The sequence below is a fragment of the Chelonoidis abingdonii genome, chromosome 9, assembly GCF_003597395.2.
Source record: "Chelonoidis abingdonii isolate Lonesome George chromosome 9, CheloAbing_2.0, whole genome shotgun sequence".
Lineage (NCBI taxonomy): Eukaryota > Metazoa > Chordata > Testudines > Testudinidae > Chelonoidis > Chelonoidis abingdonii.
The window spans coordinates 50,669,361-50,741,449 of record NC_133777.1 but is presented as its reverse complement, the minus strand read 5'-3'; the positions used below and the strand labels follow the sequence as shown (position 1 = coordinate 50,741,449).

At 39.4% G+C, this 72,089-nt stretch overlaps 3 protein-coding genes across 3 annotated transcripts in view; 2 read left to right on the top strand and 1 right to left on the bottom strand.

Annotated features, from left to right (window-relative positions):
* Positions 1–7,300, top strand: part of PSMA4 (proteasome 20S subunit alpha 4) — a 10,390-nt gene extending 3,090 nt beyond the window's left edge. The window contains exons 4-9 of the mRNA XM_032763067.2: positions 418–580; positions 2,087–2,164; positions 4,081–4,169; positions 5,295–5,425; positions 5,657–5,780; positions 6,889–7,300. Of these exons, the coding sequence (XP_032618958.1) occupies positions 418–580; positions 2,087–2,164; positions 4,081–4,169; positions 5,295–5,425; positions 5,657–5,780; positions 6,889–7,043 (740 nt within the window). The 3' untranslated portion in view covers positions 7,044–7,300. The remainder of the gene's footprint in view (positions 1–417; positions 581–2,086; positions 2,165–4,080; positions 4,170–5,294; positions 5,426–5,656; positions 5,781–6,888) is intronic.
* Positions 7,301–16,468: 9,168 nt separating this feature from the next.
* On the top strand, positions 16,469–47,109 carry CHRNA5 (cholinergic receptor nicotinic alpha 5 subunit). The gene is made up of 6 exons (XM_032763088.2): positions 16,469–16,697; positions 35,884–36,035; positions 37,060–37,104; positions 39,118–39,227; positions 40,277–41,108; positions 45,820–47,109. The coding sequence occupies exons 1-6, from the start codon at positions 16,544–16,546 to the stop codon at positions 45,979–45,981; spliced, it is 1,455 nt and encodes a 484-aa protein (XP_032618979.1). The 5' UTR covers positions 16,469–16,543; the 3' UTR covers positions 45,982–47,109.
* A 5,848-nt stretch (positions 47,110–52,957) lies between these two features.
* CHRNA3 (cholinergic receptor nicotinic alpha 3 subunit) lies at positions 52,958–64,379 on the bottom strand. The gene is made up of 6 exons (XM_032763099.2): positions 64,296–64,379; positions 62,182–62,321; positions 62,045–62,089; positions 59,261–59,370; positions 56,868–57,879; positions 52,958–54,104 (listed from the first exon to the last, which is right to left on the bottom strand). The coding sequence occupies exons 1-6, from the start codon at positions 64,345–64,347 to the stop codon at positions 53,976–53,978; spliced, it is 1,488 nt and encodes a 495-aa protein (XP_032618990.1). The 5' UTR covers positions 64,348–64,379; the 3' UTR covers positions 52,958–53,975.
* Positions 64,380–72,089: the final 7,710 nt, after the last annotated feature.

Sequence of the window (72,089 nt, the reverse complement as noted above, 5' to 3'; positions counted from 1 at the left end):
GCTGAGGATTGGGACTTCAACCTCGCAGTTCCTGGCTTCAGCCCCTGCGGGAGCTGCTGGGGCTCAGGCTCTGGGGTTTATCTGCAGAGTCCCGCGGACCCCCTGAAAGAGTTGGTTCATGGATCCCCAATGGAGAACCACAGTTGTAGATAACTTGCATTTAAAATTCTCTGCAAGGGCAAATCTTTTTTCTATCTGAACCTGTCACTGTGTGTGTTCATTGGATTTCTTACTTGATTCTGACCAATTAACTTGCCATCAGTGACAAACCTAGGACCTGATCCTGTGATGTGATGACTTCAGTGAGAGTTAGTTAAGTTATGCTTAGTATGTTGTGCAAGGTGCTCAACACCTTGTAGGATTGACCTTCTTCAGAGTTAAATGACTGAATTTACCAACTTAAATGTCTTTTTCTAGGTCGCTTGTATCAAGTTGAATATGCTATGGAAGCAATTGGACATGCAGGCACTTGCCTGGGAATTTTAGCAAACGATGGTGTATTGTTAGCAGCAGAACGGCGCAACATCCACAAGCTTCTTGATGAAGTCTTTTTTTCAGAGAAAATATACAAGCTTAATGAGTAAGTTGAGATGTTGGTGAAATATGTTCGCTGCTGTTATAATTGCTAATAGGGTATTTAATTACCTCTGTCATTCAAACAACCTGAGTAGTTTTGAGTTCTTGAATGAAATTATTTTATCTGTGTTAACTTTAACAGCTCTCAAAAATTATGGTTATAGCAAAATCTTTCTTTTCTAGACAGAATAACCCATATGTTAAAGCTAATATGGGAATGTTTCTTGTAATCAGAGCTGGTATTTCCCAATACGGGGTGCTATCACTGCATTAGCATTTATGTGATAACGCTCTGCTTTCTGATTTCCTCATTTCTCCTCATTTTCAGATTTACTTGTGAACAAATTTACCTGTTGCTTCTATTGCTTATAGGTTTTCATATTTCAGTGATGTGCACTCTGTTACATACATTACCTTCCACTTCCTGTTTTTCTTCTTTTGCTTTCTGTTCTGTTTTAAAACTGAACAATTCTGTACATTATTTCTGAAATAACATTGGTCCCTGTCTTGTTCAAATGTTATCTTTAGTTTGTATAGGCTGTAAGTCACATTTCAAATCATGCATTTGTTTTGTCTTTCGTATTTTCTGTGGATATGAGTAAAGCATGCATTAATATTCTGTGACATAACTGTAGTAGAGGTGATCCATATCTCCATTTCTCAATCTTTTTTTCTAATTATTCAGATTTGTGTTACCAATGTTATCAACAAGAATCATACTGTGGATTGTTTTCCACTCTGCCCAATAAAGGTCTGGATACTCATGTTCACTGGAGTTCTGCTTGGTGCACGTGAGGCATAAGTGACTTTGCCCTCTTTCCCCCTTCCCTTTCTGCCCTGATCCTGGGGCAGCCAGGGTCTTATTTAGCAGGGGAAAAGAACTGGGTTATTCAGGAATCATGTTACCTACAATCAAAGGAGTGATTACTTGTGTCTACTCCTACTTTTTCTCTCTAAATTCACTATCTGGATTATTTTTCTACTTATGCATTTGATCCTGTCTGCTTGAGCAGTGGATATTTTATAGTCATCTCAAATTCAGCAGGAGAAACACTAAATTTAAGCTACTTGGCGCAGTTAAGGATATTGCAATACTCTTTGCTAAAAATATATACAGTTAAGAAAATTGTCATCTGTTCTCATCTGAATCAGTTGTTTCTCTCAGATAGTTTTTCCAATAACAATTAACTGGTTTGTCAGTTGTGCACACAATGAATATCCTCTAGAATCTCTATTAATAATAATTTAAAGTTTTGTTTTAGTTGGTCATTGCACAGTATGTTTGACCCGAGTAAAAGGTTATGTCAGAATGTTACTGTGCTGTTATGGGAGTGGTTACAACATGTATCTGACATAACGCAGTGGCAGGAGTTTATGGCCTTTTTTATTTTACAGTGTGTGGGTTTCATCGTAGGTATGAAACTGTTCTTCCTCTACAGCGTTGCGTAATGATATAACTATCGCTCAGGAATTAATAACAACCCAGTGAAGTTGTGTATTTATATTTCAGGGATATGGCTTGCAGTGTTGCAGGGATAACTTCAGATGCTAATGTTCTAACAAATGAACTGAGACTTATTGCACAAAGGTATGGTTATAGATATTTTTGTAGCTTTACTTAAGAGCTGTAACGTGTGACAGTGAGGACTTAAGACTAACCCTGACTTCAAATTTAATCCTCTAACAAGGAAAATGCTTCTCTTTTTGTTCTCTGTATATGTATTAAAGTTTAATCAAACAAAAGGAATAAATGTTCTACATTTTTGCCCCTGACTAAATAAAGTTTTGCTTTTACTTTCATGTGTGGTTGGCTCACGTGAACTAAAAGGAGTAGCTCTAAAAGAGCTTTAATATTTACCAGAACCTAACCAATGGTTTAATGAATACCTGGTACCAGTCAACAAATTAACTTAAGAATTATAAAATAAGCAGATCCATATTTACCATTCTGGTCCAATTGTATACATGTTATAAAATGTAATGCCTTGCATGTGAGCCTCTCTTTTTTTTTTTATTTTTTTGTGGGGGCCTATATATATGGAGCATATACCCAACTTTAACACTATTCGGCTAATTAAATATACTAGCAGAAGATGATGAATTTGTTCAGTTTTAGATGATTTGACAAATCAGGCCAAGAAAATGGAAAATAACAATCTGTCAAACTGTGTTTTACATTATCTTATGTATTCCAGACAGCTCCAGTTTATAGCTGAATCCCTAGTCATTTAGAACAATAAAGGAAACAGTATAGTTTCCCCGTTTGTTTACATTGCATAAAATAGATAACAAAAATGGTTGGATTACATCCACTAAGGATTTACCCTGTTCCAGTGAAATGCTAATCAATTTATTGTTAATGTTTTAGAGGTAGTTAGTGTACTTTCTTCAGAAATGTCCTTTTTTTAAAATGAAACACTTTTAACTACTGGATAGCTAGGTAAAGACCTAATAAACGTGTGCAGCTTCAAGGTTGTCTGATTCCTTAATTATGGAATAATATATAATTACAGAAAGTGTTCTAAAATATAAATTTGGTTTCTTTTAAAGAAACATTTTATTTGCCATATCACCTCATGGAGTACAAAGCCATTCATATATTTTAAAGTACGTTTGCTTACTACACCCAGACCTGTGAAAGGATACACTTTCATTATACCCAAGGATCTGGTTCATTACTTTAATACATTTTTCTTAATTTATTATTATAGCTGTAGTCTTATAGTAAATTTACAGACGTTGTGATGGTAATGTCACAAGTAATAGAAATTGTGTTGAAATTTAAAGTTACAGGCATGTGTACTCTTCACTAAATTGCTAACCTCAGTCCTTTTTGGATAACTGATAACTTGTTGTTCCATTCTTATAGCCATCCTTGTAAGATTCATGCTGCTTTCATTTTTTAATTTTTACAATACACCTGTCTTGCCAACATGTTTTCTCTCCTAATTTATCCTGCTCCAAAAAGATTGTTCCAGATTCATTGGTCTCTGTTCATGGGCCATCATCAGGTAATATACTGAGCCCACTCACTCTTGTGACAAATGTACAACCTAATCATTATGGAAAAATTCAAAGTGATTTGTTTTTTATTAAGTCTTGTGAAACAACTTTGGCACACATTTTCTATTCGAAAGTTTGGTAATAAAGACATCAATGCCAGGGATCTTGTTCAGTGACTTGTTTTGTATTATCTTCTGCTTGTTCTCATCCTTCCACTAGCTAATTTTACTTTTCATTCCCCTGTTGCAAAAAAGTACAGTTTCCGTGGAGGTTGCTATCATACCCCCATTGCAAATTGGCTGGTAAGAATTACTAAATAATAAGGAGGCCTAGTACTTTATGCTGTGATACCAACTGTGTGTGTGTTGGGATTTCCATTCTCATTCTGATAGAACTGTGAATCAAAATAATATCTTAAGCATTGCTGTGCTGAGCTCTGTACCTGAATTATGGAGCTGAAAAAACAAAAATCTATTATTTTTTATTTCTTTTGAATATTAGGTATCTATTGCAGTATCAAGAACCAATTCCTTGTGAGCAGTTGGTAACAGCACTATGTGATATCAAGCAAGCTTATACACAGTTTGGAGGTAATAAGGGGGAGGGATAGCTCAGTGGTTTGAGCATTGGCCTGCTAAACCCAGGATTGTGAGTTCAATCCTTGAGGGGCCGTTTAGATATCTGGGGCAAAAATCTGTCTGGGGATTGGTCCTGCTTTGAGCAGGGGGTTGGACTAGATGATCTCCTGAGGTCCCTTCCAACCCTGACATTCTATGTTAAAAAAATGAAACATACTGGAAGTTTTAAATGTCTAAAGAATGGTTTTATGAAGTTATTTACAATACTTGGTTACTGGCCTATAAAATTACTAAGCACAAATGACCCCTGAAAAATTGCCAGAGGAATTAACTTTTGTTTCCAAATGATGGCATTGAAATGATGATGAATTTATAGATACTAAATATGCTGGTATAGACAGCCATTAATCACTGTTGAAAAGTTAGTGGCTGAGATGTAGGGCTTTTTGATCACAGTGATGCCCTGAATCCCAACAGGAAGCAATTAGTTTTGTGTGTGTGTGTGTATTTATTTTATTAAATCTAGGACCCATATATTGTACCACTGTAACTATGGACTAGCAGCTGTGGCTAGGGGCATCCGTCTTCAAATACTTTTTAAAATTATTAATGTGGATCAGACAACATGGTTTTGTGACTGTTAGATAACAATGTTATAGCCTGGGGAGTGTTTCCAAATACATAGAACTGTGGTGTTTCCACAAACACAAGCAATAAAAGTGTTAAAATGCAGAAGACCCTACCTGGCTGATAACCTCCTTATATTTGTAGTGTGACTTGACCATTAATGTACTTTGGTTTCTGGAGCTCTTATGCTAAAAATTTAATGATGGTCATAGAAGATTTGTTTTAAGATACTAAGGTGGTAAATTCCAGTTTGTTTACATGGAAATAAATTGCTGGTAGGGTAAGAGATTGAAATAAGACTACAGCAGTATTCTTTCTCACATCTTAGAAGGAAACAATAAAAGGATTTATAGTAGAGCTTATCTAAAATACCAGAAGTACAAAGCAGTCTATTAAATCCTAGATCAGAGGAAAGGATTTAACATTTTCCTTGACTTTTTTTTTTAAAGCAGCATTCGGGACCAATCTAGTTACTAAATTTAGATCACTAATACCCTTGTGTTTTAACAGGAAAACGTCCTTTTGGTGTTTCATTGCTATACATTGGCTGGGATAAGCATTATGGATTTCAGCTGTATCAGAGTGATCCTAGTGGAAACTATGGAGGATGGAAAGCCACATGCATTGGGAATAATAGTGCTGTAAGAGATTTTTTCTTAATAAAACAAAATAAATGAATTTGTCCATGATAAACCATGTACTAACCACAATTCCATATTCATTACTACCACAAGCAGAAATAGTTGTAAAACATTTCCTACAGGAATGTTAATGCCAGCAGTATTAATGATCTCTGACAACTGACACCAGAACTTTAAATTGCCTATATGCATTGTTTTGCATTAAATAAATCTCCATTCTTTGTCTGACAGGCAGCTGTGTCAATGTTAAAACAAGACTATAAAGAAGGAGCAATGACCTTGAAATCTGCACTTGCTTTGGCCATTAAAGTGCTAAACAAAACCATGGATGTTAGTAAACTCTCTGCAGAGAAAGGTAAGCAGTATTGCTCTCCCATATTTAAAGGTGAACCTGCTTTAACTCCTTGCTGCTGAACAACCCAAACACTTGCTGTAAAAAGATTACAATAAACTGGATATGTTTCAAACAATTGCTTTTTAGTCAAATATAAGTCAGTGATAATGGAGTTTTAGAAAACAAACTAATGTATTATATTGCCACACAGGATAGTTGTAGCCGTGTCAATCCCAGGATATTAGAGAAACAAGGTGGGAGAGGTAGTATCTTTTATTGGACCAACTTCTGTTGGTGAGAGAGACAAGCTTTTGAGCCACAAGGGGCACCATCTTGCCTCTCTCACCAACAGAAATTGGTCCAGTAAAAGATATTACCTCTCCCACCTTCTCTCTTATATTGCCACTCAGTTTCAGTGGACAATGGCCAGTTTTGCAGATGCAGGAATTACTAATTCTCAACCTTGAGCCTGCGAACAAGCACATGCTTAACTTTGTTTATATGTGCAGAGCCATCCCGGGGTTACGGTGAATCGGGGTGACCGCTCTGGGCCCTGTGCTTTGGGAGGGCCATTTGCTTCGTGGCAGGGGGGGCGAGGAAGAGCCCGCCGACCAACCTCCTCCTCATCCTCCCAGTGCATTTGGCCCACTGGCAGGCCCCACTGATCAACACTTCCCCCTCCCTCCCAGCGCCTACCGCTGATCACCTGTTTCCCAGTGTCTGAAGGTGCTGAGGGAGAGGAGCGAGGGGCAGTGTGCCTGTGGGAGGGGGCAGAACTGCGTGGGGAAGGGGTGTGGAGGAATGGGTAGGTGGGGAACACACACCCTCCCCACCCCCCAGCAGATAGAAACTTGGTGCCTATGTCCCGGGCCCTGCGTGTCCCTAGGGACGGCCCTGTATATGAGAGTAGTCCATTTATTTTTTTACTGCTCACATGAGTAAGAACACATGTACAAAAGTGGTGACAGAATCAAGGCCTTAAGTTGAGATTTTCAAAGGAGACTGTTTTGAGTTTGGTGCCTAACTCCCTCAGGTTCCTTTGACAATCCTAACCATAAAAATCCTTGTCTATTAAATATTACTGATTTAAGGTAAAAATAACAATACAAATATTTTCTGTCTGTTTCAGTTGAAATTGCAACATTGACAAGGGAGAATGGAAAGACAACAATTAGAGTACTAAAGCAAAAAGAGGTGGAACAGTTGATAAAAAAACATGAGGAGGAAGAAGCAAAATCTGAGCGTGAAAAGAAGGAAAAAGAACAAAAAGAAAAAGATAAATAGAACTTGAAATCAAGCATTTTATAGATTATATAGGACCTGCTTCAATGAAAGATTTGGATTTCCACTTCATGAAAGCCTACAAATCTTATACAGTGGAAAAGCCAGAAATATTACTTATTGAGCCAGGCCCTCAGTCGTCATAAAATTTAATACTTGACGTACGACCTCTTACATTGAATTACTATTACTTTAATTCTAGAATTAAAGTATTTCTTACATCTTTTTGTTTTGTATTACAGAATAAAATGTAAAAAGAATGGCAATGGGTATTTTATTTCATCAGTAACATCTAAATACACTTATTTTTGACAGAAGTTAAATATTTTAAATCAGTCTAGAGCCTATACTTGGCTACTTGGTAAGTAACAGTTATGACACTACTGTGAAAAATAAAGCCTTTCAGAAGTTTAGAACACCCTTACAGAACATTTCTTATTTAAAATTCTAATAGTGAATGAAAGTATACTTGTCTCACAAGATTATCTATAATTTTTTGACTTATTAAATTTTTTATAATATCCATTAAGGCTGCTTTGTTAATACTCCTGTAAGCAGTAAGAGTACTTCTAATTTGTAGTAAATACTGTTAGTTTATTTGAAAGTGTATACTTTTCTGGAAGGTTATATTAAACTAATTGCCAATGTTTAAATGACTAAGATATCAAAATAAGCTATTTTCTCACAAGTAAGTAACATGACCCTCCCTAAGGAAGGTATTTGTATCTTAAAGATAGTTTACTTTTTCTTACATCTTTAAATCAACCACTTCCACTGAACTAAGGCTGTTTGACTGATTTTTGTATTCCAAGGGCATTAAACAGTTTCTTCTTTGTTTCATGCCCTAGCTTGATTGGCTTTTCTGACATTGCAGGGAAGGATTAAACCACTCCCAACAGCTGTATCCATTTGCTTTAAAATTTATGAAAATACTTAAAAAAATCTGAATAAATCTAAATCAATGTGCGGTGCCCCTTTTTAATACTCCTCACTAAGTACTGACAAACTAGACATTTAAATTATTGGGAGAGGTAAAAAAACAAACAAAAAAAACCTAGCCCAAACTTAAAGTTCTACCCATTAAGTATGGAATAAAAATCCATGTGAAACAAATATACGTTGAAGTCCTACAACTTAGAAGAACTAACTTTTCATTCAATGCTAAAGGAATTTCATCTAAGGTAGACAGCCAGATAGGTATTGTATAAGTGGTGATATGCCTTTTTACTGCCCTTTGTATTCAATAGTCTCAGTTCTCTGACACATCCCAGAATATCATTGGTAATTCCTAAAAGGACTAACTGATTGTTCCTTAACTGAGGGGGCTTTAACTGATGGATTTCAAGCTGTAATATTGGTCGTTGGGCCTTTTAGTTTAATATTCAGTATTTCTTATTGTTCCTCTAAAGGAAACCAGGTTCACAGGATTGAATGTGATCTGAAAAAAGTTGAGTTCAGTTTCATGAGTCATTTTATTTTGTATAATCTATCCCAGATAGTTTTGACTGGTAAAGTACCTCCTCCAAATGTGGCCAAAAATTGCTTGCAGTCGGAAAAAAAGTAAATTTATAAAGCCTGTTGCCTCAAAGGAACATAGAATTCTATCAGATTGTTTCCAAATATCCTGCATTAAAAGTTTAAATGATTTGGGGATCATAACTATGATTTATTTTAAGATGAGGCATTTGTTCCCATATAATATATAGCTTTCTTCCTGTTTGTTTTGTAAGACTTATCTAGTTGATACCTACAGGTCATACTGAATTCTCTCAATTTTTAGTAGCATATTATATATGAAAGTGGATTTAAAAATATTTTAATCCCAAGATTTTACATTAATTGGATTTATGTAATGATTTACTACTAACTATAACTCAGTGTAGTTAGAGTAGAAATAATTTTTGACATTGTTTCAGCTTTAACCATAAGAGCAAGTTGGCTGAAAAAATGAAATCCTGACTAAAACTGTTCGTTATATAGACTAATGCAAATTATTAAATTCCCTTCATTATATATGAGCATCATAAAAATGAAGCTTAAACTCTTGTACATAATGGAGTTGCTCCTGGTGCATTAGTCTAGACTAGTGTAGAAATGCCAGAAGTTTTGAGCCTTTTCACTTTTTAAGGTTACAGAAGTGCACATATTACAGTGATGGGGGTTATATAAGTACCTAGTATTCCAATAGTGATAGTTCCAAAAGTAATGGACTATTTTTGAAGACATTAACACCATCTGGAAAAGATTAGATATGCACAGTAAGTGTTCTCTCTGGCTGCTGGGAATCTAATGCAGCAGTTGGCTTGTGTGTGTGCTGTATAAATGATGTACACACAATTATTGGCTTAGCATAAATATAGTTTGGAGGGGCTGTCACAGCACACCCCACTTAAGTGTCAGATGTCTAGTCTAGCTGACACCTTTCTCAGGATGGGATCTGACAAAATGTCTGTCTCCATTCAAGGGTTTTAGGCTCCAGACTCTTGAAATTCGTTGTGATCACTTCAGCAGGTGGGGACTTCAACAGCTGCAATTCTTGTCTCTCCGGGCAATAACGGTTATTCAGTGACCAGGCTAGGTTCATGAAGCAAAGTACTATTTATTTAGAAGCAGAGTATTTAAGACAAAACATCTTACAAACAATAAACAGCTTTTCTGCATGCCTTGTAGAACTGATAAATGAAATTGTTTTTAATTGTTCACTTTATTAATGTAACTTCTGTTCACCATTCACTACACTTGCCTGCATTGTAACTTCTGTTCACTGTTTGTCATATTGTAATTCAAACCCCATTTTAAAACGCTCACTCCATTTTGTAAAAGCTTCCTCCAACCTTCATTTTTGCAAACCCTGCTGTAATCTTATTAGTTAGTTTAGATGTATGAATGAGGCATGTATGGATGATAAAATCAACCTCCAGCCCCAGCCTGTCCTGATGAGGTGAAGTTCAACTACCAACGGCTGAAGACCTAGGCAACAGTGAAACAAAGTAAAAAGCATCCCCTAAAAAGAAAAGGACAAGAAGACAACAGAAGGAAGATCAAAGCCAGGTTCAAGGCTGAAATCACGCCTGCAATTGACGGGTGATCAATCCAACCAAAGGCAGCGTGACACAGCAAGACCTATAGACTTTGAATCCAAACTAAAAGTCTGTGAAAAAGAAGGGTGAGATAGAGACTTTGGGTAACATTCTGCTGCCAACATGAAGCCAGCCGCCTGCTGATTAATTTACAACAGCAGAAATGAAGCAACTCCATAGGCGAAATCCTATAAAGCTGGACTCTGAAGACTGAGGATTTGAGTCTATGGTTCGCTGCAGCCTCCAGGAGCATCAGGTGCACCTGACCCGGACTCGGCTCCATCTTGTGTACAGGATACCTGGCCAGTATTCTGTCACAAGCAACTTTAGGCTGGTAACTATAATATCTACACAGAACTTATATGAATGATGTGTGATGGATATATAGGAATAAGTAGCCAAACAACGTTGTTTGCTGTTATCTTTTATTTTATTATGGTATTTTAATAAATGTGACAAATGTCTTGTCCCCTTTAATAAGATCCTGCTAGTTTTTATTGGTATAACAGCCTGGCTTACCTGGTGTTAAAGACCATATACTAAGGTCAGGACTGATATTTTATACAGTTTCAAGTCCTTTGTTGCTTTGTCATCTTAAACCAAGTCAAACCAGTCTAGGCTATTGCTTCAGGGGGGTGTAGCTTCAAAAGACTTAATCAGCATTGTTTCAGCATTGGGAATTTGCATTATTTAACCTCAAGTGTCTTTAGTTCCATTAGTTCACCCACTGATCCAGGAAAACAATCACTAACAAGCCCATAAATGTGCCTATAACATTTTATAAGGTTGATATGGTGCATGTTTCAAATGAATATATTCCCTTTCTGGAAATGTTTGCATTATATGATAGTACTGAACAATAATATATAAAAATAAAATGGAAGTGTAGTTCTCATTTCAGTGGATGCTGGAACTGGTTAGAGTCAGTATTCACTAGTGAGTTGTTAGAAATGTGAGGATCCTTTTTAATCACAAAAGTTATTTAAATTATTTAGTAGCAAATTAGGACTAACTATAATCAGTATATCATCTGAATAAAATGCAATCTTTTCCTGTTTTCCTTGTAATCATTCCTAAAATATCTCTGCTATCGTTGGCCTATACATAAACAATACCATAAACAATTACAGAAAGGAGCAATGCCAAGGGCTCAGTAAACTTGTTCTCCAGATTATTATGCTCTCTTTATTTTTTTATGCTCTATTCCAGGGGTCGGCAACCTTTCAGAAGTGGTGTGCCAAGTCTTCATTTATTCACTCTAATTTAAGGTTTCGCGTGCCAGTAATACATTTTAATGTTTTTAGAAGGTCTCTTTCTATAAGTCTATAATATATAACTAAACTGTTGTATGTAAAGTAAGGTTTTTAAAATGTTTAAGAAGCTTCATTTAAAATGCAGAGCCCCCCAGACTGGTGGCCAGGACCTGGGCAATGTGAGTGCCAATGAAAATCAGCTTATGTGCCGCCTTCGGCACACGTACCATAGGTTGCCTACCCCTGCTCTGTTCACTTTTATGGAAGTTCTTTGACCTACTGTATTTTGCCTGCATATAGCAATGTATCCTGGGTAGACGACAAGAGCTTCTCTCAGATCTACCCTCTTGGTCCAATCAAATATCTATTTGGTATCTAATTATAAAAGCGTACAAATTAAGAAGGCCACCCCAGCAACTTATATAAATAAATAGTCATGTATATCATAATACTTTATAAATAATGAAAATAACATTGTCCATTATTTGACTTATTAATCATGTTTAATCCCTTTGGTACTGGGGAAGTACATATCCTCTATCAAGGCCAAAACTATTCAAAATCAATAAGTATTTGCATTAAGGAAGAGAGGCAAAGTACAAAAGTCATGTGGTGCTGTAAGTTACACATAAGTAAGTGGGAGTAAGGAGTTTAAACGACAGAAAGTTAAATTAAAGTGGGAGAGAAGAACTGCTTGAATGTATCCTTCTGTCTTAGTTTCTTTTCCTGCTGCACTTCTCCCTTTTTGTATGAGTTACACCAGTTAAGTCCCTGATATTGCAGGCTGATCTGTGCAGAGGATCCTTTATTACCTGTATGGAGACCCATTGATTGTAATGGAGCTCTGCATGAGTACAAGGGTCCACCTGCACAGAACCCAGTGACATCAGTAGGTCTCTATACAGATGCAAGGGACCATCTGCACTGATTATCTTGCAGAATTAGAGGTTTAGTATCAGACTAAGGAGAGGAATGATGGGCCAGTTGTTAGGGCACTATCCTGGGACTCAGGAACACCAGGTTGAATTTCCCACTTTGCCACAAACCTCCTGTCTGACCTTGGGTAAGTGATTAAGTCTGTCGGTGCCTCATTTCCCCATCTGTAAAATGGTGATAATAGTAGTTGGTTGCCTCACAAGGGTGTGCTATGAAGACAAATACAATAAAGATCATGAGGGACACAGATAATATGATAATAGCGACTACGTAAGTACCTAAAATAGATGATAAACTCCCTTACATCTACTGACAAGTGAGTAGTATATATCACCTTGGCACAATGAGCTTATGTTTCCAGATAATTGTTGTAAAAGTATTCTCTTTTTCTTGTAGTCTCAGACGAGACTTGTAATTAAAAAATGTCATCCAAATATTTTCCCAATTTCTTTCAAAAACTTAAAATACTCTCCATTAGGACTTTTCAACTCTAAAGACCCCTGCTTTTCAGGTTTTAATTGCTTCATTCATTTCTATTATAACAGATTTTTCAGACAGAGCTTTTAAATTAGTGTTTTTAAAAGGATTGATTTTAGTATCCCATTTGCTAAATTCATACTACTTTGCTTTAATCTGAAAAAAAATGCACTTCACAGAATTTTGTGAAAAACATCTTATTTTACTAATAGAACTGAGCAGTTTGCTATTTTTATCTGTAATTAACTTCCAATTTACTGGTTACATTACTGGCTCTGATGGAAGATTCATAGAAGTCACTTTAGTGAGGACTTTTAGAATCTCCATTTCTGGTTAAGTGGATCCTATTAAAGATACCAGAAATTAAAGTATTACTTATGCAGTTATTTTGATATGCTTAATGCTAGCTATTGCAATGTTAACATTTTGTTCAAGTTAAAAATACCAGTGGCAAATTAGTTTATTTGTTATTTACTATCATAATAAAAATATATACACATGCACCAGATGCAGGAGCAGATTTACCATGAAACAAACCGTGGTGGCACAAGGCCTCCAAGGACAAGGGAGCCCCCAAAATGCAAGACACATATCTGACAGCCTGCCCCCAAGTCCCAGCCGGCAGTGCAGCAGGGCTCAGGCCGGCAGATTGCCTGCATGCCATGGCTGGTGGCCCCAAGCCGCTCCTGGAAGCGGGCTGCTGTTGGCATGTCTCTGTGTACCCCTGGTGGGTGGGGCACGCAGAGACAGGCAGCATAAGGAGACCCGCTGCCCTCCCCCCCCAAGGGGCATGCAGAGACATGCCAGCAGCAGGGCTAAGGCAGCTCCCTGCCTGCTCTGCCGCTGCCTCCTCTCCCTTTGCGCTGCCCGAGTTAAGCACCACCCCTTGCCCCCCTCCAGCACCCCAACCCCTGCCCCAGCCCAGAGCCCGCACCCAAACTTACTCTCAGAGCCTGTCCTCCACACTCCTGCCCCCCAACCTCCTGTCCCAATCAAGGTCCCTCACTTTATTTTCATTTACTTCCCATTACTTATAGGAGGAAAATGAAGAAAAAAATAATGAAAAAACGGGGGAGATAAGAGCGAATGTTCTTTTTCTTGGCTGGATCCCAAGGGGGGCCCCCCCAAAAATGAAGCTGTGCACAGGGCCCCACTAACTCTAAATATGTCACTGACCAAATGACACTCGATATATTTAGCATAATAATGGGCACATACCTAGATTTTAATCTTTTTCAATCTTACAACATCTATTTTGCCCAAATGGCACCCATTTGCAAGCAAATTCATGGTTATGAAGAAAAAATAATTTGTCTTTTATGCCCTAAAAAGTCGATAAACTACATCCAATACCTTTAACCAGAAACTGTCATAAAATCCCTTTCATGCAATTCCTAGGTAAGGTTAGTATATATATAGCTCTTAAGAAGCAAATTTGATTTAGGAACACAGACAGTGCAATGTGGTCATAGACCAATTGCAGGCTGAACCTTAAATTTGTGATAAACAATAGAAATGTTGCAGACTGATTTTTGGAGTGCTCAGAAAATTGCTTGCTCCAAATTTAAATTGATATTAAACATGAGAACAGAACATATTTTCATGATGCTCATAGGCCAAAATGCCTAATTTTATGTTGAATCCTGCATGTAAACTACAAACTGCAGACTAAGGATTAAATCCTACATCTTGAACACCTAAAATTAATGGGCATTCTGGTGTGCAGTGAATGCAGAATCAATCACTCAGTGTGTGTAAAGCAAGAGATTGTCAAGACTAAACAAGAAGATATATGTTCCCAATGCGTGAAATGTCATTTTTTACTGCAAAGCATTCTAATCCATACAACAGGACACTGGAGGACTACACTAGAAAAACTACCATGTAGGCAATTGCGCTTTGGATGGCTTATGCTGACTGCATTATGCCTCCTGCACACATAAGTAATCTCAATATGATATTCAGCATATTAAAACAAAGAGCATGCAGGAAAAAATAATTTAAAAGTGTTAAAGTATTGATTTTCATTAAGGTAAACCAGTATCTGACATGATGAAATATTGTTTATTATTTTGGATGGTGTCAAAAATGTTATGATGTATACAAATAGGCACACTTATCTATTCTCGTCTGTAAAACAAATAATTGACATAAAATTGTTTTGATCACTGACAATATGTATAACAATGAAATTCCTAACACGTATAATAAACATATTGAAAAGGAGTTACAGAATTGCTAAAAATGATATGAGTTGAAAATGTTCTTCATTTTCTGAGAATAGAGTGTCTGGAGATACAGATACACACATGTACCCCACACTAGTACTCAAAACAACTTTTAACTTAATGGCTAATAAACATTGTGGCTAATAAATATTGCATTAAAGTAATTTAACCTATTTTTTCCTCTCCTTCTCCCACAAACTGAAAAGTATTATCAGGTAATACTGCAAATCAGAAATATATTAGTTTGAGTATGTCAGTTACTTCTATTTTCTGTTTTCATATGTATCTTTTTAAAAGTATATATTATATTGATATAGGAAAAATCAATAACAGCATTTAAAAATTAGTTTTACTCCAAGACCCCACTCAGGGCTGGGAGGAGAGTGAGGCCCCACTGGGGTTGCAGGAGGATCAGAAGTGTGGACAGAATTATTGGGTTGTTTGGGGGGCAGAACTGATGTGGGGCTGGGGAGACAGGATTGATCTGATGTTGTGGGGGCAGAATTAATTGCTGGGCAGGCAGATGGACAGATGTGAATGTGACAGCTGGCTGCTGCAGTGGGGGCCAAAATCAATGCATCTGGGAGAGACAGTCACATTAATTCTCACACACATACACTGGAGGGGTAGGGGGAGTTAAAAAAAAAACAGAAGACAGACCAAAAACAACCAAAAAGCAAAACTCAAAGTAGAATGTTTTTAAAGGTCTCATGGCTTTGGAGGGTCTAACTCATGATTTTTGAGCTTTTGGGGTTGGCAGTTGGTGTCAATAGCAGAACAAGGAATAGGGGCAACAGGATGGTACATGTCTGGCATGGTGTCCACACACAAGGCCATCTGCAGTGCCTGCCATAAGCTCAAACACGTGGCATACAGCATCTGCCCACGGGCCACAGCTGTGCAGCACAGCGGCCAAACACGGACAACCCCATTGAGCCCAGCATTAGCTGCCTGCCAGGTCATTCTTGAGCTGCATGAGGAGCAGGGCCGCACCCACGCCCCAGGGCAAGGAACAGAGGGCTGAGAAACGAGCCCCTCATTACCTCGGCTGTAGCAGGTGTGATGCCCCTGCTGTACCAAGGGCATTCCGGGACCCCCAGGCAGGGCTCGCAGCCCTGGCTCTAGATAGATAATCGGGCTGAGGCGCGCACATTAAGCACAAAGCTTCCAGATCAAGACAGATCCTTTACTTCATTCAGCGCACTTTAAGCACCGTCCCCATCTGTCTTCTGTGAGACCCCTCCCCTCCCTTCAGGGCAGGAGAGCAGCCCTGCCCCCGCCCGAGGAGGAGAGCGCGCGCCCCGCGTGGAAGGACACAGCGAGCCCCTGACGGTTTCCAGCGCACCCCGAAGGGGCGTGTCTCGCCCCGTGCCCCGCCCACTGCTCCAGGCGAGGGCAGAGCATGGAATCCCAGCCGCGCCGCGCCGCGCCGGGAAGCTGCACCTGCCCGGAGTGTGAGGCGGAGCTACCCGGGGCTGGGGCTCCGCGCGCTCTCCGGGCTCCCAGGCGGCGCCGCGCTGTGCTGAGCGATGGCGGAACGGGAAAGCCAGGCGCGCCGCGTCCTCTCCCCCGGCAGCCGCCTCCTGTTCCTCCTCACCTGCCTCTTCGTGCCCCTCCTCGGGGTGCCCGGTCCGGCCGGCAGAGCCACCGCCGCCAGGGGCAGCGCCCGGACCCCCTACACGGGTAAAGGGACCACGGCTGCACCCTCCCCCATGTGGGCGGGGGTTGGGGGTGTCGGGGAGGCAGTCGAGTGCATGTTAGGAGGGAAGGTGAAGTGGGGCCGAGGAGGGGGATAGCGGGTATGTTGGAGCTCGTGGAGGGGTTTAGGGAAGGGGGGTCGTGGAGGAGTTTGGGGGAGGGGGATGTAGGAGAGGGGGTCGTGGTGGCGTTTGGGCGGGGGTCTCAATGCGGAATCACGAATTATGATACTTTTTTAACACTGGGTTTCAAATAACACAAGCTGTGTGCAGGGGTAATTTGCTTCCAATGGATAAAAATCTGAAACCTACAAGGGGTGGTATGAGGGTTATGCTCCTTGTTCTCTTAACTCATCTCTTCTCCTCACTCTTTTTTTCTCCCCTGCCTTTAATCCTACATCTCTGAATAGTTCAGTTTGGGATTTTGTGAGATAACAGTGGTGTAGCATGGTGCACAGCTGCCAGTACAAACGCTGTTCAAGAAATGACAACGGATTTTGGAGTTAAACACAGTTTGCTTGGAAAATCCTGCAGGGATTTAAATAGCAACACATTTTATTTATTTTGCATGCTATGTCAACTTTTTGAAAGACCAGACTCAAAACGTTTTAAATCTGATTTGAAGGACAAGTCAAGGCTTGAGCACTAGCTTTGCAATCCTTAGGGACAGTGGAGAAGTAGAGCTCAGAGGAATTTTTTATTTGATTTTTAATTAAAGTAATCTAGAGAGACCATGATTAAACAGACACAGCTTTATTTAACAGAAGGGGTGGGGGAAACCCCACTATCAACCTTGTTTAGAAGTTTTTCTTTGCCCTTGTCAAGCAAAAGTTCTCTGGGCGCACACATATGTATTTACAAATACTGACCACAACGTCTCATTAGGTGGTTGTACAACTACTCCAAATAACGAAGAATGCTATTGTGATTCTATCAGACCTTAGGGTTTTTTTTGTTGTTTTTGTTCTCTGTAAGGTGTATTGCATTTATTCACAACTGATGTCGTCATGGATTAGTGATGTATTTGCTTTGTGTGTTTATCTATATGCCAGAGGCAAACAATATATTTTAGTAATTCTTATGATACATGACAATTATTTCTTATTGTTGAAATACCATTCTTATGGATTTATGATAAAATTCTGCTTGACTTATTCATTGAGTTAACTCTGTTGAAGTCCCAAGGGCTAATCTCAAAGTAAGGATTTGATTTGTACAGTTAAATGTATAAAACATTCCGCAAAGTAAAAATGTGACATTTGAAAGGGTACAGTCAGCTCAAGCTCGTCCTAAAATACAAATGTTGTAAAATATCGCTTTCACAGAATTTAAGAGCAGCAGACTGTATGAGTCTTTCAGACAGTTGGTTTTAGATAGATATTCCACCCATGACGGTATTAAAAGCCTGAAAGTTAAACTCACTTGAAGCAAAAGTGAAATTGACTTAATTGATTTTCATTTTCTATACTGGGATGCTAAAAATAAACAGTGCAAACAGTGAAATTTAAGCTGGATTAAAACTTTGAATTTTAGTTTGAAACGTAACAAATCCTTACCTATGTTGCTATCATGCTAAAAATGATTTTTAAAAAAGTTACTGTGAATTATAGTAGTTGGAAGAATACGCTTTCACTAAATGAGTCTCATCAGAGTAGAAAGAATAATTATATAGAGCTGTTAAAAAAGGTCATAGTCAAGTATTTGTGTGGAGCCAAATCTTGCCCTTGGGTAGAAGCATGCAACTTTGTCTTCAGTGAGAACTGTCTGTATGTATCTGAGGGGAGAATTTGTTTCTCTCTTGGCCATTTTAACTACAATAAAATTGTAATTTACTAAAAAATAGAAATTGGTGGTAGATATTTAATTGTTTGAAAAATGTGGTAAATTGGGGCAGTAAACTATATTATGGTATTGGTTTAGAATAGTATATTAAAATTGTGGGGGAAATCCTTTACAAGCTATTTAGTAAACTTTACAAGTTATTTATCAGATGTAGGTGAACTAAATTCCATATGACTTGGTTACTATGTATGCTTTCCAAACTCTTGAAAATTAAACTTCAGTTTTCTATTCATTACAATGCAGCTGTGTGAGTGTATATGTTGTAACTTTCTTCCTGGAGTATTCCAGTTTTACAAACCTTAGTTTGTTTGTTGCAAAACAAAATCAATGAAGTATTTTGTAATATAGAAGAATTTCAACCTAAAGAATAAGAATTAGTTTTCTGAAGTGAATTCTGAGAGAAGTTGCATCTATTAGAATTGTAGAACAAAGTTTCCTATATTTATCAGGTTACTTATATCATGATTCTCCTTTAAATGATTTTGCTTTTTTTTGAGAATATAAAAAAATTGAATCTTCTAGTAGATTATAGAGAAATTTGGGATGGGAGCTCATGTATAGTTCCACTCTGTCCAGAAATGAAAACCTTAATTTTGATATTCTGGCAAAAACGTATGGAAAACATACTGGCATATCTTCTAAAATCTACTACTGTTCTTGCATACTGAAGAAGAGTACCTGATTTGTACAAGCCCTGGGAACAATACATACCTGTGTATCTGAGATTAGAATCTAGTTGCATGAGCAGAATTTTACTGTCGACAGGTGATGTACCAGTGCACAACATCAGGGGCTGCACTGGCAACTTGCCAGGAGCCTGAGGGCTGTACCTTATTTGTATGAGTATTTACAAAATTGTCAGTTTAATTCCATGACGCATACAGAATAAATGAAACTTGTATAAATAAAATGTTTCTAACCTTAAAATCCTTCATTATGGCTTTTCCTTTCTCTCCTTCCACTTCCCACTTTACTTCGTTTGTATGCTTTTCCTACTTTTCCTCTCTCCTTCAACCTTTCAGATGTTTTTTTCCTTCCAGATTTCCCCATCAGTTGTTTAGCTGCAGCCTGCCCCAACATTCTGCATGTCTCTTCTGCCTTCACTGCCAGGTCCCTGGTCAGCAAGAATTATGCCTTTTCCCCCATACTGTTCCTAGGCTATCCCATTGACTTCAGTGAAGTCAGGATTGCTACAGTGGCTCTGCCTCCTACTCCCAGGCTGCCAGCCAGCCAGCATCTGGCATTTGGTTTCTTCATCTACCTTAACTGTTTAGCAGGAAGTAGACACACTTCCGCTCCCCATTGAATTTATCACTGAGCAGAAGAAACTAATGCTATATCAAAAAAGAATGTTGCCAGGGCTCTGCAAGGCAGTGTATTTTATCATATGTACATCAGTGCTGCTGGTATTCAGCAACCCTGGAGATTGGTGGAGCAATAAACATCTTGGCAAGCCATAGGTTGAGACATTGTTTATCATTTAATATTTACAGTAGTGCCTATGCTAAGCACATTATAGGCATTCAAGAAGGGAGGCAGTATAAGGTCTGAGGAGCTCTTAATCTAAGGACTGACACACATGGGCCAGGAAAAGAATAGGCAATCTATATACAAGTCATTCTCTGTAAGCAGCATGGCCCTATACTATGATGATGCTGGTTATCAGCAAAGCTTGCAAAATCCACTAACCAGTGGTAAATAGTAAGCTTTCCCTGGTGCCAAGCCATTAGTAGATATTTTGCAGAAGTTTTGATTTAAAAGTTCCTTGCTTTTCTGACTGCAATAATAACTTTCTAAATGTGAACATAAAAAAAGTAAGTGTTGCCTTCTTTACTCCACAAACACAGCTCTTTTCCTCTGCTCACATTCATAACTTTGCCAAGCAGTACCAGGATGAAACAAACCTAAAAAATCTGGTCAGTCACACAGCTGCCATTCAAACTTTTGCAGTTGGCAGTGTGAAACTGTCAAGTACATCCATTTCCCTCTGCTGCTGCTGCCTGGGAAAAAGGAGTAGTAGAAGTATGCTCTGGAGTTATTTGCTAGGATAGAGGATAACTCTGCTCCCGCAATAGCTAGAAGGCTTGATGGTGGGAGAAGAAACAGAAGGCTCTTCCTTTCCAGAAGCTAGAGAGGGTGAAGCTTCGTACTCATAAGACATTTACTGGCCAGAGGTTGATACAAAAAACAAAGCCTCCCCCCTGCATCCCATCTCAAAAAAGGGAAAATAGAAATAGTAGCACCCTTTTATATCAGGCATGAAGGGGGAAATCACCTCCCTAGCCAACGTAGCCATACTAGCAAAAGCCCAGTATAAACAAAGTTATACTGGGGAAAAGGTCCTTTTGCTGGTACAGCTTATTTCATTTAGGGATCTGTTAGTTGGCAAAAACACTCTTACCAGTTCAGAGCAAGTCTACACTACAAAATTAAGTCGACCTGAATTATGTCACCGTACAGCTGTTACAGTAATTAAATCTCTTTTGCATGTCTGCACTATGTTCCTTGTGTTGGCAGTGTGCATCCTCACTGACAATACTTGCATCAATGCAGACAGCAGTGCACCCTGGGTAGTTATCCAAGTGTGGAACTCACAACTGTCTAGCACAGGGTGTTTTGGGAAGGGTTTACAATGTCCCACTGGGGCAAACAAGTCATGCAGGGTGATTGGGAACATCGTTTCAATGTTCCATGATGTAGTTTTCTCCATCCCAGAATTTTATCTGCATCTCATAATGTTTTGCACATTTTTTTCAAAAGCCGTGCATCCTCCATCTCTCTGAAAAGCATGCACAGTTCTGCACTATTGTGATGAGCGTTGCAAGCACAGCGCACCTGATCCTGCAATATCTGCAGAGGAGCCATGGGGAACGTGACAATTCTTTGGAGATCAGCTTGCTATGGGATATGGATAGAAACAATTCAAGGTTGTTGGCATTCATGGAGCAGCTGCAGATGGTAGAGCTTTGGTTCTGGGCCCGAGAAACAAGTACTGACTGGTAGGATCACATCATTATGTAGGTATGGCATGATTAGCAGTGGCTGGTGAACTTTCGGATGTGCACGGCCACATTCCTGGAACTGTGTGTGGAGCTGGCTCCAGCACAGTGACACCAAAATGAGACTGCACTGACAGTGGAGAATTGAGTGGCAATTGCTGTGTGGAAGCTTGCAATACTAGGTTGCTATCATAGACTCATAGGTCAGAAGGGACCAACATGATCATCTATCAAGCAGTCGGGAATCAATCTGAAGTTGGGGAAATCCACCCTATGGGTTGCTGTGATGCAAGTGTGCAGGGCCATTAATGGAGTCCTGCTATGAAAGACTGGGCAATGTGCAGGACATACTGGATGGTTTTGCAGCCATGGGGTTCCTGAACTGCAGTGGGGTGATAGATGGCACGCATATCCCTATTTTGGCATCAGACCACCTTGCCACAGAGTACATCAATAGAAAGGGCTACTTTTCTATGGTATTGCAAGTGCTGGGTGATCACTGGGAAGTTTTACCTTGATCAGTGTGGGATGGTCAGGGAAGGTGCAGGATGCACACATCTTCAAGAACACGGGTCTGTTAAGAAAGCTGCAAGCAGGAGCTTTCCTTTCAGACCAGAGGATCACCAGTGGGGATGTTGAAATGCCAATAGTGATCCTTGGAGCCCCAGCCTATCCATTACTGCTGTGATTCATGAAGCTATACGTTGGCCATCTTGACAGCAGCAAGGAGCACTTCAACCACAGGCTCAGCAGAAGCAAAATGACATTGGCACTGTCTACTCAGGAGATCAGCTCTCAGTGAAAAAAATATTGCAATGGTTATAGCTGCCTGCTGTGTGCTTCATAATATCTGTGAGGCAACGGTGGGAAAGTTTTTGCCGGGGAAAGAGGTGGAATGGCTGTCTGCTGACTTTGAGCAGCCAGATACCAGGGCTATAAGAAGAGCTCAGTGGGGAGCTATAGGGCTCAGGGAGGCTTTAAAGACCATTTTAATTGTGAGCCACAGTAATGTGTGTTGCTGTAGTGTGCTGTGCCTGGCACTGTTTTTTTGCATCTCGGTATGAACCTTGTAATGAATGCTGTGTGTGCAGTAATATAACATTGCCAATGCACCTATTGCTATTATCTGTGAATGATGTCAGCCCCAGCCAGCATATGTTGTGAACTAATAAAGATTAACTAAGTTTCCATAAATAGGCTTTTATTCCAAACTCATGCTAACAGATATTATAATAATTGAATGAAACTTTATAAATACAGAGAAAAGAACCTTTGAAGGGGAAAGAACAGTCATTTTCATTTCACAAACACATATACCAACTGTCTCTCTTACAGGTCAGTGAATGTGCGGCTGTTACTGTCTGTACTCTTCCTCCGGAGTGGAGTGGTACAGGTAGTGCAGCAGCCCCAGATACCATGAAGGAATGAGGGGTGTAGGGAGGTCCTGGAATGCAGCTTTCTACGGGTTGCAGAGGGAGGCGAGCACAAGTCTGTTGAACCTGAAGATCAACAATAGTCTCCAGCATGTCTGTTTGCCGCTTGAGAAGTGCTAGTATATCCTGCTGCACGTCTCTCCCTGTTCTGTTTTGCAGTGCCCTCTCTGCCTAACTCTACAGGGGAATGAGAAGCAGATAACTAATAGAACTGCTGTTTCACTACCTCTTCTAGCATGGTTAAAAAAGAGTAAATGAACAGATATGTCCCTGCAATATCAAAGCAAATTACATACTTACCAAAGGTTCTTTCCCCCTGCATCAGACTTGCCTCCGCTGGCTCTAAGGACTGGCTCAACTGCTCTGGAGTCAAACACAGGTCCTGGGTCACTGTGCTACTGAATCCCTGGTTACCTGTCCCCCATACTCCTCCTCCTGCTCTTCCTCATCCAACAATTCCTCCTCACTGTTCACTCTGGGGTCTGTGACTCTGACTCCTCTGAAGTATCCATGGGGCTTTTGGGGGTGGTCGTGGTGTCTCCGCTGAGGATGACATGCAGCTTTTTGTAAAAGCAGCAAGTCTGTGGCTCCTCACCAGAGCGACTGTCAGACAGCATTGCCTTCTGTTACGCCTGCTGCAGCTCCTTGGCTTTCATATGGCATTCCTGCAGGTCCCTCTTGTAGCCCTTCTCCCCCATGCCCCAAGCGATTTGCTCGTAGATATTAAACTTTCTATGGCTGTATTGGAGCTGTACCTGCACAGCCTCTTCTCACAGACTCAGGTCACCCACCATCTCCTATGTATGCCAGGCAGAAGCACATCTGCAGCAAGTAGCCAGCACGGTCAGCTGGGCAGTTGCTAGGTGAGTTCTCCACACCAAGCAAACAAGAAATGGAATTACAAAAATTCACAATGATTTAGAGGAGAGGGGCATATACTTTGGTAAGGATGTAAAATAGTAACCAGTAAGCATTACTAGTTAACCTGCCCTAACCGTTAACCCCAGCTGGCCGCTGGCCAACCAGCCAGAGCAACCCCAGGCCAAGCTGCGCCAGCTGGCCGGAGCGACTTCAGCCGCACGGGCTCGCCAGAGCAGCCCCAGCCACGCCACCTGGCCAGATGGAGCGACCCCAGCCCTGCTGGCCAGCCGGCAGGAGCTGCCCCAGCCCCAGCTGTGACAGCCGGCTGGTGGGAGCAGCTGCACCGGCCAGCCGGGAGCAACGCCAGCCCCAACAGTTAACTGGTTAAATGATAGAATTTTAATTGTTTAAATGGTTAACTTTTTAAAACAATATTTATATCTCTGGTGCCTGGGCACCAGGCTGCACAGCTCAAAACGGTGACCAGAGCAGTCATGGTGGGGCACTGTTGAACACCTCCTGGAGACCATTCAAGTTTAACATAAATAACACAGTGTCTCCACTGACATTGCATTGATCTAACTACGTCGACCTAAGCGCTACATCTCTTGCAGAGATAATTATTAAGTCGGCATAGTGGGCGAGTTACATTGGTGGGAGCAACATTTTAGTGTAGAAGTTTACAGAGTTAGGGTGACATAAGATGTGCAGGCATAAACTGTCTCTCCACTAGTATTGGCAAACCCTTTCTAGTGTAGGTAAGGCCTGAATAATTGTGGGGATGGCAGGAATGCCTGATTTTTTTTCACTGCCTTCCAAGTGTATCAATAGTCCAGGAACACACACTCAACATTGTTTACTTCCATTAGAACATATTATAAAAATTACAAATTACCATTCTGAGTCATCTGCTTTCCCTAGTGTAGTTATTTCATGGCATAGAATTTTTTGTTTGTTGTTTTGTTTTCTTTCTAGTTTGTAACTTTGTTTTTACAGAGAAAGGAATTAATGATCTACTGATAAATGGTACATGGATTACCAAAGATCTCTTGCGGCCCCCCCCCCCCCCAAAAAAGAGGGAGGCAAAAATGTCTTTATAAAAAGACGGGCAGCAAGGATTGTCTGAAACAATTCTTTTGTTTTCACTGGAAAGGAATTTTCTTTAGAAATTGAAGGATTGAGTTTAAATCTACCTTCAGTTTTTGATTAAATACTTCTGATTTTTGGCATGAATGTCAGGGGAATTCAGTATCCAGGACATCATTAGGTGGGGACAATGAGTTTTGTTTAGAATGTCTGTTTATGTGGTTATATAGTCTAAAGTAGTTTAGAGCTCCTGGCCTTGAACAAAACAATTTTTTCAATCAGATTACAGGGATGGTCTAGACCAGTGGTCCCCAACCTTTTCGTCTGGCGGGTGCCAAACGAAGGACCGTGGCGGCGGTGGAGCATCAGCCAAAATGCCGCCAAATTTCTGCGGTGTTTCGGCGGTGACGCCTCTCAATGATGTCACTTGTCAGCGGCAAGTGGCGTCATCGAGAGGTGTCGCCCCCGAATTTCTGTGGTGTTTCGGCGGCAACGCCTCTCGATGACGCCACTGCCGAAACTCTGCAGAAATTTGGCGGCATTTCGGCGGATGCTCCACCGCTGGCCAGGACGCAGGTGCATTTAGATGGGGACGCCTGGTCTAGACAGTATTTGGTCCTGCTATGAGGGCAGGGGACTGGACTCGATGACCTCTCGAGGTCCCTTCCAGTCCTAGAGTCTATGAATCTGTAAATTGACAGGCATCAATTGCATGTTAAATTCATTGCTAGTCATGCTCCTTTATTCAGGAGCTTGAATCTGATGCAGTGGAATGAATATTCCATTGCTCAATGGAGAGACAAAAACTACAGAGATCTCTCTCTGGGCAAAGCATGGTAAACTCCTTCATGCATTGTACCCAGTAGTGAGATGTAAATTCTTTCAGGCACCTCTTCTACCAAGCATTGAGTTATCATCTTTGAAAAACTCATCAAGAAATAAAAGTGGAAATTCAGTTTAACCCAAAGTTACATTTGGGGGTTGTAATGAAAGTATTTGTGTAACTCTAAAAATACTTTTCCTATCAACAATTGAAGTTTTTCTGAAATAAGGGGATACAAGATGGACTGAATCTCTAAATAACTAACTAAATTACTATGTTCAAATTAGGGCAAAAGTGATACAGTAGAAGGAAGTTAAAATGAGGTGTAATGATTGTTTACTATAACTTTTTCCATATCATGACCAGGCAGGGGTGCTGGAACAATTTGTATAATGAGGGTGCTCAGAGCCATTGAACCAAACCGTAAACCCTGTATATGATGGAAGCCACTTCAAGCCAGGGGCTGGTGCAGCACCCCTAGTTCCAGCTCCTTTGTGACCAGGAAATCATCAAATCTGTCTGAAGATGTATCTCTTATACTTACAGTTATATGGCCTCTGTTCCTCTTTCACTGCTGCTTTACCAAATCGGCCCATAGATTTAGTATTTATAATCTACATATTCTTCTTGTTTGCACTGATGGCAACTATAAAGCTTTTTATTCTTTTTTATGAGTTGCAGTGCAGAAACTGTGTAACTGAGTTTCTCATTCATTGGCACTGGTGAAACACTTTCTTGAATATTTAATTTTAACAACTGAGGTAAGGGCATGCAAACTTCAGTATATTTTGTTAATACTAAGATTTACAAAATTTGCAAAGAGGCTTTATTCTAATTAAGTTTCATGACCAAATCTTTATATGTTATCAAATTTTGATATGCAGTAAGGTATTTCCAGTAGCAATTTTCCTTAAACATCATTTTACTTTAGTTTCTTTAAGTTAGTATTAACTCTAGTTATTGGAAGACTGGATGACATGGTGTTTTTCACCTCTGGCAGTTTGTGGAGCAGCCAGAGATTGAAATAAATGTACAGAGTAAACTCTTCTCGCCACTACAGGCTTTTTCTGAAGAACTGGATTGTCCCAGTAGTGTGGGGAAACTTGCGCTGCTTCACCATGTGTCATATCTATTCTGTGGCTAAGGGAGGGACTTTGTTCTTTGGGACTGACAGTCCATCACTGCATTCTGAGACACTTCAGGATGTGAGTTTATGATGAATAAAATATCACAGATCTATATAAAGTTTTCTGTGCTATAGTTGATTATACCATTATTCCTGTCTCAGGAATACTCACGTGTGAGTACTCACAGTGAGCAATACATTGTCCTGTTTTCGTTGAAAATATTGTGCTCAACATCTCTGAATCTCAAGGAAAAAAATTATTAGTCAAAAGTTTGTTCTTCAGACTTGCTGTTATCTACCCACTTAAAGCACAAAAACGAATCTTTACAATATTTAAATGTGTTCATAGCTACTTCATAAATACACTTATTCCTGAGTTGTTACTTATGTTTACAAATATTGAAAATAAGATGTGTATACCACTTCAATATGTTCTAATAGGATCAGAAAGTTTAATTTTAGGGTTTTTTAAAATTTTATTTCTTAAATACCTGTCAGAAAAACAAATAGGGTAAAATTTTCAAAAATGCCCAAGTTCCATTTTCAAAAGTGACTTAAGTACTTAGGGGTTCAAGCCTCAAAGTAAGTAAGTGGGAATTAAACTCCTAAGTCACTTAGGAATTCAAAAATCTATTCGGTGTTTGTGCGTTGGTACAAAACAGACATCTCTAATCATAAGGATTTTTAATAAAGTGTTACTGTTAATTATTCTTACCTTTTTTTTGTTTTTTTTTTTACTATGTACTGTTTAAAGTACAGCTTTTAGATTCTAGAACTTCACCCTTTTTAAAATATAGTTCTTGCTTGGTATGGAGCAGAAGTAAACATGGCTCTTTTTTTTAAAATTTTTTTTTAACATTCTTGATTCTTTATATGCCAGTATCAATAAAATCAGAACTGTTTTCAAATACAAAACCATGTCAGGCCTCTGTCAACACTGACTACCTCGTTGCTGGCAGTAGTGGATGAACCAAATAGGTAGATTTAAAAACGTAGAGCATATGTCATCCCAGGCATCAGTTTTAAAGGTGACCTACAATGGACTTGTTTTCAAAATTGGGGTTGTGCCCTGTTCTCAGCTCATATGTGCTCCAAATTCAGTAAAGGTTTTTTCCTGATAGTTTTGTAGTTTTATAAGTATATTTATACAACTTAGAACAACATCAAACATCCATTGCATTTGGAAAATGAATGTTAAAAAGGAAATGGCAAACAGATACTTTACTCAGTGACCAGAAAAATTTGCTCATTCATACTCTTGTTTGCAAATATTTGAAGTGGTGGCAATAGAAAGTTGATGAAAATAATCCTGCTTCTCACTTCCTTAGTACAGAGTTGTTCACAGTAGGTGAGATTTTAAATAATGTCTTGATCAGCTTTGAACTAAACTGGATATAATAAACAATTGACACAACATTATCACTAGGCACTCGAGCAATTAGATCCTTCAGAAATAGCTTCAAGTTTAACTAGAAGCAGGAAAATTATCTTTTCACTGAGAATTGAAATATCCCAGTTATAGACAGTGTGCCTTAATTAGTAGCACACTCATATCTTAACAAAAAAAAAAAACAGCATGAGACTGACAGCTGTGGATACTGACAGCTTCTTTCTACAGAATAGGTGTCATGTATTTATGTACCAGATATGGATTAGATTTCTCAAATTTGATTGGACATATTCCTGGAGGTTTCATCACATGACATAATCTTTAATTAAAGATTAATCTTTAATTCCTAGAGACTCCAGGAGGGTTGGCAACCCTAATATAGACTGATCACAGAGTATGCTTATACACATCACAGGGGTTCATCATAAGATCCTTTAATGCTCTGTCAGACATGGCTGAGATTTATTTAAATAAGGTATTTACTCGTAACACTGCCTAGTGGCTAAATTGTATAATACAGTTTAGCATTCCATTACACCTCCCCTTTTATGTTCTACATTCCTGTCATTTACAATGTGTATGCTATCATGCTGTCTTTGAAGTATGTATGTCTGCTAAGTGTCTCTGAATCATGCTGGTTTTCTAATTACACGACCTGCACGCGTAACAACTTATCATCTGGCTAGCCATTAGTTGCATCAACTGACTGTGGTCGGGCCAGAATCCTTGAATCATCGTCTTGTTCTACATCTGCCATCTGTAGAGTTTGCTTTGTTGATTGTTCTCTTTGAAGAGCATACTATAGATGTCGGCTGTTTCTGTTGAACACTCTACTGTTGGTCTTGATCAAATTTGATCTGGAGGTTGAATTATTTTTCTTTATGACAGCTAGAGTTGTACATTCCTTTTCTCTATCCAATTCAACAAGAACACGGTCACCAGGTTCTAGATCCAGCAGTTCTCTGTGTGATGTCTGTTGTGAAAGTGTTCATAAGCTCTTTTAGCCCTTGTATCCAGTTTGGCTACTTTCTTCAAGTCTGGCCACTTTGGCGATGGATTGTTTTCCCAAACTGGAACAGTAGTTCTGAGCTGTCTTCCCAGCAGAAGCAGGGCTGGACTTCATCCAGTAGCTGCTATATGTTCATCATAAGGTCCTTTAATGCTCTGCCATGTATCACTGAAGTTTATTTCAACTAGGTATTTTCATCCAGATCACATTACATAATCCATTGTCTACAGCCAAGCTCTAAGATACAACCACATTTGCTCCAGTCCCTCAGACAGACACAAACACCTACAAGATCTCTATCAAGCATTCTTAAAATTACAATACTCACCTGCTGAACTGAAGAAACAGATTGACAGAGCCAGAAGAATACCCAGAAGTCACTTACACCAGGACAGGTCCAACAAAGAAAGTAACAGAACACCACTAGCTGTCACCTTCAGCCCCCAACTAAAACCTCTCCAGTGTATCATCAATGATCTACAAACTATCCTGAAGGACATTCCCTCACTCTCACAGATCTTGGGAGACAGGCCAGTCCTCGCTTACAGACAGTCCCTCAACCTGAAGCAAATACTCATCAGCAACCACACAACAAAAACACTAACCCAGGAACCCATCCTTGCAACAAAGCCCGTTGCCAACTCTGTCCACATACACTATTCAAGGGACACCATCATAGGACATCAGCCACACCATCAGAGGCTCATTCACCTGCACATCTACCAATGTGATATATGCCATCATTTGCCAGCAAAGCCTCTCTGCCACGTACATTGGCCAAACCGGACAGTCTCTACACAAAAGAATAAATGGATACAAGTCAGACATCAAGAATTATAACATTCAAAAACCAGCTGGAGAACACTTCAGTCTCCCTGGTCACTCAATTACAGACCTAAAAGTCGCAATTCTCCAACAAAAAAACTTCAAAAACAGACTCCAGTGAGAAACTGCAGAACTGGAATTAATTTGCAAATTGGATGCCATTAAATTAGGCTTGAATAAAGACTGGGAGTGGATGGGTCATTACACAAAGTAAAAACTATTTCCCCATGCTATTTATCCTCTACTGTTACTCACACCTTCTTGTCAACTGTTTGAAATGGGCCATCCCTGCAAAAGTTTTTTTTTCTCCTGCTGATAATAGCCCACCTTAATTGATTAGTCTCATTAGAGTTGCTATAGCAACACCCATTTTTTCATGTTCTCTTTGTATATATATCTTCCTACTGTATTTTACACTGCATGCATCTGATGAAGCAGGTTTTGCCCATGAAAGCTTATGCCCAAATAAATTTGTTAGTCTCCAAGGTGCCACAAGTACTCCTGTATCAGCAAAAAGAACGAGACTAACACGGCTACCACTCTGAAACCAGTATAATACAGTTTAGCATTCCATTACAATAGGTATGGTACAGGCAGGGCTGCCCAGGGGGAGGAGGGGCAAGTGGAGCAATTTGTCCCAGGCACCGGCCCCCACAGAGGACCCCACAAGAATATAATATTCTATAGTATAACAACTTTTTTTTTTATGGAAGGGGCCCCTGATATTGCTTTGCCCCAGGCCCCCTGAATCCTCTGGGCAGCCCTGGGTACAAGCATTGCAATTTTTCTCACGCCTGCTCTGCTTATCTCCCTGAGCACTGATTTTCAGTAGAGGTCAGGATTTTTCAGTCTCCATTGTGCTGTCCTTTCAATTCTTTGCCTTTCTGTTGAGACTTGAAGAAATCAAGCTAATCAGGTGCTAATTTTAAGATGTGGATTCTTGCCTTTTAGACACCAAATTATTCATTTCACGCAATCTGCCAAACTGCTCTGGACTCTCTCAGCCTTTAATGGTCTGGGCTGAATTTGAATGAGCAGCCTGGACCAGCCTCATTACTAGCCCTATGTGTCATCCAGTCCAGCTTGATCTTTAAAAAAAAAAAAACAGCAAAAAAGGAGTATTGGCAAAATGATACAGAGTGTTATCGAAGTTACTATCTGAAGGGTATTTAAAATATTTTGTACAAGCTGCTACCCATACAACCTATATAAGTACAAAAGAGGGCTAGCATAAAGTTTGTAGATTTGGGGGTTTATCATATTGCAAAAAAATTTCATACTGAAGCTCAAGGTATTGCATATAAATATGAGTAGCCGATAACTTGAAAAAAGTACTGATCTGTGGTCTTGAAAGAGGAAAAGAATTAAGAGGCATCATAGAAACTATTATTTGCTTATATGCTCCCCCAATGAAATAAATTAGATCTTTGGAAAATTTTGTACACCTTTGTTTAAAATGGAATGGAATGCCAAATAAACAGTTAAAAACATAAAAAATCCCATCTACAATAATGAATTAAATTTCATGTTTAATAGGAGTTCCATGTGAACGTTTAGAGGCATGTATAGCCTGAAGATAACAAATTTCTGTTCAAGGTATCTCTTTACAGAAATATAGAAGATAATGTGAAGTACCAAGCACCACCAGTGCCCAACTTTCTGTGTCCCTGCTCCAAGGTCAGTTCATGAAGAAAGAATGTCAAACTGCATAATCACTCAAATTGTATGACAAATTCAGCAGATAACTGTCAATGATAGAAAAGTAAGTTGTGTTAATCGTAACACAAAAAAGGATAATTCATATATTTTCAAAGGATTAGGCTCAAATGTAGAAAACACTACATGATTCAATGAAGAAATGAAAAATATGGAGACAGAGGAATAGTTCTCTCAGTATACTGTGTCTTCAAGTGGTATAATTTTAAACTGCTGTATAAACTGCAGCAGGGTTTGACAAATTCACTTGTCCACTTACCAGCCACAAATAGGAAACATTCCCTGGCTAGTGAGGTTTACATTCAGCTTCTGCAGAATATAGGATTTCATTTTGAAAAACAACAACAAAATTTCCAGCCCTTAGGACATCTGCAAAGATAACTTTCTGAATATGAATTAAATTAACTTTAAACTGATAGAGTTGTATTCTGAAACTGAGGTGTTACCTGCCTTAAAGCCCTAATCCTGAGAGCAGCACACAACACGAGGCATTAAAGTACTGCTGGAGTTGGTGGAAGAAAGAGTCCTTTCCTCTAAACTACTCCCTGGCAGCAGACCTACACCGTAGCTGCTACTCCAGCTCTGAGCACAGTTGCTGCTTGTGCTCCTGCTGAGGTTGAAAGAAGAGCTAGTTAATAGCCATAGTGGCAAATCTGCCCCAAACCTGCACTGTGCAGAAGAATGCAGGGTATCCCCCTGGAGCTGGGCTCTGTAGTGCACGGGTCGTGGCCTTTTCTTCACAAGTTCCTCAGATTCCACCTCCCATTCCTACGCAGCGGAATGTCACTGGTTTTGCCACAGGAGGATCTTCCACTGTTGAGTAGAAGAGGACAGAATTGTTTGCCTCTAAGTGTTTGAACTATTCCATTCAGATGAACGGAGTGTTAATGCTGAAACCTTGCTCTTTTTTATTTAGTTTTACCCCTCAAATTGATATGCCTAGAACTTTGGGGTGAACTTAACCCAAACCTTTACATGCTGTTGACAAATAGGGTAAATCTTCTGTATTTAATGAATACCGAATGGATTGTTGGAGTTTAGGCTCAGCGAGATCTCATACCTGCTTACTGAAAGAGAATTTATGGCTTAGGGGAAGACTGCTGAAAGGTATTAGGTCTAAGGTTCCATTTCATATCCATTTTTTGTACATGTCCTTTCATGCAGGGGGTTTTGGAAGGAAATTCAGATTTAAATACAAAATATTACTGATGTTACAGTGAACTACAGCTGAATTTGTTAACACTATTTCTAGGATTTCCAGGATATAGTCTATGATCTAGAAGGCAAAAATAAACTGTTGCTTTCTCCTGTTGGTGGCAACAATATTTTCCATAGCTTGTTCTTGAAAGAAGAAGATCCTCCATCACTGATACCTGTATTTTCCAAGGTTTATATATTAACAATGGAAAAACCTGTGTACCGTATCAAAGAAACAAAGTTCAAAGAGATTACTAATAGTAACAATATGGCTGCCTGCCATAGAGTATACAGAGGTAGATAACTCTTAACCAGTCAACCCCTCTTATCTTTTCATTCATTGTGTATTAGTTTTTATAAGATCATAAAAATTGCAGCATTGGTCAGATCAGTGGTCAGTTTAGTCCAATAGTCAAACCTGACCAGTAATAACTGCACCAAAGGAAAGTGGAAAAAATGCTATTATGGGCTTAATCCAAGGGAGTTAGTGATTGTCTTATGTCCTGAAGCACAAGTGTTACTAACATGTATATTTTTTTCATCCTGGTTAGTGTAACTGAGGCCAGCATATTCATATGAACATCTAATCATCTTTTAAATCCTGCTAATCTCTGCCTCACTAATAGTTTGTCACAATGAGTGTTGTGTGTTAATTTTTGTATTAAAATATTTGTAATTGGTTTTAAGTATTACTTTAATTGCACTTATTGTCCCCTTCTGCTTCTATTATGAGATAGGGTATATAGGAGTATCTGAGTGACTTTTTCTGTAGCATTTACTATTTTATTTACTTCTGTCTATTGGCTAGATTCAACTCCTCTCTAAACAAAATAGTCCTAATCTTTTTAATCTCTCCTCATATGGAAATCTTTCCATCTCTTTAATCCTTTTGTTGCCCTGCTCTGGACCCTTTCTATTTCTGCAATATCCTTTTTAGACGGGTACCAATATGGAGCACAGAATTTCAGGTGAGGACAAGCCATGAATTTATGTAATGACAGTATAATATTTTTAGGCTATATTAGGAAAGGAATAGAGAATAATACTAATATCTTACTTGGGTTTTTGAATCGTTTGTTTTTACTCCATTTACCTTGAACAGGCCACAGTGATGCCTAGCTATTTTTCCTGAGTAGTTTCAGTCAATTTGGAACCCCATTGGTGTATATGAGTATTTACATTTTCTTCCAATGCATATGTTCAGTTTCTTAACCACAAACCACATTACCCTCCCCTGCACAGTGCCGAGGGTGGCATAATAGAAATCAAACCAGCAGAGTTGAGAGTGAGAGGGAAGAATTGCCGCTCTACGTTCTTCCTGGCCCTTCCATGCTGGTATAGGAGGTTGGGAGGGAGGGGAAAAAGCCAGAACCAGGCAGCATTTACTTTCTGCTGCCAATTTCCTTGAGTTTGGGTGTGTTTCCAAGTTATTGCTGGGTTATTTTCAAGCCAGTATTTCCTTTCCCCTTCCAAACAACCAACTCCTGCATTCCAAATGAGTTAATTAAGGCCTTGGCTACACTGGCACTTTACAGCGCTGCAACTGGGGTGTGAAAAAACACCCCCCTGAGCGCTGCAAGATGCAGCGCTGTAAAGTGTCAGTGTAATCAGGGCGGCAGCGCTGGGAACGCGGCTCCCAGCGCCGCACGCTTCACCCGTAAGGGATGTGGTTTACAAGCAGCGCTGGGAGAGCTCTCTCCCAGCGCTGCGGCTTTGACTACACTCACACTTCAAAGCGCTGCCGCGGCAGTGCTCCCAAATGTCTAATGTAGCCAAGCCCTTTAGTAAACATTAGGGATGTAAAATGTTAACGAGTTAACCAGTAAGCATTAGTCTTACTGGTTTACCTGCCTTAACCGTTAATCCCCGGGCAGGCTAGCCTGCCAACCCCAGCCACACCACCTGGATCAGCCCCAGCTCCTCTCCCTTTAATTGGTTAACCGTTTAAACAAAATATTTTTAATTGTTTAAATGGTTAACTTTTAAATGATATTTACATCCCTAGTAAGCATGAGTTCTTAAATAAACTAGAAATACAGGGACAGTTTTAAAACTTGACCTTACTTCATATTAAGAAGAAAAATACACAATAGTCTTTCATTTTGCTCAGATTTCAAACTATTACACCCAAGGGTCAGTAGACTAAGCCTTATACAAGCACGTTCGTGAATGTTTTATATGATGCCGTTCTGACCACTAGATGAAAGTATTCCTTTTGCCTGAATCCCTTCCACCTTAGTCCACTGAAGCAAGAAGGCAAAAAAAAGAAAAAAAAACCTGTCAGTCACCCCACCTATAAAGGATGCTGCCATTCTTTTCTGACTTGTTTTTTATGTTTGCGCCATGGGAGGATGAGACTTATGTTGATTGGTGCCCATTTAGAGGAGAGCATTGTTAATATGGTTAAGAGGTGTTTGAAACCACACTATTATGAATGAGCAGCTGTAGTTAGTTTAGTGGCATTATCTAGTTTTAAAAAATACTCTCTGTTTAGTTACCTGTTACCTGGATGATTTGTAAAAATGGCACAAGAAATTTTTGACTATGTTTCACTTTTTCCAGTGTTACTCATAGATGGTGAGATAAGGGTCCTCTGTTCTTGGGCTTCAGATTTGGAAAGTATGATGGTGCTAACAAGAGTAATGAATAATAAAATCAGTGAATTTTATCAAGCTAACCCTAGGTGGCTTAACTTCCACCACCCTCGCAGACAAAAATGGGGATTAGATGAGAAATAAATTTCTACATGTACATACCTGAATCAATATATTGTAATTAAATATCAAGTTGTACCAATATTCATGAAAATGAGTACAGTGTATTTCACTATATATGTATATTAAACATATTTCTTTTGTTGTGTAGGTATATCAGAACCTTCTTTTATTGCTAAAAGTGAAGATCGTTTGTTTAAACACTTATTTCAAGACTATCAAAAATGGGTTCGTCCAGTCCAACACTTGAATGACACAATAAAAATAAAGTTTGGTCTTGCGATCTCTCAGTTAGTGGATGTGGTATGTATGGTAAATAATATTAAAACTAAAAGCTGATCAAAGCTTTTAGATTAGGAAAGTGTTTATGAAAAATAGCTTGATATTCTATTGTTAAATAATTGTGCATATTTTATATATATAAATGAAACATTTTAAAAGGAGGCTTATATAGATAAGGGTGCAATGAGGAGGGAAGCCCCAGAAAGAGAGAGCCTCAGAGAAGTGAAGATGAAGGAAGAAAAATAAATTGTCAGAGGCCACAGAGAGAGTGATGAAAATAAGTGGCCCTTGCACATATTTTTATTTTCTGTAAAATTTGTTACCTAAAGCTTTTAGTATATGTAGAGTTATTGGGTTTTCTGTTGTTTAAAATTCATTTCAATGAATAAATACAAAAATATGTTTTTAAATTGTAGCAATTTGTTCTTTTGTTGGTTCTATAAACATAAAATATAGAGATGTTATTGCATAAAAAAAGAAGAAATAAAGATGTCCTTGAACATGTCAGTTCCATAAAAGAAGAGAGAATCTACTGGCATGGCATAGTTTAGAACAGTAAAGATTTCAACTTGATTTTTTTTAATTTACTAATTTTTAAAAATGTTTCCTAATTGAGCACTTTTGAAAAGTATATTCTGAAATTAAACAGAAAAAAAATATCTGTAAGGCTTTATCTGTTCCCCTAATGGTTTTAAAGAGTATTTTCCATTAGTTATTTTGTTCCTTGATGACTCTATAGGGAAACAGTAGTACTATACGTGAAATGCTGTAAAATATACAAAGTAAATCAACGTTGGATGTGAGGGGGAGGGGAAATCACTTTTTCATTAATTTATTTTGGTTACTGTAATCTTATCTGGTTGCTGTAAAAATAGTAGTTAGAAAAAAATAGACAAACGGGCTTTTCAAATTGAGTACTTCTCCATTAATATATTTGTATTGCAACTTAATGAGCCTCCTTTGAACAAAATCACAGTTGGTTACAGTCAATAAGCAGTGTAAAATCATTGTTCCCATAAAAACATGATGTTTAAATTTTTTATAGGATGAGAAAAATCAGTTGATGACTACAAATGTTTGGCTGAAACAGGTATGTGCAAATGTCAACTGAAGAGTCCTCTGAGTGACTAAAATGTAAAGTTGCAAGCAGATTTTTAGGTGGTTATATATTTATAGGATCTTCATCTAAAAACTATATTAACCTTTAGTTTATATAGCATGTTTAACACAAAAGGCACATCATAATGCTCGAAAGAATTAATAGCCACAAAATTCAGTTAAATAATTAAAAAATAAATCTAAAACCTTTATCAAAAAAGAACATTTCTAATAAGTGACATTTTAGATACATTTATTAAATGAAAATACATATATTCAGACATATATTTTGAAATTCCTATAATGAAGCATCCGGTTTTTAGTCAGAAACTGTCACAAGCACAAGATAGTATAGCTTTGTATAATTGCTTTTAAAAAGTTAAGATATTTTTATCCAATTTTGATTAACAAAGCTCAGGACTTTTAATTTCGTGGCCAGTAATCTGTCTGGAGGTCAAGGAGGAGGGGCTTGCTGTAAACACCTAGTTCGTTTATTCTGCCCTAGGTATAGGTATTAGAGCATAAGCAGGAAGTGCCCTCAAATTATAATCACAATTTAGAACTAAACTTTGACGCAATTATTATCTTTAGATATATTTGTCACTGAGTTACCCTTAAATTGTTACAAAGTGTTTCCTTATTTCATCTCACTTACGATCTTTAGTCCTCTAACTCTTCCCTGCACCTTTATTGACTTTGAGAAAAGTTTAGTGCCCCTACCTGCAATGAGCACACGCTTTACTAAATTATATTTGTAGAACTTCCTCAATTTTCTTCTTTCACATAATAACTGCCATATATACTCAGTTGTTTTCAGTGTTGTTGCAGTTGTGTTGGTCCCAGGATATGAGTGAGATAATGTAGATGAGGTAATATCTTTTATCGGACCATCTTCTGATGATGGAAAGTATAAACTTTTGAGCTACACAGAGCTACTCTTTCCTTCTACAGACTAGACCAGGGGTAGGCAACCTATGGCACGGGTGCCGAAGACGGCACACGAACTGGTTTTCAGTGGCACTCACGCTGCCCAGGTCCTGGCCACTGGTCCAGGGGGCTCTGTGTTTTGTTTTTTAAGTGAAGCTTCTTAAACATTTTTAAAACCTTATTTACTTTACATACAAAAATAGTTAAAAGTTTGTACCTTCCACCAATAGAAGTTGGTTCAGTAAAAGATATTATCTCACCTTTCTTGTCTCTTATTTATACTCAAGCATTTCTTTTTAGATTAGCTATTAAATAGTTGACTGAGGTGGGGGAGTATGCGGGACTCCCTTACACTGGTTCTTGAAGCAGCAGCCTGCCCTTACCAACATCTGCTACTACTTCAGAATAGCAAGAAAGTTTGGTGAAATCCACTTATGCGCTCCCCAACTATCACTGTTCAGTACTTTAACTAGATGAACCAGTTCAGTTAAAATAAATGGCCTAAACTGACATTTAAAGCTCTAACCAAATAGTGAATCTTTTGAGATCCTATTTTTTCTTGCACTTCTACATTTTCTAGCTCAGAAATAAAACTACCAAAACATTAAGGTGGAGTATATTATTTCTAGTGCTGACAGATCCAGAAAGCACTGGCAATCTCATGAGACAGCAGGATCTTCTTTTCTGACCCTAAAGTTCAGATCAGCTTTAGATAAGCTTCCAAACTTTTAGATGCTTTTCCAAATCAAACTTTTTCAAGTTTGCCCATCCTTATTTTGTAACTGCTTTAATGTATGTGAATACATTGTTAAAGAGGCTTTTAATATTTTTAAAAACTCCATGCAGAAGTACTGTGGAACTAAATGGCTCTTAAAATTGAAGAAAGACAAATTGGACCAGGTAGATAATGACTAACTGGGTCACCATGTTCATTTTAATATGTGAGATTTGGAAGCAAAAAATCTGATCTCTCTTTTACATCCCTTCTACTACTACTTTATCCTAAAAATATCTATCTATATATTGCCTGTTTTAAATCAGTTTTAAAGATACTATAACATTTATCATGTATTTATAGGAATGGATAGATGTAAAATTAAGGTGGAAACCTGAAGACTATGCTGGAATAACATCTATTCGTGTCCCATCAGAGTCTATCTGGATTCCAGATATTGTGTTGTATGACAAGTAAGATTTGAATCTTATTCTATAAAATAATTCTACCCCTGCCACATTGACCATCCACTTTCCACATAGAATGAGGCATGGGTTCTGCAGATAAATACTGTGTGATCACATAATTAGACTATATTATAATACATGCACATAAGGTGTCAGAATTAAAAATGCATGGACTGCCTTACCTTTGGCATTTCCAGACTTCTGAGTGCTTTGCTTTACAATCTTAATGTCTTTTAACATTCCATTTTTCTATGGAATTTTCTAGGATTTAAAAAAAAAAAAGTTAAATTCCTTCATATGAAATAATTTGCTAGTCGGAAGTAGAACACTGTCCTGCACAAACATGCATTCATTTATGCTAGGGCTCCTGCAGAGTCCTACCAGAGTGCACAGTTCTGAATACAAACTACTAGGCTGAGGCCATCAATATATATCCTCATATATATAATACTCAATATACAATGATGCTAAATGAAACTTTACTCACCTTTCTTATACATCTATGCAGAGAGGTAATAGAACTTGGAGAGACTGAATTTTGAATTAAAGTTTCTGCTCAACTTATATTTGCATAGACAGTGCCTGTAGAACACTGGTTGATTGTTTAGTAAAAGAAAAAACCCTGTTGTATTTATAAAACAAAAAAGTTTGGAAGTGCTAAGTGTATTGTTTGTTTTTTGCATGCATAATTAAGTTAAAGTAAAATTGATTTTCACCAGTCCACAAATATGCACATCTGTTAAGCACGGGTGATTCCTAACACAAGTCAAGTTTTGACTCCCTCCTCTGAGGCACTAGAGCTGTTCAGAAAAGTTGCACAAATATTATTATCATGGGAAAAATGTTTTTTCATGGTTTGCTTTTCTTCAATCAGCTTAAACGTAAGAAAATAGAGTCCTGATCTGAGGCCAAAAGTGCAAAATTTCCACGCTAAAGTGATGAAGCATCTGAAATGACACTTTGGAATGGTGACATGTAATAGGAAACCTTAACTAAAAGCATCTGGTTGTAATGTGTGTAATAACATAGCAAATATGCATATTTTTTCCTTTCAGTGCAGATGGTCGTTTTGAAGGAACAGCTACAAAAACAGTAGTAAAATATGATGGGACTGTTGCTTGGACTCCCCCAGCAAACTACAAAAGTTCTTGTACCATAGATGTTACATTCTTTCCATTTGACCTCCAAAATTGCTCCATGAAATTTGGTTCCTGGACCTATGATGGCTCACAGGTTGATATTATTCTAGAAGATTACGATGTTGACAAGAGAGATTTCTTTGATAATGGAGAATGGGAAATAGTAACAGCAACAGGGAGCAAAGGGAAGAGAAATGATGGGTGCTGCTGGTACCCATTTATTACATATTCATTTGTAATTAGACGGTTGCCTCTTTTTTACACACTGTTTCTCATTATTCCGTGTATAGGACTTTCATTTTTAACTGTCCTTGTCTTTTATCTCCCTTCAAATGAAGGTGAAAAAATTTCTCTCTGCACTTCGGTACTGGTGTCATTGACTGTCTTTCTTCTTGTTATTGAAGAGATTATACCATCATCTTCTAAAGTTATACCACTTATTGGAGAGTACTTGGTGTTTACCATGATTTTTGTGACATTGTCCATTGTGATAACTGTCTTTGCTATTAATATTCATCATCGTTCCTCTTCTACTCACAATGCTATGGCACCTTGGGTCCGCAAGATATTTCTTCATAAACTTCCAAAGATACTTTGCATGAGAAGTCATGTAGATAGATATTTTGCTCAGAAAGAAGAAACTAGCAATATCAGTGGATCAGAATCATCTAGGAACACCTTGGAAGCAGCTCTAGATTCTATCCGATACATTACAAGACATATCATGAAGGAGAATGACGTTCGCGAGGTGTGTGTATTGGTGATGTCGCACTCATTTTTTCATATTAGAAAGTAGAATAGAAATCTAAACAATGGCTTAGAGTACCTGTCTCTGTTCTTATCTAGTATAGCAGTGACCAATTATTTCCTGAAGTAGCTAGAAATGCTAGCCTTGTTTCAGGATGTCCCGCTTTTGGGAAGCGATAAAAAGGCCTTCCAGTAAACAAGTACATTTTTGATAGACTCCATATGAGTACTGTGTGCTTTCTGCAATGGTGATCAAAATCTATCTGGCTCCCTTTTACAGTTAAGCCTTTTGTGGTCTTTCTGAAAATATTTTCTTATAATTATAAATCCGTTAGAGGTGTTTGGTCAATTACAACAGTAGAGTGAATGAATTTTCTAAATCTTATTTTGCCTGTAGGGTTGCTACTGGACTATTTCATTATCACATTATTGTTGGGGAGTATGTATTCTTAATTTTAACACATGACAAGATATCTTTGTCATTTTAATTTTAATTGATTTTTATAATTTAAAAAATACACATAAGATAGTTTTAATGTGCAGTTCAGCAAAAATACTTAATTTTTCAGTCTTAAATCCAAACCAGAACAATTCTTGTTATGAACTATAATAGTCCTTCTCTAAGTATTACCATAAGTTATAGTTTGATTAAATTTAAGTGGTAACCAATGTGTATTTTGTATGAAAGTATGCTAAGGCAGAGCATTTAAAAAGATTTATTTTAATCAATATGTTTAATCAACCAAAAATACATTTATTAATAGACAGTAATGACACTTCAACATCAGCTGAATGAATCTTAAATGTGCTGTTTTAGTTTTCCCTTTTCCAAAAACCACTGGTTCTTCTATGACCTAAGCACCATTTTCAGGGCACTATTGAAGTATTTGGGAACATGAGCGGATCCACTTTGCTGTCTGGTCATGTGGGACAATCATGCAGTGTTTTCTGGCAGAATGAGAGTTTCTCCATCCAGGGGTGACCTGTTGGGAAAACTGGCCTGCTTGCCTCCTCTCCCATGTCTGGCCATTGTTGCAAGCTGGATTTTTTCCTTGTGCCCCAGACATTTGCTGTCATGGGAGACTTATGCAAATAACTCAGTGCATATGTATTATTATTATTTGTGTTACTGTAGTGCCTAGGAGATGTAGTCACAGACCAGAGGCCCATTGTGCTAGGCACTGTACTGGTATCTTATCTTTGTGCATTTTATATATAGTATCTCTGTATGTACAGTATTTCCTATATGTATTATGGCTACTATATTGTTACTCTCAGAACCACAATGTTGAATTTTATGTGTCTGATTCTTCTCTCACTTTCACTGGTATAACTTTGTTGATATAGATTTACACTAGAATAAGTGAGTGGAGAATTATTTTTCAACTGTGATGTTGCACCAACATACGTTTTTTTGCATTGAACTACAAGTGAAGGGGTATTTGTAAGGAAAAAATGTGCAGGTGTATTTATGCATCAAGCAACCACACATTCAAATAACTGCATACCAGAATGTGTGCTAGGGGTTCAACAGTTGCTCTGGGTCAATTTCCTTTTTATCACTTGCATTCATTGTCATAGTGTTGCAATATCTTGAGTTTAAATATATATATTTATAAATATAGTCTATATATTGTGAGGGAAAACACTAATAAGAAAAAAAAATCATAATCTAAGGTCTTGATCCTACAATGAGCTTCCCCTAGGTAGGCCCCAGTGCCTGCAGGATCAGGGCCTTGGCCTAGTGGCTGGATCAGTTGTAAATATTTTACTTATCTTTCAATAAGTGGGGAAAAAAACAGAACTAATTTGATTTCTCGTTGTGGATCCAATCCTGCTAACAGTTGCTACGGGTGGAATTTTGGTACTGTGCATATTGCTATTGAAGTATGCTAGTAAGTACTATGGTAATACAAATAATGAACAGTAATAAAGCCCAAACCTGAAAACAGTTACTACCTTAGGAAAACACTTCTTGACTGTGGTCAACAGTATCATACCTCTTCAGTTTTAAAGATATACATAACTTGTTTAATTTTAATAAAGAATAACTATATAGGAATAATACAGAAATATTAGATTTCACATCTGTCATCTCTGATTTACCTCAATATAAGGCAGTATAAATTTAAATTTTTGGTCTTGCCTTTAAAATTGGACCAGGCCCCAAAAGTTTGTTCAGTTTAGGGTTGTGCGATGAAGATTACGTGCACAAAGAAATTACAAACATCAGATATGACAGAAACCAATTTCTGTATAAAACCCTTACTTAGAGATTTCTGATAATTTCTCAGTTTGAACTATTGGCTAATTGTCCAAAACCTTCCAGATTAACCATATTGGACTTTCTCTTTGATATAGATATAGAATAATGACAGTGTCTTCTGGGAGATAATTTCCATTAGATGCTGGCAAAACTGCTGTTTAAAAATAATGTGGATTAATTGTGTGCTCATCAAAAAAACCTGAGGTACACAGGTTCCCACAACTCTGCAAATGTACCTCTCTCCTAAACTGCAAAACCCATTCTATTCCAGTTATAATCTTCTTGAGAAATGTCTATTGTGATAGTTTAGTGCCATGGACAAATGTCCATTTAAGGCAGAGGTGAAGGTAATAATAAATTCTTACTGGTACAAGGGCAGCTCCAGCTGCCAGAAGGGGCAGGGCCTCAGATGGAAGGGGCAGGGCTAGGGGGATCAGCATCCCCCAGCCAGCCCGTCCACGCTGCCTGGCCTCTGCTGCCCAGGGCTCTGGCAGCAATTTAAAAGGGCCTGGGCTCCGGCTGCTGCTGTGGTAGTGGAAGCAGCGGCTGGGAGCCACGGGCCTTTTAAATCGCCAGCACTGGGGCAGCGGCCCTTTTGCCTCCCTCATTGGCAGCCCTGCCGGTAGGGTCCCTACCAGCAGGGCTGCTGATGTGGGGGTGGGGGGAAAGGGGCAGCAGCATTAAAGTGCTGCTGCTGCAAAGGACCCTCCTTAAAGTGCTGCCGCAGCAGCACTTTAGTGTGGACTGCATATGGGCCGGTACCAGCTTCTTACCAGTACGCTGTTTCGGCCCATACCAGCTCACTTTCACCCCTGATCTAAGGCCTCTGCTATTAGACCATCAAACTCATCTGTCATGTATCCTGAACTGGAGCTCAAACCTAGATCTCAAGAGATGCATTACTGCTTTGGACCTCCAGAGCTTAGTTTTTGTTTCTTCCTCCCAGCAGGAATTGCTTGGGCCATGGATTGCTACTCAGATATAAGGGTGGAGTACTCTACTGGATATCACATACTAAATGGAAAGTCTTATTTGCTGACTTATGTGTTGATAGATGATTGAAGAGTTGATAAAACACAATTCTCTCACTCTTTAGTTTCAGCTCCAAAAAACATTATTTACTAAATCAAAAACAATTGGCTGATTTAGTTTAAAAAGAGTACAAAATCAAGGCAAAATTATGGTTTTATGAAACTTTGGGGAATATAGTATTTATTTTTCTAAAATGAAATGCTATCAAAACAATTAAAAATCTATTACTTATCAAAATGTTCACTGTTGTTGCAGAGTCACTCAAAAGTAATAAGGTACTTCAAAAAGACTCTGTAGTCAGTTAGCAGATCTTAAGTTGTTTTTAAAAGGATATATTTTATTGAATGGTTATTGATAACTACCATATAATTCTGTAGAAATAGCCATTAATTTACCAAACTAACTTATTTCCATGCATCAAACATTAATATAGCATACTTAAGTTTGTTTCCATGCTTGGATAGAGTCTTACTGCAGAGGAACATAGAAAAAGACACTATTACTAACCACGGTAAAAAAAAAGTCCTCATTTTTATATTGAAAAATTCCAACCCTGGGTGTTGAATTCTGAGTCTGTCTGATGTAGTTTTCTGGCTCCCTTCTGAAGAATGCTTTTATTTATTTATTTCTTTGCCCTTATGGTTGCAAAGAAAACTTTGCCTAATGGGAACTTATGTATCATTGCCTTTTTCTGAACCTATAGGCCTACGGTCACAGGTAATTTTAATGACATGCCAACTCTGAAATCTAATAACCACGTTGAAAATGTTTAGTTGTGTGCTTAATTTGCATGCACCACTACAGCAGTTGTGTGCGCAAAACTGGTAGACTGCATGTACAAATAATCATATTAAAAATGGCAAAGAAATGGTAGTTCTGAAAATGCCTTGCACATTTTTTCCCTGATGTAAGTAAAGTTATTGTTGCAATGAGTATCACAAGTAGGTATAGCTACTGTAGAAGAGCCATATTCTACCCTGAATATTTGTACAGGCCTCTGACTGATCTCTGGGAATTGTGCTGTAGATTGAAGTTAGCCTGTTGCCCAAAAGGTCCAGTCTTCTGAGGTGTTGAATACTTTCATCTCCCAGGAAATTGAAAGTGTTCAGTACCTTGCAGGGTCAGGCCCTGATTCTTTGTCTGTAACTAAAGTATTCGGCCCTCTTCCCAAAATGAGTTTGACACCTTTGCTCTAACTCAAAGTGTAACAATAGAAAGATCTTTAATGTTTATGAAACTGGCATAATAGAAAAATTTATACTATGTGCTAGCTTCTTCAGTCCTTATTCAGGCAGAAGTCCCATTGACATCACAATATCAATGGGACTTCTGCATGAATCAGGACTATAGGACTTGGTCCTGTATTTGTAAATGTTCTAGAATATTGAGCAATTCTTGTTTGTTTGTCTTTTAGGTTGTTGAAGACTGGAAATTTATAGCTCAGGTGCTTGATCGAATGTTTTTATGGACTTTTCTTCTGGCTTCAATAATTGGATCAATTGGGTTGTTTATTCCTGTTGTTTATAAATGGGCAAATATAATAGTACCAGTCCACATTGGAAATACGCACACATAAAATGTTTGTGGAGTACCACTTCTGCTATGAACATGATTCTTAAAAGGTACATTGGTAGTTCTATGTTCATGCAAATAGTGTGTATGGCACACTTTTAATAGAATTATAATCTTAAGTATAAGGAATCATGCCTATAGTTAAGCATGGTATTTTAAGACGTGTGCAATACCTACTGCTTAGCTATTAGCCTACGAATTCATTTCTAAATCTGGACAAAATCAGACACACTTGCATGTATTGTATGCCCTCCCCCCTAGAAAAAAATACAGTACATAGATACCTGCTGAGAACTAGAGGGATTCTCAAAACTTTTTAGATGCTAGTTGTTTTAGAATTGGCAAAACACTATATAAATTAGACAGTGTACTACTGAGTGTTATAAGTGTGTAGATGTTTATGTATTAGAGCATTGTGGTTTGTTACTTATCTTACCACAATGAGCAGAAGAGGATTTTAAGAGAATAAATTCTTTTGAGTGTTCTGAAAATTTGAGTTTTTAGAGTAAATTACAAATATTAACCATCTATTCTAACACCCTAGGTGTAATATGTACATTAAAATAATCTATGGTTCTATATTTGTCTTAATTTATACATTGTCAGTGAAAAATACTATTAACTTTAAAGACATATTTCTATTATCAGTTTGTTTGGAATTAATACTATTTTGCACTTCTGTAATTTACTAAAAATAAACCTCGCAACAGGTATATAGTATTGTTTCAGACAGGAAAAAGAGACTAAGAATGAAATGACTTGTCCAAAGTTGCACATGAATTCTGAAATAATTCTGAGTCCCAGTCCTATGCTATAACCACAAGACTATACTACCTCTCTAACATTCTTTGTTTTTCGAAATGACATTTGTAAGCACTTATACAAAACAAGAATTTGAGTCCTGGTTTCTGAAGAAAACTCACTGAAAGCTGTACAGGCCTTTATAACCAAATTCAGTTAATTCAATTCTTCACTTTTGGACTCATGCATAAATCTGAATTATAAGAATTAAGCTTAGGTGGGAACACATTCTTTGTTTTTTTTATTGGTATTGGCAACTAAATATATTTGCGTAATAAAGCATCTTTTTTAGTTTTAATTTTTTTTAAAAAAAATAAACCTGTATTTATTTGACATCTATTCAATGCACAGCCATCTGGTCTGAAGCAAAGTGCTGTCTCGGATTTAATTTTTTTTAATGTAATTCATAGATTACGAAGGGACCATTGTGATAGTGTAATCCATTGGTGAGCAACCTGTGGGCCACGGGCTGCATGCAGCTCGTCAGGGTAATATGCAGGCGGGCTGCGAGATAGTTAGTTTGTTTACATTGACTGTCCACAGGCATGGCCGCCCGGAGCTCCCGGTTCGCTGTTCCCAGCCAATGGGAGCTGCAGGAAGAGCTGTTGCTTCCTGCAGCTGACATTGACCAGAACGGCAAACCACGGTCACTGGAAGCTGTGGGCGGCTGTGCCTGCAGATGGTCAACATCAGCAAAATGTCTCACGGCCCACCGGCGGATTACCATGACGGGCGCTCACGAGCCACAGGTTGCCCAGCATCTAACTTTCTGTATAACATTGGCCATATAATTTTCAAAAAATGATACTTAGAGCATATCTTGAAAAAAGTCATCTGATACTGATTTAAAAATTTCCAATGATGGAACTTTACCATGACCCTTGGTAAATTATTTCACTGATTAATTACCCTCACTGTTCAAAAATTTATGCCTTATTTCCAGTGTGAATTTGGCTAGCTTCAACTTCCAGCCTTTGGATCATGTTACACTTCTCTGCTAGATTGAAGAGCTTGTTATCAGATATTTATTCCCCATGTGGGTGCTTATAGTCTGTAATGAAGTCACCCCTTCTCTTTGAGCTAAATAGATTGAGCTCCTTGAGTCTGTCTCTGTAAGGCATGGTTCCTAATATTTCAGTCATTCTCATGGTTCTTTTCTGAATGCTCTCCAATTTTTCAACATGCTTCTTCAATTGTGGACACTAGAACTGGATACAGTATTCCAACAGCTATCACAGCAGTGCCAAATGTTAAGTGCTGAGAAACGTTGCTGCTGCAACAGTGCTGTTACTGGTCTTGGAGTTCTGATGTCAGCTGCATTAGCAGACACTGGAGCTTGTTAATTCAGTAGACCTCAATGTTATTCATAAGAGAGCCCACCAGTTTGGTTCAGTGGTAAAGGCACTTGGTCAACAAGCATGATACTAGGGCCCCATAGGAGCTACATGTACGCTAATACATGTATGCCTGCGACAATGGCACCAGCTCAGCCAGCACACCAGGACACTGCCCCTAGGCTGGTCAAAGATTCCTCTCCTATGACGTCCTATATACACTGATACAAACAAGTTACATATTACATGCTAAATGTTGTTAGTTACCAGACCTACACCTTGTACCTGATAGTTCAATCAAAACACCATTATCCTGTCATCCAATCCTTATCTTACGAGAGGTTGGTGTGCTCCTGTGCCATCTGTTAAGAATGTGTTTGAGAGTTCTCAAGTAACTATGTAATGTCCTGACCTCTCAGGTCAGGAATGTGCTTACTTGGTGTTAGGTAATACATAGGGTGTTGTTACTTTGTCAAGGCCAGGCCTACTCTAGTTCACAGCCTTTGGTTCACACTGTTAGTTATGCCTAGGGCTCCAGCAAGGCCTATACCAAATACAGTAAAATAACCTCTCTACTGTAGGAGATTTGGGGTGGGGGGATGAAGGGTCAAGTGCCCCCCCACACCCCTAGCAGCCAGCCTGAGTGGGGAGTGGAAGGGGCAGGGCCAGAGGCAGAAGAGAAGGGATCAGACCAGAACCTCTTTCAGCCATGCTGTATCAGAGGGGTAGCCATGTTAGTCGGTATCCACAAAAACAACGAGGAGTCCAGTGGCATTTTAAAGACTAACAGATTTATTTGGGCATAAGCTTTTGCGGGTAAAAAACCCACTTCTTCAGATGCATGGAGTGAAAATTATAGATACAGGCATAAATATATATTGGCACATGAAGATAAGGGAGTTACTTTACAAGTGGAGAACCAATGTTGAAGGCCAGTTCAGTCAGGGTGGATGTGGTCCACTTCCAATAATTGATGACAAGGTGTCAAAACAGACTTCAAAGAAAAACTGAAGAGCTACAAGTCATTTGCACTGGGACTGGCTGGCTCACTACAGAAGCAATTTTCCCTTTCTTGGTATTGATACCATCCCTGCCCAGCCAGGCTCTCACTGCTGAACACAGAACATGCCAGGATGTGGGGGGCTGGGCTCTAGCTCGCTCAGCTGCTGTCGCGGAAGCCAAGCCCAGAGGCAGACCACCACCACCACTGCCAGGCGCTCTCCCAGACAGCTGCTGCGCTGCCCTGGGCAGCATCTGGTAGCAGCTTGATCCCGCTCCCTGCCTGTGTCTGGCTGGCAGGGAGAGCAGCCAAACAACCGGGAGAGGGGGAGGTCATGTGTCCTCCCCTTTAGCAGGTATCCTCCAGTATGGAGGGCACCCGTCGTCTACTTTAGCTTCCCCTGTTTATGCCTCCACTGATTGGATTAGCCTTTTTGGCCACAGCATCTCACTGGGAGCTCATGTTCACCAGATAATCCATCCCCCTTCCTCCAAATCTTCAGAGATCCTGTTTCCCAGGATAGAGTGCGCCATCGTGTAAGTATGGCCTACATTCTTTGTTCCTAGATGTACACGTTCACATTTAGCCATATTAAAATGTATATTGTTCCCACATACCCAGCTTTTATCAAGTGATCCAGATAACTGCATCAGTGACTTGTCTTTTTTACATTATTTATCGCTCCTCTAATTTTTGTCTTTTACAAACTTTCAGTGATGATTTTATGTTTTATTCCAGATCATCGATAAAAATGTTAAATAGCTTAGGGACAAGAACAGTAGAAACACACCTTCTCAATGATTCCCTGTTTATAACTACATCTGGAGACCCATTAGTTAGCCAGTTTTAAATCCTTTTAATATGTGCCATGTTAGTTTTATATAAATCGACTTTTGTAATCATAATGTGTGATTCCAAGACAAACATCTTACAAAAGTCTAAGTCTATTACTTCAACGCTATTACCTTTAACAACTGAACTTGTAATTTCATCTAAAAATATCAAGTTAGTTTGACAGGATCTATTTTCCATAAACCCAAGATGATTGATATTAATTATATTATCCTCTTTTAATTCTATATTAATAGACTCCCAAATCAGCTGCTCCATTATTCTGCCAGGGATCATTGTCAGACTGAAAAGTATATAATTACTGGGGTCATCCAGTCTGCTATACTGGCACAACATTAGCTTTCTTCCAGTCTCCTGGAGATTTCCTGAAGTTTCAGTACTTACTAAAAGTCAGTATTAACAGTCAAGCTATTTCTTTAGAAACTCTTAGACGCAAGTTATCTAGACCTGCTGATTTAAAAATGACTAACTTTAGTAGCTGCTGTTTAACATCCTTCTGAAATACTAGTGGAATGGAAAGAGTGTTATCATATGATATGACTCCATTATCTGTTTTTTCCCCTAAATATAAAACAGAAAAGTTTATTGAACTCTTCTGCCTTTTCTGGTGTCGTTATTAATGATTCTACCATTTCCATCTAGTAATGGACCAATATCATTGTCAGGATTCTTTGTGTAAACAAAACTGTTGTCCTTAACTCCGCTGTCCATGGATTAGGCCTTTTGTCCCTTTGCTTCCCTTATCAATCCTTCTACAATTCCTAGCTCTTGATTTATATTCATTACTCTCAACTTCCCCTTTCTTTCATTGGTTATGTATTATTTTTGTATAGCTCCCTTCACTTCCCCTCCCAATTTCAGGTCAGTTTTTGCCAGTATGTTGTTCTTCTTCAGTTGTGAAATTGTGGCTTTTTGGGCATCTAGTAAAGTGTCCTTTGTGATCATTTGTGTTTTTCTGATTAAATTTGTCCAGCTGATTTGGCTCATAATCATTTTCAGCTTTGTGAAATTGCCCCTTTAAAGCACTGAGTATAAATATTACTAGTCTGGACTTTATTCTGTTTACACATTTTGAGTGTGATCATGTTCTATGATCACTTCCTCTTTATCAGTCAAGATGCAGTCTAATATAGAATTCCCCGTGGTGGATGCAACACTTACTGAGTTAGGGAATTATTATCTATAATATTTAGATATTCCAAGAATGTTTGAGCACTGGCAGCATGAGACTTTCAGCATGTGTCACTCAAACTGAAGTCCACTATGATCATGAAGCTTTTCCCTCTGCGTATTAAAAATAGGTGCAAAAGGAGACAGTAATCCTGTTCCCTCATGTGATTGGGTAGTCTATAGAAGACACCAACTAATACCCCATCTTGTGCTTTATCTGTTAGGACATTGACCCTTACGCATTTGAAATCATTTTCTTCTGAATGATCAATGACTTGGAAACAAGGTAATGCCATTTTTGAGAGAGAGTGCCACTACCTTTCCTCTTTTGCCCACTCAGTTCTTTCTAAGAGGTTATAACCACTGATTGTCACATTCCAATCTTACTGAAACCTGATGGGAGGGGTTGTAACACCAACTAGATTGAATTTATGCTCATACTGTGCCCTGGAATCTAAGATTTCCCTGTGTATTCTACACTGCTGTTTTTAACGTGTGTCACATTATAGCAGCACTCCCACATGCAGGTTTAATTCAGTAAGCCAAACAAACACATTTTAGAGAATAACTTTCTTTAATACTTGTTTAAATAGCTAGAAAAAATACTGATTTTGCTATTTAGCTACTGTGAAGATGTTTCTTTTGTGAAAATTACAACCTTCTGTCCTTTGATGTTAATGGTACATGGTAGTGGCTGCAGCATTGGAGAATTAGATTTTTCTCTTTTTTTTTTTCTATTTGGATCTGGTGTCATCCTGATTTTCATACTGGCTGGAATTACTTCATATTTAATATTTATAAAAGTTATTTTGTGAATATTTTCAATATAGTTGCTCATTATTTCACATCCTATGTCATCTGTGGAGTAACTTTCTAGGCTTTACAGAGTGGATAAATTCCACTCACGATCAGGAGAGAAAAATGTACATTGACATTTTCTGGCCTTCAATTTACAGGTACATGTGATTGAAAAGATTCTAACTTATCTCCTTTTTGTGTTTCAGGTTATCAGACATTAACTTGTCTTACTTTGTTGTTATAGTTCATTTGAAAAGTTGACATCTAATAAGGTATCTGATTTGACCTGTGCCATGACTCAACTTTTATCTTTCTTAGTATTAAGGTGCATCAGCACCCTAGTCCATTACCTGTGAGTGGTGACACAGAACTTGTTTTGGATCTCCTCTCACATTCTTATTTTCTTCATTGCTTCTGCTTACAGTTGCAGTGGGCACATTGTTTAGTTACTGTAGTCATGTTATATGAAAATCAGAGCAACAGTATGGACTGGATACCTGGTTCTAACCTTGCTGCTAATGTTTATTCCCCCTCTTGCTTCAATACAAAAATGAAAAATATGCTGTATTTACATTTGAGCTGATTGTCAGGTTCTAATACAACAGGGCCCCAAATCCAGTCCTGATTTAAGTAGCATTTTTTTCAAAATGGGGAAAAACTTTCAGTCACTTCCATAATGTTTATGTATTACATAAAGACAAAATTGCTCACACCACAGTTTATTGGGCTCTACTAGACTACAGTTCATCCTCAGATTGCTAGTCTAAGTGTTTTAAAAACCAAATATTTTCTAATAGATCCCCTATTCCTGGGTCTGTGCTTCTGTGAATTATTGGGGTCTGAGTGCACCAAACAGTAGCTAATATTACCCTATACAGAGTGTCATGCAACCAGAATAACAAATACGTTTTGCAACTACATAAGTCTCTTTATTTTTCAAAAATTTTATATAACTACTTCCACATTTCCATAAAATTTCCAATTTTGCACAGAGAGAACAATTCACATTTTTACTAAGTGCCTTCCCCAACCCCTTTAGTGTACTATATTTATCTTCATGCTCCTGTTTAAGTATCTCCACAGTTATTGGTAAAAACATATGGGATGTATGTATGAGAAGAAGTTCTATTATACTTTACAGGAAAATTTTATATCTACCTACCTTTTATTAAAGTACTTGTCTATAGCATGTGAAACAAAACTATCCTGTAGTATCTTAATTCCTTCATGTGAGCTGTTTGTCTCCTCTGAAGTGTGTGTGTGTGTGTAATGATATTATTAGGTCTGAATAACTTGACATTTTGCTAGCAATTTTGTTCCGTTTCCAAAATGGGAGGTGAGAAGAATCATGTGATGGCCACTTTGCTACCTTAACATATTATCCAGCTATAAATGAGTTGGCCTTGTTCTAAGGTAACTTACTCACTAATTGTTCCCCTCAAAACCTGGCATAATAATGGGTACATCATATATCAACAAGTTACATATTAGTACAGCAATTCAAGAGCTACACTTTCTAAATGGCTGTGTACTGGAGTGGCTTTATGCCACTAGCTGTGATCTTGCTCCCAGAAGAATTATACTGAAGCATGTCCCATCCTGGAGGATGTAGCACGGACATGAGTGTTGGAAGTAGGTCAGGTAACCCAAATTCTTCAGCCTTCCATCAGTCTTCTGAACATTCCTGTGGAAATGCTGGGATTTCCAATTTCTGTTGGACATGTCTATATCATAAATGCTGTTTCACAAACACTTCTGTGAATTTTTATATGCTACTAACATTTTCTCCAGCTCTTGTAAGGGACATCTGGCAATAGTCCTGACAATATTACCTTCAGATTGGCTGTCATGATATTTTAATATCAGTTAAAGCTTTTCACATTTATAATGAAGCTTAAGCTTTGCTAGGTGAAGCTTAATAAGCCTAGAGACATCTTTTATTCTACTAATAAAAGTATATACAAAAGCAGCTAAAGTAACAAAAAGAGCATAACATGTTTGGTCAGCAAACAAATTTCTTTTACAACAGAGTATTTTGAATTTCTACATTTCATCTCCAGCCATCAATGGTTGTAAGAACAATCCTGCTGTTCCTAGAATACATACCAGAATAAAAACCCAAAGAAAAATGCGATCAATTACCATGGCAACATACTTCCAATCATCCTGAATCTGAAAAATATAAACACAGGCAAATAAGACATGAAGCAGGCATTTTCTGATAAAGGTAAAATTTACTGATCAGTAAATGGGTTGGTAATATCAGAACTCTTTTCTGTGTTCAGTAAAAAGGTACATGGGAGCTCTTCCATGTACAGAATGTTTCTTCTTTCATATGAACACAACTTCCAACCTGGCATTTGAGGTAGCAGAAATTCATCCATCTGTAGTAAGGCCAAAAAACAGTGCAGAATTAACTACTATTTCTTCGTCCCTGCACCCCCATTGGTTTGATTCATTATGGCTGAAACTTGTTTTGCATGAGTTGCAGAAGCTATCTTTCTAAATTAATCCCAACTTTGTAACACTATTTTAAGATAATAGAACTGTCCCTTTCACCAAACACACAGGGGGATATATGGCCCCTCTTCTGTGGGCACAGAAATATGAAGGTGAAAGAGACTCTATAGAGGGAGCACTTTCAAAAGTCAATTGGGCACCTAGGAACCTAAGTCCCATTGAAACGCACCATTCCTGTTAAGTGGTAAGTGCATGGGCGGATGCAACTTAATTCATATATTGATGACTTTAAAAACTTATCCTGACACTTCTTACAGTTTTTAATACTGTTTTAGAAAGCGAGATGCTTATGTATAATGTAAAAACTTTTCTCCTCCCTATACCAAGACTGGAAAAAATGCTTTCCAGCAGGAGTGGTTTTACATTGAATGATTATAACAAGAAATAAAATGATAAATGGCTTTTAAACAATGGATAACTTTAAGTTAATGTTGGAAATAAATATTAAATAAGTATCCTAAGTAAAGCTAAGCTTAATAAATTTCAATCTTTACTTCAACTTTCCTAGATGAACACAACATTCGTGCATACTTCATTCTTGAATGCTATTATGAAAATGAGAACAATGCATTTTACTTTTGACGTAGAAAATATATTTTTCTAGAAAAGAACCATAATTCTTAAAGTTGAGGGAGACCAAAAGAGCATACAGAACACACCAGTCTTGAATAAGGCCCAGATTCAACAAAATACATAGGCCCAAACTTCATTTAAGCAGATGCTCGAGTGCTTTGCTGAACATGACCAGCAAGTGGTAAAGATAATGGTAGAGTGGCTGCATATGAGTTACTTGTATCTGCTCACTGTATGACTGAGAAGTAGTAATAACTATCAGAAGCTCCCCTGGCTTATTAAAACAGAAAAACTGTGTGAATTTAGCACTTGAGAAAAATGCCAAATTGAGAGCCCTGAACTTCACTGTTCTGTATTTATCCACAGAGGGAGTTCAGCATGAGGAGTATTATCAGGGAAAGCCTAGAGGTGAAAGTAAGCTGGTACGATCCGGCTTCCCTGGTGGTGATTTAAAGGGCCCAGGGCTCCAGCCACTGCAGGGAGCCCCGTGTCCTTTAAATTCCCGCTGGAGCTCTGGCAGCCAGGCTCGGGCATGGATTTAAAGGGGCCAGAATTCCAGCCACTGCTGGGAGCCCTGGGCCCTTGAAAGCGCCACTCGAGCCCTGCTGCCGGAACTCCGGCAGCACTTTAAAGGGCCTGGGGCTTCCTGCAGCGGCCAGAGCTCCAGCCCCTTTAAATCCTTGCCTGAGCCCTGCCACTGCTACCCCAGCAGCAGCAGGGGTCCAGCGGCAATTTAAAGGGCCCGGGGCTCCCCGCAGTGTCCAGAGCACTGTGTCCTTGCTCCAGCAGCCGGGCTCAGGTGGGGATTTAAAGGGCCAGGGGCTTCAGCTGCTGCAGAGTGCCCCGGGCCCTTTAAAGTGCCGCCCGAGCCCTGCTGCCAGAACTCCGGCTACCCAGGGATGGCAGGGCTTCAGTGGTACTTTAAAGGGCCCGGGGCTTCCCGCAGTGGCAGGAGCACTGGGCCTTTTAAATCTCTGCCTGAACCCAGCTGCTGGAGCCCCAGGACAGCAGCGGTCAGGCTCCGGCAGTGATTTAAAGGGCCTGGGGTTTCTTTCAGTGGCCAGAGCCCTGGGCCCTTTAAATCACCGCCGGAGCCCTGCCACCCCAGAGTGGCAGCAGCAGGGGTCCCGCAGTGGTTTAAAGGGCCCGGAGCTCTGTGGCAGCTGGATCCCTAGGCTCTTTAATTTGTCCCTGAGCCCTGGGGCTCCCAGCTACCTCTGCAGCTGGTAGCTCGGGGTGATTTAAAGGCCCTGGGGCTTCCAGCCACAGTCAGAGCCCCAGGGCCTTTAAATATTGAAAGCCCCACCTCTTCTGATTGAGGCTACACCCCCACAGAGGACTCCTGCATACGGGTAAATCCTTTAAGTTTCTTTCACCTCTGGGAAAGCCTCACTACTTCTGTAAGCCGGGGAAGTAAATATGCATTTTATGGCAGTGGTGACTTGCCTAAGGGCGCACGCTGAGCTAACTGCGGTGCTAGGATTTCCCAAGCTCTCATTCTGGCTGCAAATCTTTTGCCTGTTTCCCCCCCTCCTCCCCCAAAAGAGTTAATGTAATAGATTCCACTTTAGCAGATGGGTTGGGATTGGCAGTAAAAGGAGTTCAGTGCAACACTGTGTTTCCCCAATATGAATTTCAATCCACTGGTTGATTCATGGCCCCATATACCTACAATGTAAACAATGTGGGTTATTTGTATCAAGAAATTGTGAATTGTTCAGCAATGTTTTTATGAAAGGCATCTGGGATGTTTACTCCTACAAACAAACGAAAAACACACTCCAACACTCATGGTAAAGAGTGCCTGTAGCCTCAGTAATTAATGCTGAAAATTGTTCTTACCTCTTTGGCTTCATTCTGCATTTTCATATTCTCTGCAATGTATTTGACACTTTCAATGGCATCTCTCATTTCTGGTGACAAAACTGAAAACGAAAGCAGAGCATCTACCGAGTCATAGCTTCTACTCCTTGTAAGATTGCCACTGAAGTCAGAAAACTTTATTCGTTGATACTGACAACAGCTACATGTTATATCTTGACATATGAAGCCATCTTTGCAGCATTTGGTTTCAGAGCTGCTGAAGCAATTTAAGTCTGAGAGCTCAGCACTGTAAAGTGGCTTTGGCTTCTGATTATTCTCTTCATCACTGGCAGGCCTGGTCATAAACATGATCTTGGGAAGTAAGTTCAAGAAAATGATCTTCACCCACTCAGGCATCGTGTGTGTCTTGGGTGTTCTATAGTGCACATTAAGTACAAACACAGTAATGACAATGGAAAGAGTTACAAATATCATGGTGAAGAGGAGGTATTCTCCAATAAGTGGGATCACCAAAGAGGTAGAAGGGATGGTCTCTGTGATCACTAGGAGAAATACAGTTAAGGATAAAAGGACTGATATGCATAGTGTCACCTTCTCACCACAGTCTGAAGGCAAGTAGAATACCAAGACAGTTAAGAAAGAAATCAACAGACATGGGATAATCAGGTTGATGGTATAAAATAAAGGCAGGCGCCTAATATAAAGAGAATAGGTGATATCTGGATATATCTCTTCACAACAATTGTACTTAATGTCATGTTTATATCCAGGAGCTTTAATAATAGCCCATTCTCCACTCTCCCAGTAGTCTTTGAGGTTCATTGTAGAGCCAACTAAAACTAAGTCAATTTTAGCTTTATCGTAAGACCAGGAACCAAACTTCATGGTGCAGTTTTGGTAGTCAAATGGAAAGTAGGTTACATCTATTTTACATGAACTTTTAAAAATAGCTGGAGGTATCCAAGTCACTTCTCCTGTGTATTTCAATATGGCCTTTGTCTTGTCATCAACTTGGAAGTCCCCAACTGCACTGCAGAAATAAACCAGGGTGGAAAAAAAAAGATAGGCAGTTCAACTAATTAAATTACTTTCATATAATAAAAGGTTAAGAACATAGGTATACTTATATACAGTGACTCTGTATTCAGGCACTGGAAGTCAGCAAATGCACACTTCAGCATTCCAGCAGTAATGTTAACTGTGCTGAATTGCATGTGTAGTACTAGCTCCATGGCTGGTGTAAATAAGAGTGGTTCCATTGACATCAGTGGAGCTACATGGACTTACAGCTGCTGAAGATCAAAATGATAGTATTTTCTGCTCCTGTAACCTGGCTAAATGTGATCCATACCCAAGGCAGCAAACATGAGCTCATTTGTGTCAGAACAAAGTGATGGACAAGCTGATTTTTCTTACTGTGCCTGGTCCACTCTCTCTCTTCTCTCCATCCCCATAGTAGCTTGCAGTATCGCTCCTCTATGAAAGCAGGAATTCAGGGCTCCTGCTGCAGCTTGTCACTGCGAATGCATGGATCAGAGCAGGGCCATCTCCCCACCCTGTTCACAGTCACAATTTCAGCTGTTGTCTACATGGAAAAGTAAGACTGGGGAAGCATTTTTAGCTATTTATGTGATTAGCAAACTGCAGAAGAGAAGGAGCCATCACATGACCAGCCAGCTCTTCATGGACCTACGAGCGCATGCTCTATAGACCACAGTTTGGGAACTCCTGTATTGGAGAGTACTTCAAGTGTGTTTCACTGAGGCCAGCTTCCTTATACAGTGTATAGTCAACATATCACCTCAGTAATACATTTGGTCTCCTATAGACTCACTGGAAGCAAAAGTCTAGGAGTGTACCTAGGAGGGGTTTTTAGATAGTTATACTTAATGCTGTGTTGATGTCAGATGGGTAGCAATTTTAACTGCAAAAATTTCTGGATCTAGTAGTCCCTTTCAATGAAAGGTCAGAATTACTGGAGACTTTCTCATCTGTAAATGAGAGAAAAGTTGTGTAGCAGACCTATGTACTCCTTCTTACTGCCAGCATTGCATATTGTGCAGAAAACATTTATAGAAAGAGTGGGAAGCAGAAGGAGCACAGGGATGCAGAATCTGAAGTTTCCTGTCTTTCTCTTATTAAAACGTGTGTGTTTTGAATTTTTAATACTTATTAGCTCAACAGACTCCAAAAGTATTGATGTTCAAAAGAAGCAGTGACTGGGGGGAGTTCTACCTCTAGAGAAGTAACAGTTTGCAATACATACCATAGTCGCTGTGTGTTAGTACCTGGGTTTGATCAAAATCTTAGATCTTTTGTAATATTCATGTGAATATTCAATTTTTTTTTAATTAATGATACAAAACCAAAACAAATTAAGAGTAAAGGCACTTGATAAGGCAGATTCTTACTTGTTATATAAGACAATGTCTGGCTTCCAGATCTTATCAGATGGGACTCGAATAAACTCAGCAGCTCCATATTCCTCTGGATTCCACTTAAGTTTGTAATCATTCCAGATCTAATCATGGAAGAAACCAAAGTGCATTAGAATTACAAAAAGACCCATCTGAAATTGTGGACTACTGCCTATTCTTTCCGTTAAAACAAATTGCTGTAATGTCACTTTTATAAAGTTGGTGTTTGTTTTTTCACAAGCTCTAATGACTAGATGTATCCCCTTTTAAGAACATGCTATTTATTTGTATTCATTAGCACATGAATACCATTAGCACATGTGCCAGGTGCTGTATACACACGAGAGGATCTCCTATCCCAACGAGTATACATTTTAAATAGACAAGACAGACTGAGGGTGACATGGGAAACAGACACAATTAGGTGAAGTGACTTGACGAAAGACACACAGCAGGTCAGTTGCAGAGCTGGGAATACATCTCAGGTCTCCTGATACCAGTCCTAGTTCCCTTTACACTAGACCAGGCTGCCTCCTCTTCCTCTCAGCCCCCAATTATATTAGAATGTGATTGCCCCTGATATTTTCATGCTATGATCCCAACTCATAAGGTAAAGCAATCTTACAATATCTCTAGAGCAACCAGAGAGATTTCTGAGATCGTAAACTAGTTCCCTGCGAGATCCCTCCAGCTAAGGCAGCACAGGAGGGAAGGGCTTGGTTAATGCTTGAATAGGAGAAATCAAAGGAATGCCTAAGTACTATAAGAAACAGTGATGATAATTCAATAGGTGACACATTTCCCTCTGAGACACAATATGGATGAAGTAATATCTTTTATTGGACCAACTTCTGTTGGTGAGAGAGAAACTTTTAAGTTTACACAGAGCTCTTCTTCATCTCTGGGAAGCTAAGGCTATGTCTACACTGCACTTTCGTTGGTAAAACTTTTGTCAGTTGGCTCTGTGAAAAAAAAACATACCCGTGACCGACAAAAGTTTTACCAATGAAAAGTGATGGTGTGGACACTGCTTTGTTGGCGGGAGAGTGTCTCCCACGGACAAAGTTACTGTTCCTCATTGGGTGTGGTTTTATTTTGTTGTCAGGAGAGCTCTCTTCTGCCGACAAAGAGCGGCTACCCTGTGTACCTTACAGCAGCACAGTAGTGTGCAGTGTAGACACAGCCAAGTTATGTACCTTGCAGCAGTGTGCCGCCATAAGGTCTCCTGTGTAGTCGCTCTATGCCAGCAGGAGAGAGCTCTCCTGCCAACTGCCAACAAGCAGCGGTAGTTATCTCACTGGGGGATGCTCTTCTGCCAACATAGTGCTGTCCACACCAGAACTTCTGTCGGTGAAACTTATGTCAGTCAGGGGTGTTTTTTATTCACATCCCTGAGTGACAAGTTTTACCAACAAAAGTGCTAGTGTAGATATAGTCTGAGTAAGTTTCTCAGAGCTGAAGAAGAGCTCTGTGTAAACTGAAAAGCTTGTCTTTCTCACCAAAAGAAGTAGTCCAATAAAAGATATTACCTCACCCACCTTTGTCTGCAATATCCTGGGACCGACATGGCTACTGCAACACTGCATACTACACACGGAGTCAGTACTGAACAAAGTATCCAGCATATTTTAAGGAGAGTGGCAGGTACCGTTGTTTTAGTGAAACTCAAAAACTAAAATCTTGGCCAATTTGGTCATTAAAATACCGTTGTCTGGGACAAGCTGTTGTATAGGTAATTACATTGTATCTATATGAAGTTCCCTGTAGCCAGTGTAATTACTCTCCACAAGATGAGCTTCACAGAGTTTCCTTGGCCTCCTGTGCTGATCCAGTGGATTTTAACCATGGGAGGCTTCATAATTATTCAATAGCCTACCACTAGGTGTCAGCAATGGATTAAGGTAAGTGTGGCCAAACCAGATCTCTGCACCAGAGCAGCATAGTACCCTACCGGGCCAGCATCTCTGATGCTATGATCTTTCCTTTCCTTAAATGCAAGTCAAATCAATACAAATGCTGGCTAGAAAGAATGTCCCAGTATCGTTGAGCATTGGCTTATTTAAGTTTTTGTTTACTAATACTGAGGCATTTTGGTGTCATGCTGTTTTTCATGACTGGAGGGACATTTTATTTACTTTACATAATAGTTACACTTACATAGTAGAAACAGTTTGTATTTAGCAAAATGTTTACCATTTTCCTCCTCTGTTCCTCCCAAAATATTCTTAGGCCAGTTTATGTAGCTGATGTTCCTTGCTTTTGACCTAAACATTCCTGTTTACAAATCTTTAATGTTAGCAGTTTACATTTTTAATTGACGAGATTGAATGGAAATATGGGGATTCAGGATGACCTAATGGTTAGAGTCCTAGCATGGGGCCTAATGGTTACAGAGAAGAACCCAGTGTAGTTGAATGGCTAGAGCATGGAATCAGCAGATCTGGAATCTGGTTTTTGACTTGCTCTGGGACCTTCTCCAATCATTTAACCTTTTTGTTCAGTTCACCCAATAATAATGCTTTCCCACCTATCTACAGTGCTGTGAGATGTCTGGATGAAAAGTGCTATATAAATATAATGTGCAATGTCACTTTTATACTAGTTAGCTAAATGCTGAGCTAAATGCTGATACTAATGAACATTATGCAAACCCTGGTCAGTAGAACATATTGCTTCTCAAATTGTGGGTGAAGGACGCAACAAGAAACCTCACATATTGACATTAAAAGAAAAATTAACCGAGCTGCTATTATCAGTACTGGGATTATATTTACTTACATGTTTCAGCCACAAATTGGTCTCCATTATCTGGTTCACTTCATCCTGAAAAACACAGCCATGTTGAAAAAGGAGTGGGCCTTTCTTTGGGCTAATCCTGTAACACTTACTAGGTTAAGAAAGAAGCCAGTACTCACCACCTTCACTAGCTGGGACATAGACACCTCAAACTGAATGATGGCAGGGTCTGACACGTTCTCTACTGGTCTGATAAACTGATTGTAGTTGGCAAACAAGGCTGCAAACAGCCTGTGCTCTGCTTCTGAACAACTGCAACCTGAAAAGAGATCATGTTGGCTTCGGATTTTGAAACAACCCACGAACCTTCATGCGGCCAAACGCTGTTTCCTTTGAAAATTAAAAAACCAGCCATTAAATCTGCCTGATGTTAATTTGCCATTCATTTAAGGTTAAAATAGAAGAATAAATGTAATGGGAGATGGAGATTTTCATATGTGTCTGCAAGTGGAGTTTAAAAGATAATTTAATAACATCATAGAAACTGGAGCTGAAAAAGCCCTTTTCCCTGGCTCACCTTGTCCCTCAACTTTACAAAAAGGAGTTGGGGTTGAGCGGGGTCAGAGGAAAAAAAAATTCTTACAAACTTAGGTCCGTGAGGAGCTAAAACTACATTTTCTAATATGACCAGTTCCTGGGAAATTTTACTGTCCCAGGAGACTGAGGCTCATTATAGGGTGGTTGCAATGATGCTAACAGCTTATTCATTATAAATAAGGAAACAAGGATTAAAAATTGATTCATCATTTCAAAGGGAGCTCATTCTCTTTGCAATTGTCCCTTTTTGATGCTGGTTTTGCTATCTGTGGTACCTTGTGGCTATAAACTGAAGGTCTCAAAGCACAACTGGGAATCTTCTGTCCCCTAAACTATGCTTCCATTCTCATAGGCAACAGATAAACACAGTGAGAGGCAGACCCTGCCTGGAATTTAGTGGCCTTGTCTTAAAGAGACTCTCTACTGGTGCTTGGATGTGATATGCCCAAATCCTTTCATTTAAAAAATTAGATCTCTTCTCCATTTATGGATAATTTTATATTTCAACATGGCTGGTGAGACAAACTAACAGTTACGGCTAAATTCTGCTTTCAGCAACACTTGTGTAAATCTGGAATCGCTACACAGTCTGTCGATCTTTTAAAGTATGACAGTATGACAATATAGATTTAGATGCAGTTGCTAGGATATGTTTAAGGTTTTTTTCCCCCAGTCGTACTAGATTAGTATTATCCAGCAAACAGAAGGGAAGCAGAAATATCATATGCACAATTACTGATCTATAAAGTTTCACAAACAAAATATCTACCTTCTGACCTATCCTAGAAGTTCTGCTGACATCTAGCCTGAGAATGGCACAAAGTCAGACCACATACAGTTAAACATCGCCACTCTCTATTCATTTTGAAGGCTATTTTTTTCAAGGGTAGTAAAGTCATTCAAACCAACACAACAGATTAAAATAGATAGCTTTATATTTTCCTATTTCTGGAAAATTAACTTTTTAGCCAGTAGACTTGCTCTAATCATTTAGTGATATCTGACCTATAATTATTAGCAAGTCAAGATTCCCCTGGATTAAATATGCCTGAGTCCTTTATGTAAGTGGGTTTTAAGATTCATATTCAGCCTTTTGCCAGCTCCTTCCCAAATGCTGTTGACTAATTTACATTTCCACAACATGTGAATTAAATCTCTGTGTTTACCACACATTCAGCATCCATCACATTGTAGACAATAACTACACAGATATATATCAGTGTTTCAACATTCTGGTTAAAGTTGCTGTCATCCCAGAGCACCAGTAACAGCAAGAAGGAGATCTTTGCTCTGCAGAGATAAGGTGCACTGTTCAAAGCCACCTTTAAGACTATCTCAAGCTGCTGTTTGGCATCACCTATTTCTGCTGATGCTCCAGCACTTGAGAGCACATATCCACTGTGAGCTAAACCTTAAAAACATATTGAAGTTTTTCAACTCTTTGATTAACATTTAAATGGCTTTGTGGGAGCATGGAAACCATTTGGCGTGCCAAATCAGGGCTGCTACTTGTCACGAGTTCATACGGCAAGATTTAAAAATTGTTTAACAAAAGGAGCTCGGATTCATACGAATCCTGCAGCATGCCACTTATAAGTGCTGAACCTAAGTCCAGACCAACTAGAAACAATTGTACAAAGCCATATCCCATCCTCCTCCTTCCCTCTCCTTTTAAAAAAAAGTCAAGGACACTCACCTTTAAAGAAAAAGAAAGCAGCAGCTAGGAATAGCGTGAATGTGCTCCCCATGGCGTTATGAATTACTGCTCATCAACAGAGACCGCTGGCGACATGCTCAGCTGCTAGGATTGCACAAGCATGGGAAATACAGACAGCTCCAATCTTCCAATGTATAAAATCCTTGTATAAGGCAGACGGCAGGACCCTGGAGAACAGTTCTGCACCATGGAGATCCCTTTAGCAACGCTGTGCTGCCCCTTTTTCAGCTGTTCATATTGTCATAAACAGAGAGCACTGGAAAGACAAAATAAATCGTAGACAAAATAGATGTAGTTACTGTAGGCAAGTAATCATCGATTCATCGGGCAACAAGAGTAGGCAAGAAGCCATTAATGGATGCATAAATGAGCCCAGTAATTGGATAATGCTAAGAGTTTTTCCAATCAGCTCCTGTACAGGAGATGAATCTTTATGCCAAGTCAATAGAACAGATTTAATTAATAAAAATCTTATAACTGAACTGTGCTGAAATGGATATTGACATTAGAGACGCTCAAATTAGCAGTAAACTGAGCCCAAGAGACCGAAACTGCCAAAAGGTGGGTGAGGTAATATCTTTTATTGAAGCAGCTGCTGTGGGTGCGAGAGACAAGCTTTCAAGCTTACACAAAACTCTTCTTCAGCTGCACAGTTAATTAATGGACACAGGTAAAAATTTGTACCTGTTTGAGGCTTTGTAGTGAGGAGAGCCCCAATCCTGCAGGCATGTTTGGAAGTATTTACTTCATCCTGACTTTGCATTTCATCTACTTTAGCTTCACTTTCAGCTTACTGATGGGGATGCTCTGTGAAGGCAGTAGTAGACTTGCTCCCCTACTTTGAAATCAATGGGATTACTCACAGTAGGAAAATTAAGCAAATGCATAAGTGTTTGCAAGTTTGGGGCCCAGAGACTGACATAAGGTACAGTGACCACGGTTAGGCCAAGAGCTCAAGTTTAAGGAAATCTCCTGAGAACAGCTGTGCTTGCAAGAATCCTGCCATCTTGGGTCAGGAAAATCAAATGTTGGTACCAAATTCAAAAGGGAAGGGAAGGATGCAGCAATTCTAGACTGATTCCTCTGAAACCAGACATTGAGGGAGAGGGGTTGGGTTTGAGGTTCTGGCTGAGGCCCAGCTCTAGCAAAGATAGTGGCTTGAAAGCTCACTGGTGCCTCTCCTTGGAATTTAAAAAGAGACTGTTGCAAATTCCTATGGACATCAAATGTTCTGATTTTTTTTTTAAATTCTCAGGGTTTTTCTTTGTATGCAGTGTTGTAACAGCTGTGTTGGTCCCAGGATATTAGAGAGACAAGGAGGGTGAGGTAATGTCTTTTATTGGATCAACTTCTGTTCATGAGAAAGACAAGCTTTCAAGCTTACACCGAGCTCTTCTTCAGGTCTGGGAAACTAACTCAGAACGTGACAGCTAAATAGAAGGTGGAACAGATTGTTTGGCGTAAGTAGTTACCACACATTTCAAGGGACAATTCAAGGTGAACAAGGTTAACACCTCTCCAGTCATACGGAGGAAATGAAGGGAGGTGGAAAGCAGCTGGGGGCGGATGATGTTTAAGGGCTTGTTTATTGAGAGCTTTTCTTTTTAATTTCAGGAATAATTCTCAGGCCTAGGATCTTGCTTCAGCAAAGAACTCTCTCTCCAGGCAGAGAGGGGAGCACACCAATGGATTGCCTTCCTCGTGACTGTCAGCTCTCCTCACTGCGGGGTGGAGGTAGGGGTGGAGATGGGGATGGGGGTGGAGGTTCTTGCCATAGCTTTTTCCTCTGCATGACTTTCTCAGCTGGTTCTTTAAATTTGGCTGAGCCAAGCAGCTGCCACTCTAAGGACTGTAGTTAGTAGTTGGCTGTATCGCCCTCTCTTCCAGCTGGTAAATACCTGTTCTGTTTCTTCTTTTCTGACATTGCTAATTTCCATGGACATCAATGCTTTTTTCTTTAATCATAGGCCGATGATGGTCAAAGAAGCTAATCTATAGGGGCCAAAGCAATTTTTCAATGCAGATCTTGCTTTGCAAAGGTAAAAGTAATGCTGAGTGATACTGAGAAGAATTTATGGAGTAACTGTGTGCTGGACACATAAGAGAAGGCAGCAGGGACAGAGGGAGGGTAAGGAAAGAGTCAAAATTCAGTCCCCCACTGCCTGCTAGGCAATGGTGGGAGGGCAGTCCAAAGGGAAGTAAGTGAGGCCCAGCCCAGCTGGTGTTAACCTCCTTCATATTTAGGGAATCACCAAACCATATTAAGAGTGAGCATCTGGAGAACGGTAGGGAAGGGCAGGATGGTCTTGTGTCGCAGTCCAGTGGAAAGACACGAGAGACCTGGGTCAATTCCCAGCTCTGTAACAGACTCTCTGTGTGACCTGGGAAAAGCGCCTGTCAGGGTTCCCTCCCCACTCTGAACTCTGGGGTACTGATGTGGGGACCAGAGCAGAGTCAGAGGGGAATCCTCTATGGTTTAAATCTTTTTATTTACCCTGTAAAGTTACCTTCCATCCTGATTTTGCAGGTGTGATTCTTTTACTTTTAAAAAAAATAAAATTCTTCTTTTAAGGACCTGATTGATTTTCAGTGTCTAAAAAAACCGGAGTTTGGTCTATGGTTGCGTTGTAATCAACTGGTTAATATATTATTCTCAAGCTTTCCCAGGAAAGCAGGTGAAGGGGCTTGGAGGAATATTTTGATGAAACAGGAAATCCAAGTGACCTTTCTTCCTGAATTTGTGGCTAAATCACTTGGTGGCAGCAGCAATACCGTCCAAGGACAAGGAAAGGATTTGTGCCTTGGGGAAGTTTTTAACCTAAGCTGGTAGAAATAAGCTTAGGGGGTCTTTTATGTAGGTCCCCACATATGTACTGCAAAGTTCAGAGTGGGGCAGGAACCCTGACAATTTCAATTTCCCATCTGTAACTGGGACAAACAATGCTTCCCTCACAAGGGTGGTGGGGAGACCTTCTTTGTGTTTGAAATGCTTAGATGCAGGGGTGGTGGCCATGTTAGTACCTAGACCAGAGGTAGGCAACCTTTCCGAAGTGGTGTGCCGAGTCTTCATTTATTCACTCTGATTTAAGGTTTTGCATGCCAGTAATTCATTTTAATGTTTTTAGAAGGTCTCTTTCTATAAATCTATAATATATAACTAAACTATTGTTGTATGTAAAGTAAATAAGGTTTTTAAAATGTTTAAGAAGCTTCATTTAAAATTAAATTAAAATGCAGAGCCCCCTGGACCGGTGGCCAGAACCCGGGCAGTGTGAGTGCCACTGAAAATCAGCTCGCCTGCCGCCTTTGGCATGCGTGCCATAAGTTGCCTACCCCTGACCTAGACAGACAAGATTGTATTGAGCCACAGAGTGTAACCCCAAATGGAACAGGAAATGAGATGGCAATGCCATCATTTCCTGCTGAGACAGGCATTAATAGAGACAGATGTTCACCAGTGGGGCCCACAGATAGTAGACTCATTGTTGCCAACTCTCGTGATCTTGTGGTGACAGTTTGCCTAGCGCTGAAGCCAGTTGGACCATAAAGGGAGAAGTTCCAGCTGTCTACCAAATTTGAAGCTTGCCTGCGGGAAAACTAGTTGGCTAGCTGTCCTATTTGCCTGTGTCACAGGGATGAATAACCAATCAGAGCTGCTTCAGGCATAGCTCCCTCCCCATAGCAACCGAAAGTCATTCACATAGGAGGGGAGGAGGGCAAAGGAGCCCAACAGCTCAGGACAGCTCTGTTCCATCCTCCCTCTTCCCCTCCTGGGAGAAATGGCTCCGTTTGGTCCCTGCTTCCTGCTCTGCTGTGAGCAATGAGTCATTCTGCTCCCCCTCCTCTCCGCAACACCTGGCTTGGAAAGACACAGAAGGGGTAAAGGGGTGGTGGTGAAGAGCCCCTGGAGCTGCCCCACTCAGCCTGGAAGTGAGAGATGGGGCTCTGTTGCAGCCCCTTACACTGGGATGGGGTGAAGAACACCAGGAGGAGCAGAGGTTAGACTTGGTGGGCACTGAATTGATGTGAGGACAGGACAGTATTGATTTGGAAGTTTGGGGCAGCATTAATTGCTGGGCAGGGGACAGGAGATGTAGCAGTGAGAGCTCCTGTAGCAGGGGCCAAAATCCTCTTACTCAATACATATGGTAGAGTAGAGGGCATGAACTATCACTTAGAGGTGCAGGGGTTGGGAAGGGAGAATTCAAAAATCAAGAGTGACCAAAAAATACAATATAATCCTTTTTTAAAAAGTCATGATTTTGGGGGGCCAATCTCATGAAATTTTTTTGGGGGGGTGGGCTACTCAGGATTTTTCATCTCTTGAGTTTGGCAATTTTGAGAAGTCCAGATTCTGATCTCAGTTACATTGAAGTCAGTGTCTTTATTCCATATTTACACAGGTATCTGAGAACAGAATTTGGCCCACTAGAATTATACCAGGCATGTATTTGACCCAATGAGGCTGTGTTAGACCATATTTCCAGGATAAATTGAAAAATTGATTGGAGATAAAGCTATGTAGAAGGAATTCTTAAAATAACCCAGAAATATAAGGCCAGTGTCTGAGATGCCTTATGCACCTAAAGAAAAGCCTAAAACATGTTAGGGATTGTAGATTTGTGGGGCAGAGGAGACTTTTCTCAAAGAGATGCCACACCTCCCCGGAGCACTGTGACTTTCTCTTTGGTGAGTTGTGACAATTCACCGTGGAATGAATCTCAATTCCTACCAATGAAGTTTACGAATAAACATCTCTGAGACCTCCCAAAGGTCCTCCAACAAAGACAGGGAAGGTCTCTTTACATGCCTGATTTGTCCCTAAAGTAAAAGCCAAGCAGAGAAAAAAAAAATCCTTCTAAGCCATCATCTTACATATGTTATAATGAACAAAAAAGGGTAGATGGCCCATTTAAGAACTCTCTTTCCAGGTCACTTTTAAGGTATTGAGAATCCTAACTGCACTGCAAAGTACCATATTGATTTGCAGCCAAGTAAATTGGAATAGAAATGCTCATAAATATCTGAGTTAAGTGTTTTGAGGGATTCTTGAAACTGGCTTTTCATTCTATGTGGATTTTAGAAAAGGCTATTTGTAGAGGCAAGATGGATCAGTGGGTAGGGCCTAGCCTGGCACTCAGGAGACTGTGATTCAATTTCCTGCTGTACCACTGACTTCCTGTATGACTCTGGCCAAGTCACCTTATGCAGTAAGACAATTAGGCTGCCTAAAGAAGTGGAGACTGAAAACACTGCAGTGGTGATGTATGCTGATGAAAGCCACCAAGATTTTATTTGAGGGTCTGTGTTTATATAGCAAAAAAAAGCAAAAAACCCACAGCACCATATCTCAGAGCCCAGGTCAGTTGACTTGGGTTCATGGGGCTTAAGCTGTGGGGCTAAAACTAGCAGTGCAGATGCTCGGGCCCGGGCTCTGAGATCCTCCTCACCTCCCATGGTTCTAGAGTCTAGCCCAAGCCCAAACGTCTGCACTGCAATTTTTAGCCCTGCAGCCCAAGCCTTGTGAGCTCAAATCAGCTCACCGGGCCAGCATCAGCTATGCTGCAGGTCTTTTATTGCAGTGTAGATATACACCAGTGATTGCCAAACTGGGGTTCATGAACCCCTGGGGGTTCACGAAATGTTACAGGGGGTTCTCAGGAAAAAATTCCCTGATGGCGGACGGAGCAGTCCCTAGGGACCCTGGACAGCAGGGACCCAGCAGCCCAGAGCCCCTGGACTGCCAAGAGCTACACAGATCAAAGCAAGCATCTCTCTCACACTGAGGAGATTTAAATGGCAAGACCCCCTATAAGAAATGGAAAGGGAGGTGGATATTTTTTGCTGTTTTTAAAATTAAATAGGCAGCTAGTATTGTTCTAAAATTATTATAAAGAAAAGTTTAAGCTTTGTTGTAACGTGTGTTGTTTGCCTGGACTGCTCAAGACCTGAATGCTTGTGTAGGAGGAACTCTTTGAGCTGGCTTTTTAAATACCTTCATGCTGTTTCACACCTGATGCTCCTTGATGAAACTTAGCAGTCTTGTCTTATAACAGGCTTATTCAAAGTGATACAAAGTACAAAAGTGAGATTTTGGAAGTGTTGCTGTTTTCATAATGTAATAAAAATACTGCAATAAATAATAAATAATAATAAATAGTGTGTAATAAGCATGTCATAAAAATATATTTTATTTTTCCAAGATCACTGCTTTTATAATTTATACTCAGGTAAAGGAGAAAATCCCTGGAAACATTCATTTTTAGGAGGGGGTTCGCGAGACTTGACATTTCAGTGAAAGGGGTTCACAGGTTGTTAAATTTTGGGAACCACTGATATACACTCAAGTTGCTATCTTGCTGGTTTACTGCTGCCAAATGTCAAGGAATCCTTTCTCTTTGCTCTCAGCATGGAGTTTATTTACTCTGCTTATCTGTCTCGGAGCATCATTCAATCCATCCTAGACACACGCTCTTCTGATAATTTGTATAATTCTATTAGGCTGGAGGAAATGGGCCATATGTCCCTTTGATTTTTTCAGTAGGATCTCAGCCTTTTTAGTCCTGCAGCTTAACTCTTTGTGGATGTGTTTATTTCTCAGCCTTTCTAGGATTTTCTGACTAGGCTTTTCTCCCCACCCTCCTTCCTCTTCGTTTTCATTAATGAGTAGCTTCTGCACTACGAACAAATAAATTATAGCAGCTAGACGAGCTAAAGCTTCAAAGCTCAGATCTGAATCCAGATTCCCCCAAAGCTCAAGAGGTGTTTGTCTAAGAGCAACTACAAACCATTCTAAACTTCAGATGTTTTGCCTTAATTTGGCTTCTGGTTGTTGCAAATTCTCAGTGATATTTGTATTCCAAGGCAAGATCTTCTTCCTGATCCACTTGCTGGAGCTCATGATGAAATCAGCTGGATCGGTGATAAGGTTATTTTCATGGCAACAGATGGTGATGTGATATAAACGTGATTATGACAGCTGCAGGACTATGCAGAAGAAGGGTTTGTGCAGATAGGGGAAAAGCTCATCCAACCAGGAATATCTGCAGTAACAGAAGCTGCAGTTATACACAACTACACGGCATTTGCTCTTCATAACAAAGTGTTTTATAAAAATGCTTCTCGAAATGAAGCCCTATCCAGCTCAGATTATGAGGCAGGGGGAAAGGGATTCTTCTGCCCCACAGCATGATATTGCTGCATGCTACCCCTGCAACAAGCCAACATTCAGCTGTTGTCCACCGCTCTTGCTTGTCCTGCTTGTTTGCCTTTTGCTACCACAGTCCCAGACAAATTGATCAGGAGCTGTGTCATGTGTGCAGCATCTCATAAAAATGTTACATGTGATTTTCTAACAGGGGCCTTTGGACCAGTCCTGGTCAATTCAGGCTGAAGTAGCTCTGAAAAGAAAAGGGAACAGTCTCCAAGTCTCCTGGGCAGGGACTTTCCCCACTAGGATGAGAGCAACGACTGGTTGAAAATTTTCTATTGAAACTGTTTTTTAACAGAATTTTTGACTGAACACGTTTTTGTGAGAGGTGTCTGCTTTCCAAGTAAAATGTCCTTATTTAATTGAAAAAACAACCCCCAGAAAAACCAAGTCCAACCCATAGAGAAGAATGGGAGCATGAGGCACTGTAGTGCCAGTTTAAATCAGATTATTTCAATTGTCAGTGGAAATATTTTGATTTGTGATGAAAAGTCAACATTTTCCATTAAAAATTAAAATTAAAATTTTTATTGACACTTTCCATGGGGGAGCAGGGGAGGAAA

What these genes read in the sequence shown, in the direction of transcription:
- CHRNA3 (XM_032763099.2), bottom strand. Translation starts at nt 64,347, where the DNA reads ATGGGGAGCACATTCACGCTATTCCTAGCTGCTGCTTTCTTTTTCTTT. An exon ending in CCAATTTGTGGCTGAAACAT is followed by an intron (nt 59,371 to 62,044) that starts GTAAGTAAATAT and finishes TTCCATGATTAG; the next exon opens with ATCTGGAATGATTACAAACT. An exon ending in GACATTGTCTTATATAACAA is followed by an intron (nt 57,880 to 59,260) that starts GTAAGAATCTGC and finishes TTATTTCTGCAG; the next exon opens with TGCAGTTGGGGACTTCCAAG.
- CHRNA5 (XM_032763088.2), top strand. Translation starts at nt 16,544, where the DNA reads ATGGCGGAACGGGAAAGCCAGGCGCGCCGCGTCCTCTCCCCCGGCAGC. An exon ending in TCTCTCAGTTAGTGGATGTG is followed by an intron (nt 36,036 to 37,059) that starts GTATGTATGGTA and finishes AATTTTTTATAG; the next exon opens with GATGAGAAAAATCAGTTGAT. An exon ending in CAAATGTTTGGCTGAAACAG is followed by an intron (nt 37,105 to 39,117) that starts GTATGTGCAAAT and finishes ATGTATTTATAG; the next exon opens with GAATGGATAGATGTAAAATT.